Here is a 60,948-nt window from a genome sequence, read left to right as displayed (position 1 = left end):
CTGCTGTTTTTTACAGACAAAAAAACTAAACTTCACATACATCTTAGCTGAATCCCAAGAGGATAGTGATGGGAGAGAGAAAATAGAAAATAGTGTGTGAATATCTGGGAATATATTTATTTTATTACCCCATGTAATAAAATAATTTTTTTAAATGTTCACATTGTCATATTTGTTACGGGTGGCTGCTAAAAGGAAGTGTACAATGAAGGAGAATACTAGGAAATAGTCTTTTATCCAACAATTTTACTGGAACACTCTGGGAAACAGAATAACAACCGTTAAACATAAGACAACACCGAACAAAGAACTGAATGAAGGCGGGACTTAAATACACAGAGGAACAAAAGAGCTAATTAATTGGGCAACAGGTGAACGGGATAATCAAATCAAGGGAACAAACTGGCACACACTAGGAAACTGGGTCACACAGGCACACAGCCAAACAGGCACAGAACTAAAACACAATGAAACATGGTCAAAACAGAAGAGAATTTGATAAAACCGTTACAATATATACTTCTTGAGAGTGATAAGGGTAAATAGATTTGGCTTGCTGTCAGCAGTAGAAGAGCTCAAGGAGAAGACTTGAGCTCTTAGTTCCCACCAGACTACATATGCTAGTTAATTAATAGGCTATAACAATGGAGGTGGAGTTAGGGTGGTGGAGGTTGTTGTGTCCTTGTGTATCTTCAGGATCAGATGAAAATGCTCCTCCAAAACAATAGCCCCATTATTCCTTGCCATTTTGGGAATAATGGGGATGTTGAGAAAGAAGAGAACTTGCTGTGTGTATTAAAAACTGCACAAAACACTGCACATAATTTACATCTAATGGTAGTTTATAGGAAAATATTCATCTGAGCTAAATGATGTAAACATTAAGGCAGATTATGTCGTCTAAACATAGGAGAACAGTTTAATAGATGAAGAACACAAACTCAGCAGTTATTTAATATTAATCTTTATTAACTTACCAAACAAACAAACAAAAATATGAGTACATATTAAGAGCAAGTGTAATATCAAAATATCAGTTTATTTTTACCGCAAAATGTTATCTAGAATGAAGGCAATTTAGATCAAATAAAATATTGAAATAAAAATCCGATCAGGTTTTTTCTCTCCAGAATATGTATTTTCTGGTTAATTATGTAATTTCCATTATTTATTAAAAGTCACAACTTTCAATGCATGCCAATAAAAAAGATTTAAAAAAAATCTTGATGGAGACACGTCATATATGATAGTGATGGAGGGTTTTCAAAGCAAACATAAGCATTTTGTTATGGTATTATGATTATATTACAGTAGACAAAATGTGATTTCAATATATAAACAGAGATACACATCAAGGCAGTTTCACATGGGGATTTAAAAATCAAGAAAATATCATGAGTGCAATGTATATCATGAAGTGAATGGTTTAGAATCACATCAAATAACAATATTAATATCTGAACTATTGCTGTTAATCTAGTTTTGCAAGTGCTTTTATGTTCAATACCAACTCAATCTCACAACCTATTTTACGAGGTGGCGATTTTCTATGAAAACATCATTTTTGGGGGGAAAAAGTAAGCTTGCAGGTCCACCCCTAAACATAACATCACTGGGGTGTAAGCAGATTGTACAAAAACATACAAATGAGACCATAAAAAGACAACTAGTTACTAACTGCCAGTCACAATATTGTGACTGGCAGTCGGCCTTCCCAGTATTTCCCAGCATGAATTGAAGTGTCATTCATGCCTGTAGTACAAACTGTTCAGAGTGAGTTATATACCAAGGTATAATACTTAAGAACAGGTTTCTGTTTAAATTCCTAACCCTAAGAAAGAAAATAGTAATAGCCACGCTTGTCTTAGCAAACACAACTAATTAAAGTCAGAAGTTGTTGGATGTCTCTGTATTTAGTCCAGTGTTGGTCTCTAGCTCCAGCTATTGTCCTTTGAAAATATTGTGTATGTGCACAAAAACCTAATAATTTCAAGTCTGCTGAAAGTCAGACAGGGCTTGGAGACATAAGCATGTCCTTGTCCACAGGATGATTGACAGGCAGACATGTTTGAAGTTCAGCAGCAGTCATTCCTCACAAGCCTCAGCCAGATGCTGTTGAGAGAGGATGGAGTCTCCTCACATCAAGTTTTCAGCCATTGAGTGTGTAATGAATAATGTTCACATGAATATGAGATTCACATTGGTCACTGCAAATGTTTGGAATATATATGGGCTTACATCAAAGTGAAAGGCATAACAACAAATCAAATCATATCTTGCTCTAGATTTGACATGGATATACGCAAAGTATCCAAAACCATTGTGTATGTTGTGCTTATTATATCTCTCTCTTATATAATTGATTCTGATGAGTAAATTGCACATTTCTGTGGTCAAATATTTCTGTATATTCACTGTTAAACAATTGATCAGTTGTACATCGCTGTGTTTATTTTATCTCTCTCATAATTTTGTAATCTCTCTGTGATAGTTTTCATCTCATCTAATAAAATGATTTCAAATCAATATTTTACATCCATTTATTTGGTAAGTATAGCCATTGATTAAGTGGAATAATACAATCAGCTGGTCATTAAAGCTAAATGATAATGCAGTGTTGGCCAGCTGACTATACCGTTTACTTAAGATCCAGGAACAGTTCATATAGAACATTATTTTGTACATCAAAATTTATCAACTTAACGGGGCTCATAAAATCAATTTTTTGTTGTGGCATCCAATTGACACTTATTTCAGTATATTCTCAGACATATGTGACCCTGGACCACAAAACCAGTCACATGAGTGAGATTTATACATCAATAAACAATAAATTGGCTTTCCATTGGTGTATGGTTTGTTAAGATAGGACAATATTTGGCCGATATACAACTAATGAAAATCTGGGGGTGCAAAAACATTGAGAAAATCGTCTTTAAAGGTGTCCATTTATGTTCGCGATTGTGCTGCATTCACTCACGAAAAGAAATGTTTTAAATTTACAAAATATCTTCATGGAACATGATCTTTACTTAATATCCTAATGATTTTTGGCATAAAAGAAAAATCGATAGTTTTGACCCATAAAATGTATTTTTGGCTATTGCCACGAATATACCCGTGCGACTTGTGACTGGTTTTGTGATCCAGGGTCACATATATAAAAATGTTGAAGATACTTTGATGCAGCACTTTCCGCATCAGGAAAAGATCTGAAACTAGGCCTTCAAATCTGAAAGCAATTTAAAGTCTTTTTAAAGCCATGCATGTGTTATAAAGGGTGCTCAGATATAGCATTGTGAGCTCTGATCTTATTCACACCTGCCTGCCAGTGTTGGTTGTCAGCTGTGTTTGTGTGAAAATTGTATGAGAACTGAGACTTGTGATAATGACAGACTTGCGACAGTGTCTTTAATAAATTTCAGTTACGCTCAGCTGCCCCTGATGTTTCCAGGCTGCTGCACTTGACTTCATCTGAGATGGGGAAATGCACACAGTCATTTATAAATTAACTTCTCTAAACTGAAACACATACAGTATAAGCATATATTTAGTTGTTCCCCTTTAGAACATTGTACTAGTAATGTGGATCAATGTTAATAACAAAACTGCTTTTTCCACTTGCTTACACACCTGCACTCTGGCTGTGTGATATCTGGGTTTGTGAAGCGGACATCGGTGTGATCTCTGTATGGCTGGAAGGGTCTGCGGTTCTCAGGTCATCCGGGGGCCAACGTAACTCTCCGCTCTCCACCTCTCCCTCAGTGGGCTCCACTACGATGGAGGGCAAGCGCTTGGACAGCTTGGGGTGGCGCTCCTTTGTGTCTGGAAAAATCTGAAAATAGATGTTTTATCTTTGAGATAAAGTAGATGTTGAATGTGCCACTTATGTTTATCGACATAAAGAAACAGGTCACCTATATGGAAAATGCTGTCATCATTTAATCACTTGCATTTTGTTCCATACCTTTATGACTTTCTTTTTTTCACGGAACACAAAAGGGAGTTTTTAAAGAATATCTTTCTTCTTTTTTTTTCATATAATGAAAGTGAAAGCGGACCAGGGCTTGTCAAGCAACAAAATGACACCATAAACGTGTCAATACAATAACTTAGTATTATCTGAACAGGACAATATTTATGCCAATAATTTCTTAAATTCCAGGCTACACAAAGCTATTGTATGATATTGAGTATTTCAATGACCCTTTCATTATATGAAAAGAGCATGCAGGTTGTTCTTTAAAAATGCAAGAAGGTCATAAGGGTTTGAACGACATGAAGTTGAGAAAACGATGACAATTATCTTTACACAGTATTCACAGAATCTTAAATCAGTTGAAAGTTTAATTGAGAGATCAGATGACATTGAAGGAACTGATCAACGTGGGATGAAATGACCAATGAAAAGACACCAACCTGAAAGGAAACGCCTTGCTCTCCGGTGTCACTCATAGTGAAGTCTTCTCTACTGTGTTCTGGGTTGTTCATTATATCTGTCATTCTAATAAGAAAATGAATCATAAATTAGCCTACTGTATATTTATATAAACTATATAGTATCCTATATCTTTTTTTGGTCACTTCTGTATTTAGAATTTTAAAAGTAACAACACTCAGAGACACTTGAAGAACACAGCAGAACAGAAAACCACATAAAACTGAGGAGAACAGACAAACAACTGAACAAAACAGGGGAGTATAAATACACAAGTTAATGAGGGGTAAAATAAGACACAGTTGGACCAGATCAATCAACTAATAGGTAACCAGAGCAACCAAGGACACATGGACTCAAAACAGGCAAGAGAAACTAAACTGAGGGAACCCAAAAACAGACAATATGTGACATCTATGACAATCAAAAAATAAATATTTAAATATTTTTCAAAATGTAATTTATTTAGCATCATTACTCCAGTCTTCAGTGTCGCATGATCCTTCAGAAATCATTCTAATATGCTGATTTGCTGCTCAAGAAATGTTGAAAACAATTGTCCAACTTATTATTTTTTTTTTTGGAAGCCATTATGCATTTTCTTTCAGCATTCCCCAGACTTTTGAACAGTAGTGTATGTTGTTTGAAACTGTGTATCGTAATAAGAACAAAACTTTCAGATAACACTAACACACCAGTACATAACCTTTGCTGAACAGTGAAGGATTAGTTCACCCCAAAATGATCATTTTGAAATGTCATTTCAATCCTGTCAATCCTTTATCTTCCATGGAACACAAAAGGAGATCTTAATCATATGACATGGAAAAACCAATGGCGTTCGGCTTAAAAAATTTCCTTTTTGAATTGAACACAAGTGAAGAGAATATTATTAATGCAATACAATGAATAACCAATGAAAAATTATTAAACCATATGGCTCATACTATAAGTGTTTGTATGGCTTCAGATTACTTATTAACACATATGGAACTGCTTTTATAGAGAAATTTATTTATTTATTTGTTTTTTTGTTTTTTGTTAGAGCTTGGCAGTATACCATCCACTTTTGTTGTATGGAAAATAGCCACTTGGAAATTCAGCCAAACATATGATTTTGTGATTCACAGAAAAAAAGAAAAGAAAAAGAAACAAACACAGGCTAGAAGCAGGTGAGTAAATAATAACACAATTTTAATTGTGTGTGAACTATTCATTTAATAAAAAAGATACTAGAAAAAAGAAGACAAAAAAAGAAAATCATGCTCCAACATGTCAGTTGCAGCATTTGCATGTTTGTTCAGTCTATAATCCCTAAAAAAATCCTTCCTGTCCCTTTCACACTGACATGGTTTTAACAGCATGCACACAACCAAACACCCCAGCTATTCTTTGTTCCAGGCTTTGACTGCAGTGTGACAGGTTGTCTGCAGGTGTGTATGCAAACACGAAGCGTGGTAAAAATATTAAATATTATCCTCCATCCTTTTCATTCAGATTGATGGCGGACTCATGCCTGTTTGCAGTTTGTTGAACAGACAAAAGTCATAGTCGAATGCTGAAGGATAATAAAACTGTGAACACACTAGTACACCCACTCACATGCACACTCACAAATCCTGTTCAATTATTCAGCAGTTAAAGGCTGGATAGCACAAAGACCTATAAAAACTAATCACGTTATTTTGACAATGAAAACCAAATTAAACAAATTGCTCAGGCTAAGGCAGTGCCTAATATTGTTATCATTAACTGAAAATAAAACTATTATAAATAATTTCCGGTAATTGAAATAAAGCTGAAATAAAATGTAGAAATATTAAATGAAAACCATCTCGGGTTATGACTGTAACCTCGGTTCCCTGAATATGGAACGAGATGCTGCATCTAAATGTTGACGCTTTGGGAACGCTTCCATGTGACTGGTCTCTGAAGCATGTGTGAAACAGCGCCAATTCTATTGGCCGGTGGTAGTCATATGACGTAAGATGGAGCACCATTAGACTATAAAAGTACAATTGCATTGGACATCATCAGCTTTTGATTGGCCGAAGGAAGACATTCAGGCATGAGGTAGGGAACAGGGAACAGGGCTTACAGTCTAACCCAAGATGTTTCCTTTCAAGGGAATAGTACGCTGCGTCTGAATAGTACAGTAATGCCTTTGAAGAGGCCACATCCCTAGTAGTGTGGGCTCTGATGCCTAGGGGTGAAGGTATTCCACGCACCCTATAGGCCTGAAAGATAGCCTGCACAATCCGTTGTACAACACATTGCTTGTAATCCGCATAGCCCCTGTTGCATGCTCTGAACAGCTGCTGAAACCCAAACAGGGCATACAAGATTAAGCCTCTCCTGGTCTCCTGTTCTGCAGATTGAAAAGGCATGAAGAACCACAGAACGTGTCACTGAGGAAGAGCAAATCGTACAAACATAGCCTCGCCCATGTCTTTACCAAGGCATCCATGTCTTTTTTCATGTCTGATGAAGGGCTTGGGCCCAAAACGTCACAAGTTGGTGAGCAACTATTAAAATTGCTAAGGAGCATTTTCTGGTGTGCGGACTCATTGTTCATCTTTACCAAGACATCCAGCCTCAAGGGTGCTGGAGGTGTGTGGGCGAACCAGAGTGGACAGTTTGTCAAATTCTCTGAAGCAAACAAGTCTACCTCCACTCTGCCGAAACCTCTACCAGATCGACTCCACCTGCCTCGACAGGATTTCTGCTCCCTGATTCAGGTACCCAGGTATGTTGTCTGGGTCCAGAGCAGGATCTGGCATGCCAGTCTGGAAATAGGGCATGAACGCTCACCACCCTAGTGATTTATGTATGGGACTACTGATGTGTTGTCTGATCAGACAAGAACATGGTAGCCTCTGAGGTCTGGGAGAAGTATTTCAGAACCAGAAATACAGCCCTCATCTCCATGCAGTTTATGAGCCATGAAAGATGGTGACCTCTCCACAGACCCTCAGCAGACCCATCTAGGATCGCATCCCAGCTAGTGAGGGAAGCATCTGTTGTTAGTATTTTGCGACGACACAATGCCCTCATCACAGGACCTTGGGCCAAGAACCAAGGTTTCTTCCACATCACTATGGAACGTAAGAAATCCCTTGGTCTTGAGCCACCGCTGCAATGGTCTCATGTTCAAAAGGCCCAAAGGTATGATGTTTGACGCAGCTGCTATGAGTCCCAAGAGTCTCTGGAACTGTCTGACATTGACGGCTTGGCCTAGCCTGATCTTGCCTATGGCCATGAAAATAGACTCTGTACGTGCAGGGGAAAAACGTGCAAGGCTAGGCCGAAAGGAAGAACCTATTATTGATAAGTATCACCCTCCAAAACCAAACCTGAGGATGGATATGTGAAAGTACTGTATGCACCCTTTAGATCTATCGTGACAAGTCCTTGGATCTGATTTGAGATACGATGAGCTTGAGCGTTTACATTTTGAACCTGTCAGTCTGCAGAATACGGTTCAGATGACGCAGATCCTTCTTTCGAACTAAGAAGTACCGGCTGTAGAAGCCCGACTTTCTCTCAGGAAGAGGAATATATATTCTCTACTATTTCTATTTCTTTTCTATTTCTATAGCCTCTTTCAACAAAAGAGACTTTACTTCATGCTCCAATAACAGAGCCTGCTCTGCACCCCGCTGGATCCTGTAAACTCTTCCATGGTTCGCAGAACCCAAGGAGACACATTTGGCAGAAGTTGCCACGCTGCCATATGGTCAGAAAGTGGTATCTGACCTCCGGTGCAGGAAGATCACGAGGGCTTGAGGTTCCATTCGGGACAGGGCCAATAATTAAGACAAATTATTTCACATATAGCACTTTCTGAAGACAAAGAAGCTGATGATGTCTAATGCAGGTGCTCTTTTATGATCATATGGCACACCATCTTACGTCATACGACTACCGTCAGCCAATAGAAACTGGCGTGATTTCAGTCATGCTTCAGAGACCAGTCACATGGAAGCGTTCCCACAGTGTCAACGTTCAGTAGAAATGTTGCTTTGGTAACTAATTTAAAATAAGTTAAAGGTGAAGTACTAAATTACTAAAACTAAAACTGAAATAAAAATCAATTCAAGCTAAATAGAAATATAAAAACAAAACAAAAAGTAATACAAATGACAAAAGCACATAACAAAAATGTATTCAAATGAAAACTGAAAATATAAAAATAAAAGCTAATTCAAAATATTAATAAATACTTCATAAATACTATAATAGTATATAAATATATAAATATATAATTTGTTAATTATTTATAATTTGACACATTTACAGCTGCAACTGAAGATGGAGATAAAGATCCTTGAATAAAGGCTTGAATTTGGGTCTGTTCCTCACATGGATTCTGAAGATTTAAATTTTATATGCATTTTATAGTCTTTGTTTGATTCACAGCATGTTGATAAAATGCCTTTCCTGTCCTACAACAAACAAACAAAATATTACACAAAGTAATGGTTAAACAATTACAGAAATGTTATTGATTTTATGATTTTTTTATGTTTTATTTGTTTAACATTGTCATTCTTGGAGATGAGTTTGCATCAGAAGTCACAAACATTTATAAATGAGTAAAACATGTGATTGAAATAGTTTAATTTATCATTAATGCAACAGAATTAATTCCATGAATTCAGTATAAGATAAAAAAAAGGAATTGTATTCATTTGTAAGTCTGTAAAGTTACTGATACATAAATAATTTAGATGCTGTCAGTACTTCAATATGGTATGTTTCAGTGTCAATGCAAAGCTAAGTAATATTAGGATTCAGTACCAACAGCCACTAAAGAGAAAAAAGGGGAACCTGTTGTGTGTTATGGGGGAGTTCTGGGTGAACTGTCACAATGAGTGTGGTAATGAGCTTTATTAGTTGCTATAACTGTATTTTCCTAAGCTTCTAAATGAGAAAAATAAACAGATTTCTGTGGGATGTTAGAAAATATGTTACCAGGGAACCAATATTAGAAGCATGCTGGGTCTAATTGTTTGATTATTGTTTATATTTCAAAGCATTGTGAGGCTGTTGAATGCAGTGTTTTACGTAACATTGTGGTGTAATTAGAATAACACTGACAGATACTCTTAGAACTGTCCCTTAATTGTGGCTTTGCTTAAGGCGAATATTGAGTCAGCTCAACTCAAGGCTTTTAAAGCAGCTACATGCAATAATATGGTCTAACTTTAACATTGATGCGTGAGGTGTATGGGTTTCTTTGTGTGTACACATGAATGCATGCGTGCTTGTATTAATGCCCATAAGCGAGGGTGGAATTTACAATAAATTGCATTTATATCATTTTAATAAAGTTTCGAAGGCCTCTGGCTGCCAGATGATTTTTGGATTGCAAGCACAGACGTCAGCATACATGCCAAATCATGTCTAGGCCTTTTGTGAGTTCACTGAGAGCAACTATTTTATGATTAATATTTTGATAGATTATAAACATGAAGGAAAATAAAGGCTTCCTGGATTTTAAAGGTTTCCTACAGTGAATTGATTGATCAAGAAACATTGTAATATACCTAACATATCAAACAGGTGTGGAAAATGTTGTGGGAAATATGACATATTTAAATATTTGAAATTAATAGACACTGTTAAAGATAGGGTTTTTTGGGGGTTTATTTGTAGTGTTCTAATAGAATTAACTGTGAACCACACATTCAACATTCTAATCTCAGCATTTAATTACCAATCACAGATTTCGATTTAATGGTCATTCCACAAGATGGGTGGCTTTTTCTTCTTTTTTTTTTTCTTTTTTTTTTTTTGCCAAATAGCTATGCTTTGAAATACATAAACAATCAGAATTGACAATTTTATAGTTAATTTAGCCATAACTAGCCTAGTGTTCAAGGTCATGACCTTAAGTTTGGTGAAACTTTTAATAATCAGTTGTTTACTATACAAAACCATGGTAACAGGGTTGATTATTTAAGATCATCTCCCTGTCATTGAGTTCATGTCATCGAGATGATGTCATTATGTCCGATTTTTTTTTTTTTTTTTGCTGTTTTTTTTTGGACATCATTGTAAAAATGATTGATTTATGAGGAGTTAAGATGCAATAACTTTTTACAACAAAAAGTATGATGCAATAACTATTACAACAAGAAGTTAGAAACAAAGAAGAAAAAAAAGAAGAAAAAAACTAGAAAAAAAAGGTTAATGAATTTTAGTAATGTGTTTTCTGAACATGGCAATTACAACACATAGGCCTATAATAGTTAAAAGTCATAATTTCATTGTTAAAGTCATTATAAAAAAAATAAAATAAAAAAAGAGGGACACAAAGAGCTCCCTTATAATGGACTAGCAATATGAAACAATATGAAACAATTCTAATATGCAACTCCACCGAAAGGCAAATGTGGTTTTAAGAAAAATTGCATGCATACAGCTTACAAAATCATAAAAAGGGACCAGATTTAATTTAGTCAAAGGAATATAGGCTGAATATAAATATAGGCTATTCATCAATATACAGCAGATATTTGAATAAGCAATTAAAAAGATGTAGACACAAATTATATATGCTGATGATTCATCAGTGATGAACCTTTAAGTTTTTTAGCAATGTGGTTTCCTGAGACTAAATACCTTCTCTAAGGTTTCTTTTTAACACTTTATTTTAAATGTGCAATGTACCACCATTTTATTTCAAATAGCCTACCTTTATTTTGCCCCCTTCTCTTCTTGAAGTGTAAGAATTTGTATTATATTGAGATATCCTCCCGTTGAAATCTCTCTCACGGCTTCCGTTCACATCAGTCCGTCCAGTTCGAGCGGAAAGTTACTGTTGAATGCTGTCACAGTGCTTGTGCTCATCCTACCAACGTCATTCATTTACATGTTGAGAGCTGCATACATGCAACATGAATCGCTGTACGATTGGTTACGAGAAGCACGCATCCACATCGTCATCAAAGCTTGTTTTTTCATGTAATTTTCAGGATCTCTGAATCTAGATGATGATTATTACGCAAGTGTTTGGGTGAGTTTAGTGACCTGCACTAGCTACTGTACCAGATTATTAGAAGCAACGGGGTAAAAAAATAAAAAAAACTTTTTCTGAAAGATTCTTGTACCTCATGTTACTGGTTAATATTAGCTTTAGTGTTCTTTAATATATTTGAGAGCTTGTCTGGTTGAAGTAAGATTGACACGTTGTTATTTATGGATCGCTGATGCCCCCTGCTGCTGACAGAAATCGTTACACAGCATGACATTTTTTCCCACTGAGGTCTAATTATAGGCCTGCTGTTTGCGTGTTTGTTTACGCTCATATTCCATGTAAACAGTGACTTTTTTTTGTTCAGATTTGGTTCAGGTCCCTTTAACAGGACACAATAGTGACTGCCTTGTCCACTTTTTCCACCGTGGTATAGGCCTATTTCCTATTCAGTTTTTCCCTAGCCTTTTAAACTTTAATGAGTTTTAAGAATCAAACCAGCGTAAGTTACTGTATTATGTATAATTGCTGCTCTGACAGGACCACAGTCTACAGTACATATACAAACTCCATATAGCCTATATGTCGTTTTAATTGGTTTTCACATGTTGCACACTTCTTTTTACTCATTGATTATTGCACTAAAATTGTAATGTTTTTTTTTTTTTTTTTTTTTTTTTTGCAATGCAATGCACTTAATATTAGGGTGTATTTCTATCAGTCTTCTTAATCCCCAGCCTGTTGTCCGTATCAATCAATCAAGCAAGCAATCAATTCCCCTTATACAGCAAGGTTACTTTTTGATTATTACAGTATTGTTTTTCAGTTTAAGTTCCAGTTTTATTAAAATGCTGTGTTTAGGAACATTTCTTATCAACATCTATGTATTTTAATAATTTCTAGCTTAAATGGCAATGCAGACGAAAAAAAAGGAAGGAGTGTCAATATAGCCTAATATTGTTAAACAAATTACAAATTATTCTTATATCGGGACACTTAGTCCATCCTTTAACTACTAGCCTAGGCTACTAACAGGCTGACTTTTGCTTTATTGCATTTCATTAAAAAAAAGTAGTAAAGACCAAATGCTGGTGTAATTCCAATATCTAAGCAACCACAAGAATGCACACAAATTTAATTTCAGGGCATCGCCTCAACAGGAGAACACAGCCTACTGTATATCACGCAGTGGCAATAGAGTAGGCAGTAATTATTTTTACCCGTAGGCTGTTTAACCCTTTTTTCTTTGTTTTTCTCAAATTCAAATTCAAAATGAATTCAACTTAAAAAAAATTTTTTAAATAGGCTACCTGATGTTGATGCAACTGTCGAAATCTTACAGAGCATGATACAGGTGTATCTCGCAGTCGCAATTCAATTTAAAGGTAGTAAATGCACACATGCACAACATTGCTGTAAAATATAGGCTACATTATATAACTTTTTTTTGTTCAAAATTAGCTAAATTTAAATAAGTCTTCCAAAAGTGTTTTTGTCTTACCCTGATTCACAATGGTAAGCCTATAAGTGTTTATATTTTAGACCTTTTTTTGTTGTTGATATTTTAGACCTCTCAGGATGGGTTTCGCTGGAAATTGCGTAGACTGTACGTCACCTGTGCATGTCTTCTCATATCTGTAAAGAAAAGTTGCTCGTGCTACTTTGAGGAGTGTTGTTGGCCTACCAGTTCTCATAACGAGCGATAAAGTTAAACATGGAACATTAAATCTCCAACCTCCGTCCGTGGAATCACTTGTTTAAAAGTAACCCCGCAGAACAGTGGAGAGTCTGGTGGCAAAAAAAAAAAAAAATCGACAGGCTCTTCGGAGATGGCAAAGAGGGATTTGAAATGTTGTAAACGCTACGCGGAGATAGTGTTTTTATTACTCACCAAGCAAGTAAGGTATTTTATTGAACAAATAAATTGCGTATGTATAGCTCTCTAGAATTCATTGTGCATTATCGATTGTGAAGGGTCATTTCATTATGGTTGTTGTCGCGCATTGCTGGGATTTATTTTCAAGGAAGTAGGCCCACCGTGTATTAATAGCCTATGTAAAGCTACAGTAACGTCTCCAGCTAGTCAGCTTGATATCCTTTTTCATCTAAATTGGTTATATATCTCTGAAGCGTAGTAGTGAATGTTTTATCAGCAGCTGAATAACCATATTCATCCGCACAGTCACGCAAAGCCGGAGCACAACCAAAACAAAGATCATGCGTGTTTTTAACCGCTAGAGGGCCAAAGGGTATAGGGTAGGTTGGCCACCTTTAATATGGTATAGCAGCCAAGTAGAAACAGCACACCAGAATAACATGTTTTTATGCAGGCTGATTCATTTTAAACGAGTAGAATTATTATTTGTTTCAAAGTGTAATTGATTTTGTGTAAAAGATTTTCAGACAAAGTCAGAGAAGGTTTTCTCAGTTAATTTTGATTTAGGTACGGGGTACAGTTTGGAGCACAGTAGGCTTACTGAAACATTAGTTTATTTAACACATACAGTAGTAAAATTGGTAAATCTGCAGCTTCCCCGAGTGACGCTGCCCAAGGAGGTGGCAAAGTCTTAATGATTGTGTTTATCTGGCCCTGTTTAGGATTATAATATAGGCTGATTATTGTCTGATTATCAGACAATAAACCTGGGTTGCATTTCCTTAAAAGTATCTTTAGCCAACTACAGTCGCATGTTCCACTGAATTGTGTTGTAACGACAGAACTTGCGACCATAGTTGGCTTCATTATAACGCTGAGTTCACGTCCGCTCTTATGAACTTTAAAAAGTTCATGAGAAAGTTGGCTGCGATATTATTCAAAATGTCAACAGATGTTTGTATCAGCCTTTTTTACTTGTCTCTGTGCATTATTCTAACTCTGTTTCTTGGCTTTACACTTATATTGATCGTAAATTATTGTATTATTATATTGGGATCAACATTTGCTATCAAAAATGGTAAAGGCAAGGTGATCTATCTCTCAGTCTGCTCAAATGTTTTTTTTTTTTTTTTTTTTTAGTCTTCACACACTAAATCAGAGACGTGGAACATATTTTCACTTTTTTATTTCTTTTGGAGTGACTAGGTCAAGTGTTTCTCTTACAACATTAATTTGATTTCTTTGACAATACATGTTAAAAGAAAAGTCATTGCTTATTGAGAAAATTATTGTATTTTGAAAATGTGCATTGTACAGTATATCTTGCAAATCTATTGATTCCATCAAATGCTTTTGTCATAAGCTAACACAGATAATGGATAGACAAATAAAACATTTACATAATTGTTTTCATTTATTGTCAAGGCTGCAGAAACACAGATTTTATATGCAATTTTATAGTTTTCTCAAAATAGATAACCTCAAAGAAACAAATGCCTCAATATGTGATACTGTCAACAGTCTTTAAAAGCTACACCAACTTTATAATTAATTTTATTTGTGAATATATCTATTTAAATGTTGTTTGCTTGAATATTACTGAGTTTGCACTGTAAACAATTTTCCCAAGATAACAGTTTTACAGTAAAGTGCACTGATAACCCACACATCAAATTATATAATATAATCTTTTTTTTCCTATTATTCATTGTACATACATAATTCGTCCAGTGGATATAGTTTTTTTGTCTTAAGACTTTTAAGCTTAAAATCTTCACTAGCTAAACAATACAATACTGTGATATGTTCATAAGTAAGTGTAATTTTACTCAATTAGCATTACAATTCAGCTGGCTTGTATGATTATAGAGAACACTGAAACATACATTCAAAAGCATAAAATAAACTCAGCCATATATCATGTTCATTTCCCCTCATTCTCATCTGCAGAGGAATCCATATGTCTTAGAGATGTTTCATAGCTCACTACTGTGACCTCTTCAGTTGTTGCTACACTGTCAAAAAACCTCATTTTCTCAGTGTGTACCGTGTCTCTCAGCCTACGAATCGAGGAAGCCGTATCATCAAAAATGGGTTCTGCAGAGTCTCCTTCAAATACACGTGTTCTCTCTGTCACAATTATTGTCTCTTTGTCATCATGCAATGTTTCTTTCACAACATGCTTTTCCACCAATGTTTGCTTCCCACTTTGCACTCTGGTTTCCTCTACTGTCAACACTGAGTCTGAGCCTAGTGTTACTTGTAATGGTGAGGTGTGAATTCCATGGGCGTCTAAATTAGTAAAGATTGCAGCTTGCTGTGTGTCTGGTATAGCTTGAATGTTCGATGTGATGACATGAATTTCCCCTGACATCTGTTTCAGAGTGTCCACTGAGGCTGAGGACATATCTGATGAGAATGGGATGTTGACTTTTTCTGGCTGGTGAGGCTCCATTGATATCAGTTCACATCTGGCTGTGGAAGTTACAACATTAGTTTGAACATCTTTGACCCCAATAGTGGCAGTTGGTTCAGCATATTTCACTTTAACTTTTGTAGGCGAGGTCTGTGACAGGCCAACATTTTCAGTGGTTACTGTGGAACTTATATCTGCAAAAGCTTCAGATGACCTTAGTGATAATGTTGGGCTGATGTTGTCCTCCACAGCCTCGCTGAACAAGCTCTTCTCAGGTTCCTCGTGTGCCTTGTTGGATTCTTTCGCTACATCATCAGACTTCTCAGCCTCTGCAGGTGGTTGGATTATTTGTTCCTTCTCGTCAGATTTTGTAGTTTTAGTTGGAGAAGAAAATGAGAACTTGAACCAGCCTCCTTTTTCAGTTTTTGCTTGTTCTTTGCTAACAGCTGATTTCTGATCCACTGAAGCCTCCAGATGTTTTTCACTTTCTTCAATCTTGGCGTCGACTAACTTATCACTTTCATCTGAGGACTGGCTGAATCCTAATTTTGGAAATTTAAATTTAAACTTCGATTTCTCCTGCGCTCCTATGTCCTTATGTTCTGCTACTTCCTCAACTTTTTCTCCAGCCTCCTGATCTTGCTTAACAGATGGTTTGTCCATTTGTTCTTCCATTTCCTCTATTGTTGGAACATTAAATTCAACCTCAAAGCCACTGAGAACATCCTCGAGTCTAGGCATTGTAAATCTAGGTGACTTTCCAGGCCCTTGTGAATCATCTTTTGGTTGTGTTTTGGTGTCTGGGGCAGTAGCATTTATGGTAGTGTCATCTTCTCCATCCTGAGATTTTGTTCTTGAAATGCTAAACTTTGGCATTTTCATAGTAGGAAGTTTGAATTTACTTGGGGAGCCTTTGTCACCCTCCATTTTTTTTACAACAACCTCTGGAGGCTGTTCAGTGGTTTCTTTAATTTCACTCTCTCTGAGTATATCTTTGGAGACTTCTACTTGTAAAGGCTTGTCTTTAATATTTAGATCAGTTTTAGTGTCTGGAACATCTACTTCTGCTTCTTTTCCTTTTGCATCAGATGTTTTTTTAGCTGAAATTCCAAATTTTGGCATTTTAAAAGCAGGCATTTTGAATTTACTTGGAGAACCTGAAACAACAATGGTCTCATCTTTCAACTCTGTCTCTACCTCTGTTTTTTCAAGGCTGGAACTTCCCTCTAAAGCCATGGCTACTTTTGGGAGACTTGCACCATCTGCTGCAATTTTAATTTCTGGTTCAGTGATCCCAATTTCAGGTGTTCCTGTTTTTACTTCTTTTGCAGTTACTATCACCTCAGGACCTTTTACTTTGGGTAATGAAATCCCAAATTTTGGAAGTTTAAATTGAGTTTCCTGTCCTTCTTGATTAATCTCTTTTGTTTTTATGGTCAGATCAATAGATGGGGTTTCAATCTCTGCAGTTTTGCATTTGATGTCATCTGATTGGTCCACTTTTGATGTCTCTATCTCATAATCCACTGAACTAACTTTAATTTCCTTGATGTCAGAATCAGGCACATCACTAGTGACCTTTGGAGCAGAAAATCCAAATTTGGGTAGTTTTATTTCTGGGAGTTTGAATTTTGTTGGAGAGCCAAATTGTGGACTTGTTATTTCAGGTTTGCCATCTCTCTCACTTTCTCCCATTTCTGCAGTGCCCTGTAGTGAAATGTCTGTTGTCATTTCACTGGCTTGCATATCCACTTCCACTGTTCCTTTGGGTAACTTTAGCTCTTTCTTGTCTGTAGTTAGCACATCTCCTGACATTTTCACTTCTGTTTTTGTCAGAGCTTTCTTGAGCCCTTGGTCACTGTCAGGACCTTTAGTTGTTGGGAGAGCAATACCAAATTTTGGAAGCTTAAATTTGCTTTTAATGTTCATCTCACTGGATGGATCTTCAACATTTACTGTTGGCTCTTTCATGTCAACACTTGCTACTTCTCCTGACATGTTAAACGTCTTATCAGGAAGGCTAACTTCATCGATGTCCACATTTGCCGTAGGAATGTCCACTGCGGCCTTTGATGTTTTGGTTCCAAATTTGGGGAAATTGATTGTTGGAAGTTTAAATCTTGTTGGAGAGCTAAAAGTGTCCTTTTTCATATCAGGTTGTTCTTCTGGTAATTTAATATCCACAGTTTGCTCTGAAAAGTCAACATTTCCCAGTGATGTGCCCATTTCAGGTTTGGGTAGACTCACATCAACTTCAGGAGCCTTAAGATCTTGTTTTGAAAATCCCAATTTGGGAAGTTTCACTTTCAGCCCTTTGGAATCAACTTCAACTTTATCTGTTTCCCCCTCAATGGTCACATTTTCAATTGCAACATCAGGCTGTTGTACATTTAATTTTTCTTCACATAGCAAGCCAGTCTCTGTGTTTATCTCTTTACCCTTCATCTCTATCTCCTTTACTTTTGGCTTACCAATTCCAAATTTTGGCAGCTTGAACTTACTCCCTGTCCCATCAATGTCCATCTCTTTGACCTTAATGTCCACATTAACAGTAGGCCCCTTAATATCCATGTTTGATTCTGTGTCAGTGGTTTGTACCTCTATTGTTTCAGAGAAACTGATTTCAGGTTTTTTGATATCTACTTCAGCTGCTGGTATATCAGATGTGGACTTTGGATATTTGATTCCAAACTTTGGGAGGTTGATTGAGGGCAGGTTAAATTTGGTATGAGTTGGATCTTCTTGTTTTTTCATTTCATCAGTGAATGTCATTTCTGCATCTTGATCTTTAACAGGTATGTTGCCCTCTTGCATTGACATATTTGCCTTTGGTTGACTGGAATGATCAACATCATGGCCCTTAATATCTGGCTTTGAAAAACCAAATTTTGGAAGTGAAAAACTTGGCTTCTTCAATTTCACATCAAGCCCTTTCAATTCAGCTTCAGGTATATCTGCCTCGCCTTCAAAGGATATGTCTTGAACGTCAACATCAGGTTGGGGTAGTATTACCTTACCTTCTGCTAGATGAACATCAGTTTCTCTTATTGTGGCATGTATATCTGCCTCTCTTTCAATTTTTGGTATTTTTCCTGACACCTTGATGTCTGGTTCATGAGCAGTAATTTCTATTCCTTTAATGTCCTTATCTGCTGATGGTAAACTTGCTGTACCTTTTGAACTTTTGATTCCAAATTTTGGCAGGTTAAATTCTGGCAGTTTATATTTGGTTGGGGAACTAACAATTGTTAGATCTTTCTGTTCAGCTTCCTTTCCCGGAAATGTAACTTCTGCTGTTTGTTCTTTTACAGGTACATTACCCTCTGGTATGGATACTTCAACCTTTTCTACATTGACATCAACTTCTGGAGTTGCAGTGTTTGGTTTGGAAAATCCAAACTTAGGAAATGAAAAACTTGGTCTCTTCGCTTTTACTTGCAGTCCTTTGGAATCAACCTCAGGCATGTCTGCACTTTTTTCAACTTCAGATTCATTTTTGGGTGGCTGTACTTCTAGTTTGACGTCAGGTTTAGAAATATCACTTTTTATATTTGTTCCCTCTAGTTCTGAATCAGTTACATTAATGTCTAATGCTCCTTTTTGTGATTTAACACCAAATTTTGGGAAGCTGAATGAAGGGAGTTTAAACTTGGTTGGAGATCCAAAAAATGTTGAACCCTTTTGATCAGGCTCCACTGACACTTCAATGTCCATATTTGTTTCTTCTAGGCCCATACTGCCTTCTGATATGGGGATATCAGTTTTTGGGATACTTACATCAACCTCAGGGGCTTTTATTTCTGCTTTTGAAACCCCAAATTCAGGTAATGTCTTTATATGTACATTTAGGCCTTTAAAATCATGTTCTGGTGGGTGAATTTTCCCCTTGGTTGTTATCTCTGTTTTTTCTGTTTGTACTTCAGCTATATCCTCTGTCTTTGATGCACTTAAATCAGACCCTTTTACTTTAGGAAGGTCAATACCAAACTTTGGCATCTTCAGCTTTCCCCCCTGTCCAAGTTCAGCATCTTCAACCTTTAAGTCCACACTTACAGATTGACCCTCTGTGGCTAGATGAGGTCCCTTTATATCAGCTGATGGGGCTTCACCTGATATTTTTATTTGCGTATATGGACCGCTCATTTCAGGTTCTTTAACAGCTATATCTACATCTGGCATAGTTTTCTCTTCCTTTATAACTTGTCCTCCAGTCATTGGGAAGTTGATTGAGGGGAGTTTAAATGTTGTTGTGGCACCAAAAGTTGTCGTATCTTTTTGCTGAGCCTCAAAATCTAACACTGTTATATTCATACTTTGTTCTTTTATTTTCACATCACCTTCTGGTTCAGATGTATCAACTTGTGCAAGATTGACATCAGTCTCTGGGGTCTTGAAATCAGGTTTAGAAAATCCAAATTTAGGAAATGAAAAGCCTGTTCTTTTCATTTTTATACCTGGGTCTTTTAAATCAACTTCTTGATCTTTTTTGCTTTCTGTTTTAGCTTGTTGTACTTCAGCTCCAGCTGACAGTTCCCCGAGTTTTGTGTCTGGTAAAGAAATATCAACTTCTGCCTTTGATGTTATGGCCTCTGTAAGTGACGGGGTGTATTGATCTCCAGTATCTAGCTTTGGCGGATCAACACTGATTGAGGGTTTCTTCAGCTCTTGACTGGGCACATTAAAGTCAATTTTTACATCTGACGCTTCTACTGATGTAAATATATCTTCATCCTCCAAAGTAATTTCCTCACCCCTCAAATCTGTAATTTCAGATTTTACTTTGGAAGATGAACTTCCGAATTTGGGTAGCTTGAAAGAAGGAAGTTTGAATTTGAATGGTGACCCTCCAGTGGTTGAATCATCTTTTGAGTCAGACTCAAGATTCACATCCACTTCACCAACTGCCATTGATTTATCACCTCTCTCAGCATTAATCTCTGGACCTTTAATGTCTTGTTTAGAAAATGCATGCTCTGAGCTTGGCTCTTTTGGCTTTTTCATCGTTACCTCCATTTTCAAAGAAGCCTCAGGTATGTCTGCTTTTCCCTCAGCACTCTCAATGTCATGTTTCAGTGTAGCCTCTGTTTTTTCTACATCTGTTCTTGATGTGCCCTTTTTAAATTCTGGTCCCTTTAGCTTTGGAAATGAAAATTCAAATTTGGGCATCATAAATCTACTCCCTTGACCTCCAGGATCGGTGTCTTGAATCTTAATTTCAGCATCTACCGGTAGGGTTTCAAAAATTGATTTTGATGGTTCTGTATCTTTATCTTGTGATGCAACTGTTAATGTTGCTTTTATTTCTGACTGTGCATCATCACCAGCTTTTGCAATAGATTCTTCTCCAGTCTTTGACATGGAAATGTCATATTTAGGGAGAGAAATTGTTGGAAGCTTGAATTTAGATGGAGAACCAGAAGCACTTTTGTTTTTCAACTGGACTTCAACCTCTGGAGCAGGAATCGTCACCTCAGTCTCTTTGATCTCAGTGTCTGGCACAGATACTCCTTCTTTTTGAAGACTGGTATTAGCATCAGGGATCTTAGTGTCCGATTTGGAAAAGCCAAATTTTGGAAATGAAATGGTACGTTTTTTAAGTTTTTCTTTTTCTTTAGCCTCTGGGATGACCACATCTACTGTACCTGAAGGAACCTTGACTCCCATCTCAAGTTTCTTGGCTTGCACTTTCGAATCTTCTATAGTTGCTTCTTGATCAAGACCATGACCTACAAGGCTCACGTTAACCTCTGGTTTAGAAAATGCACGGTTTGGAGACAATATCTTTTCTTTTTCCTTTTCAAAGTGTGCATCAAAACCCTTTTCTACCTCTGGTGTAGATACATCCACTTCAGGTTTTGAAACACTGGGAATAATTTGTGGGGTTTTCATTTCAGATAATGATGGCAGTTCTCCAGTCAGTTTGGCTTCTGGCACTTTTATTTCCATGGTGGGTTCATCTGTGGTGACTTCAGGCATTTGATTGTCAAAGACTGCATCTGTTGGTTTTGGAAATAAGACACCAAATTTAACTGTGGGAAGTGTACTTTTTGTTGGAGATCTTGGACCTTTCTCAGCCTGGTCAGACTCTGCATTTAATTTTTTGGTGTCTATAATTGATTCTTCTTTGTCAATACTATCAGCTGGCTTACAGGCTTCAACCTTTGGAAGGCTAATGCCATATTCTGGCAGTGTAACTGTCACCTCCTTGTCTACACTAACACATTGACCTTTTGTTGTCACAAAAAAATCCTTGACATCACCTGATGGGGCACCATCTTTGAGTTTCATGCTTATTTGTGTTTCTGGAAGGCTAACATCAGGTTCTTCAATATCTATATCTACAAAGGGCATGTCTTTCACTACCTTGGATGATTTCCCACCAAATTTTGGTAAGTTGATAGAGGGGAGTTTAAACTTTACTGGTGTACCACCAGTTGTTAGATCTTTATGTTCCGCATCATCCTTTGAAATTGTGAAATTCATATCCGTCTCTTTTAAATCCAAAGAAACTTCTGGAATGGATAAATCAACCTGCGGAAGACTGACATCAATGTCTGCAGCTTTGATGTCTGGTTTTGAAAACTCAACAGCTGGAATTTCTTCAATATCACGGTCATTCAGACTAGGATCAACCTCTGGTTTAGAAAATGAAATATCTTTAGATGATTTTATTTCTTTTTTCTGAAAATCATCAACTTTTGGAATACAAATACCTTTGATTTCTGTTTTTCCCTCAGGTAGAGACAAGTCAACTTCAGGTTTGGATACACTGAGAGTCATCTCCAGGCCTTTTTTGTCAGATAGAGCTGTAGAATCTACAGATAATTTAGCTTCTGGCAATTTAACATCCTTTGTAGTTTCATCTGTGCTGACTTCAGGCATTTGAATATCAGCCCCAGCATCGCTTGTCTTTGGAAATGAAACTCCAAATTTGGGAAGTTTAATAGTGGGAAGTCTAAATTTTGTGTGAGAATCTGTTGAATCCTTGAACTCAGCTTCTACATCTGTGGTCTTACTTTCAACATCTAGTTCAATCTCATCTGCACCTTGTAAAGAGCCCTGTGCAGTTGGAAGAGTTATGTCAGCATCAGATACTTTTGTCTCTGATTTAGAGAATCCAAATTTGGGAAATGATATTTTCCTTTTCTTCATTTTAGACTCTGTTTCTTTTATTTCAGCTTGTGGTAGTTCAGATGGCTCCACTTCAGTTTTTCCACTAACCTTTATGATCGATTTTTTAGATTCCTCTGTTAACAGACCAGCTTCTTCTGTTTTCTCTTTTGGCAATGAGACACCAAAATGGATCAGTCTAAATCCACTCTCTTCTCGAGTATCCTCTGCAGCCTCAACCTTCTTGTCAACTTTCCCAACCTTTTCAGGTGTTGAGAGCCCAGTTTCCTCCTGCTTTGATTTCCCCTCTGTCTTGGGGATTTTTATTTTTGGAACAGAAACATCAATGCTTGGCATTTTTAATTTATTCAAATTTTTGTCTGTTTCTGAACTATATGCTTTGGGATCAGTCTCAGATGTTCTTTTCTCAGAATTTAATGCAATCTCTATTATGTAATCTTCTTCCACTGTAGCATCCTCTTTTGTAGTCACTTCAGTTGTTCCTTTCATTGATTTCCCTCCAATTTTGGGCATTTTGAATTTAGGCATCTTCTTTTTATGTGGAGAGGAATCTGTGTCTTTGCTTTTGATTTCAGCCTTCAGTTCCCCTTCAACGTCTTGTTTTGAGGTTTCCTTAATGCCAGTGCAAACATCATGATGGAGCATTTGATCGCCCTCTATATCATGTGCTTTTTTAGTTTCATGCTCAGGTGCACAACTTTCACCTTTTTGAGATTTTTCGAATGTTGCTTCTTCAGAAGATTTTCTGATGGCTGCATGGTCTTCATCAATAGATAGTTTTGCTTCAGTTTTCATCTCCTTGATTGCATCACGATCAATTTTAGATGATGTATCCTTTTTTGGTAATTCAATCGCGATACCAGGGAAGCGAATGTCAGGTGTCTTGATCCCAAAACTAGGCATAGATATCTTTGCTTTCCTTGATTTCTTTTCATGTCCTTTTCTGTCAGCTTTGATATCAGTATCAGTATAGTCTTTCACAGCCTCATCTTGTGTGTCTGTATCTTTGGCTACTTTGATTTTTAGTAACTGAACTGATTGTTCAATGGCTTCCATTCCGGGTATTTCAATGTCTTCACGCTTTGGAAGTTTGAATTTTACATCTGGGGAAGTACCTGTCGTATCCCTCACTAACATTTTGCCAGATTTGGGTTTGTGGTCTGCTGGCTTAAGTTTTGTTTGGTCTGTTTTGCTCTCGGTTACACTTGTTTCATAAAGATGAAATTGTTCACTTTTAGGTAATAAGATGCCTGGATCCTTTGAAGCAACAGGAGAAAGTCTATGTTCTTCTGTATCCATTGTGTCAGGTAACTGAATGTTTATTTCTGTGCTCATGCTTGAAAGTTTACTAGGTGATCCTTTAGGTGTCATGCCAGTCTTGTCTGATTTTATTGTGATCTCTCTTTGTACAAGGACTCCTGTGATGTCTCTCTCAGGTAATTTAAAGGCAGGGAATTTGGATACTGCTTCCTTTACATCCTCAACATTAAACACTGCTTGGGGTTTTGAGATGTTTATTATCTTCTCAATTTTTTGTTCTTTAATTCTAGGAGACTTAAACGTAGTTTTTGATCCTTTGTCCTCCATGCCAGGAATCTCAATTTCCTCTCGTTTCAGGAGAGGCACTTTGTTTGGGTCTCTTTGCCCTATAGTTATTGAGTCTTCGTGGTTGAATTCAGAGAGATCCATCTTAGGTAGTTTAAAATTTGATTCCAAATTTGCTTTTTTTGTTACTTCGGTGTCAGCAACCTTAGTACTCTTCCCACTTTTGTCCACTTCCAGAGCATGTGATTTTGGCTGGGATATAACTGGTGTTGAAGTGATTGGTTTCTTTGTGTCTATGACCGTTGAGGACACATCTTGTTTTGCTTGAATCTCAAAAGTGAAAGTGTCTGATGATGTAAATTCTAGTCTGTTTACCGTGTTTGCAAAAGAGCTCTTTGATGCGGCTATGTCTGCCATTGGTCCCCTGGTTCGAATCCCGTAACTTTCTGTTTCTAGGATGTTTCTTTCTTTCTTTTCCTTGTCACTGCCAATTCTTGGTGATTTGCTTATTGCTCCTACATCTGGCATGTCAAGAGAAACATCAACTTTAGTTATATCCATGTCCATTTCTCCTGACTTTTGGGTCTTCTCTACAATCTCTTCATTTATTGGTTTGCTATCAGAATCAACCTGATGTCCAACTGCTTCAATTTGTGATATCACATTAGGACTGTCCATAATATTGTCGAATGCTGATGTATCCGAAGTTCGCATCCCACTTGTGGAGGATTTTAATTGGCTCTCTGTTTCTGTTTCATATTTATCCTTTCCTGGAATGCTAACCTTCAGTTCTGATCTCTCTTTCCTTTCTTTGTCATCCTCTCCAAAAGCAACTGTAATATCAGTAGTCTTTAAAGTAGTGTCCAAACTGATGAGCTCAACCTTATGTAGCGATTCAGTCGCTGGCAAAGTCGGAAATGTATATTCATTCCTTGTTTTAGTTGAGTCAGTATGTTTAGCTTCATTCAAGATTTTAGGGCTCTCTACGGCTATATTCATAATAATTTGGTTGTCCAAGACCTCCATATTGTCTGTTGTTGGCACCTCTTCATTTTCTTGGGTTTCTTCAACAGACTTGCTCCTGCAGTCTGCCATCCTCGTCTTAAGTTTCATTTTGTGTGTCTTTTTCTTCTCTTTTTCACCTGGGGATTTTAATGGAGACTTAATGGGAGATTCTGTGTCACTTGTTGGAGGACTTATCTCTAACTTTCTCTGTTCTTCTGCTTCTGATGTGCTGTGAGATCTCTTAAAATTTGCCCTGCGACCTTTGCTGAAGGTGGGGAATTTGGGCCAAGAGATGCGATCCTGTTGTTTTTTCATCTTTCTTCGACCTCTCATTTCTGGTCCTCCTCCTTCCTCTTCTCGTTCAGCCTCCTCACCCTGTAAACATTGATGAAGCAATGATCAATGAGATCTCTAAAGAAGCTTTGTAGTAATCTGTGATTAAATATAATGGACAGTATGATAATTACAATGGTTATATCTGGCCTCATTGTCTCAGCATCTTCCTGGGTTCTTGGAGGTGGTTTGCGTTTTAGACAGAATGCCACTTTATATGGTTGAGCATGCTCAAGAATCTGGAGGGCGTCTTCATATGACACATTATCAAAGTATACTGTAGCACTAAGAATCTGATCACCTGAAAGGCCAGATGGAAGGACACAAATGCAAGTGAAAAGATGGAGGAAAAACTAAATTAGCTGTATTCTAGCCTCAGAAATATTCTGTAATGTGCTATAGGACATCTCACCTTCTTTCACACTTAGATTCTTTGAGGCAGGTGACTCTGGTTTTACTTCCTTGATGAAGATGCCATCCTTTCCCCCTCCACTTACAACCAAACCCTTAGCACAGACTTCTTTTTCAGTTTTCACTATAATTTCTGACTGATCATTTTGCATGTCCTGAAACAAAAGGCATAATCATTTAGAAATCTGTTCATCATTTTCATTATTTGCATTTCCAATCATCTGTATTCTTTACTAGAGAGAAATGTAGGCATGTCTGACCTCTGTTTGATTCATCTTGGCACGCTTGTCAAACAGTGAGCCAAAACCAATCCTTTTGCTTTTTTTAGAACTCTTGGTGGGTGAGTCATAGAAGTCACCTTCAGCCTGGCAAAAAAGTTAAATGTAATCTATTATGTAGTGTAATAGTTAGATTAAATAATAGATCAAATACAGCATTATGAAATTCTGAATTTGGGTTATCATCATACATAGTATGAAATAGCAGTCACCTGTTTTTCGTATTTTTCTGTGGTGGGGAATTCCTCAACAGGAGAGGAACCCTGAGGACGAGGTCTTTCCTCCTCTAAAACTTCAGGCTCCTCGCATGTCTGTTACATTAAAGATACCAATTACAGATTGTTCAAACTATCAACCAGTTTAAAATAGAGAGATAAAATAACACGTGTATGTTTGCTGAATCTGCTGTACTTGAGTGATACTCACTAAATCATCATCTGTTTCTGGTTCTGGTCCCTTCAGCCTTCGCCCTTCACCTGTTGTGATGAAAAATGCATTATAAGCACTTGTTATGCTTCTGCACACATGACTGAAATTTAAAGAATCCGTCCTTAATGCCAAAAGCCTGCTGGTCATCAGTACCATCTATACCTTAATCAGTTTTTACTGATTGGAGAGTCAATGAGGGATTTATTTGATGGACCAAAACTTTTGTATCTGCAGAATTGCAAGGCAAATCTAAAGCAAGATTTTTGTATGCGAGATTTCCTGGTAGATATTCCCACAGGATCCAGATAGTCTACCTGCTTCTGTTGCTTCCTGTAAAGTGAGGCACTCTATTGATCTGAAGGGGTTAGCTTACACTGCCAGCAATAAGGACAACATAGAAACATGGACTTCGATAGATCCAAAAAAAGAGCAGTGAAACTAATATTGTTATAAATATCTGCAAATGTGGTATTTTTAGAAAAATAATGATTAAATAAAATAAAATAAAAACATAATTTTACATACAACATTTTTTAAAATTGTATGTATGTAACAATATTATAAAATAGACCGTTTATACCAGCAGCAAGAATACTCTCATGACCTCCTTTCTTCTGAGAAAGGCCTTCATTTCCAGTTTCCCATAACACAATGCACTTAAAATAAAAGGACCGTTAAGGTACATAAACATCTTCCATGAGTCTCACTCTGCGCAGGCCATTAACCTGCACTTTCCAACAAGCACTTATCCAGGCATCAGGTCTAGATGGCATTAAAGCACAGTGGAGATTTATGTATGTGCATGTATGCCATGTAGCACATGAATATGATTACACTAGCAGATTGTTCATGTCTTATCACAGTTTCTAATAATCAGACACTAAACTTGGGAATGCACCAATGTATAAACAGATGGGGGAAAAATGCTAAATGCAAATCACCAACTATGCACAGTTTATTAATAGACTTATTAAAGGGAGGAGAAAAATCTTACCATATCTTTTGTTGATGTCAAAGGATTTGTGAACAATCCAAATCAACGGTTTTAAACTGTCATTATGTCATTAGACAGATGCCAACATTGACAGGTTACATAACACACCCTTATCTCAAAAATTAAAAACAAAATTACGCTTTTAAGTTTTATTAAATTGTTATTAACCACAATTAGGCTCTTTAAAGCCTGTGTTTAACCAGGTAAAGCACCCTACTCTGCTTAGCACCGCCTTAATATATAACTGAATGGTACAGTGAGAAATAAATAAGCCCAAGTGATATGCAAAACAAGAGAAGCCATTAATTAAACAGGTCACATACTGTGTTCGTCCAATCAATGATATTGGCAAAACCAATGGTTTAAGTAAACCGATGTGTATAGAGATCAGGGATGATTGCATTTAAGTGAGGTTTTGGTTGAACATTTATGATGAACAAGCAGATGAAAGACATAGCTGTGGTTTTGATGTTCGATATGTCATGGTGCAGATCAACAAGTCTCAACAAATTATTTATTCTTGCTGCTATTGTAGTTAAACAGGCTTAAGATGTTTTGTTTCAGCTTTATAATATCTGCCCAAAACCAGCGCAGTGAATGGACCTATCTTAAAACAACAGGCCTTTGTGTCTTTTGTGTTCCCTGACTGTTTTCAGGCTCCCCAACCGTGTCAGATTGGGAAAGATTGTCAACTTATTGTTAAATTGTAACATAGATATAAGTTTAGCATGTGCAGGATGATGATGCATCAGCCAATGAGTTATTATAGAAGAAAAACAAAAAAACATTTGCTTATTTCTAAGTTATATAGCACAAAATATTAAAAGAGGGGTAAAATACTAAATAAACGATTGTATTTAAAAATGTATTTTGACAATTTAGCTGATAATAATTGAATAACCGATGACAGACAAAGCAGAATCCCACATCCCGGTAAAAGATTTATCTGAAAAGTAGAATTAAATGACTTATACAGGCATATGAATATTTACTTGCCCATAATTTAATTGAAGATATGGGTTACACTTTAAGGTGTCCTTGTCCAGAATTTATAGTAATTACTATAGAAACTACATGTAACATAAACATAACATAAAGTCTTACAAATATATTTCATAATAGCAACACTATGAATGCAAATTTAATGATTTCACTCAATTAATCTATAGATTTTAATGAAATAAAAGATGTCTGAAATGTACATCTAATTCATGGAAATACTGAATAATAACCCAGTTGATTACAATAATTATTACATTTAAAAATAATGACACTAGTAACATCATGCCACATGGGGCCTTCTGTGCCAATTCTAAGAATAGAAATGATAAATTTTACTCCACAAATCTAAAAACATTAATGTGTTCACAAATCCCCCATTAACAAATAAACACAAAAAAACTTTGATATTCAACATATTTCAAAAGAAATAGATCACTTTTTTCACTAACCCCAACCTCAAAACTGTTTCGGCAGACTTAATCTCACAAATGTTGATATTCAGATGAAATGACAAAAATAAAATGTGGTACTGTATGTAACAATTATGAATACAATACATAAAGGCCATTGTCCATCATTAATTCAGTATGTACAGTATGTATAATTTATTTAAAATGCAAATCAACACTAAAATGTGTTGAAAATAAATATGTGAGCTCTGCTGTTGGTGTTGTGAAATCAGTTTAAGCTTGTGACTGAAGGTTCAGGTAACATACTGTACTAATCACACCGTATTGCCTTTAACATGCTTTTTTATGTTACTGACATATCTTGACGTACAAACACTAAAAATAATCCATGTGCCCACATCAAAATAGCCTTATCTTGCTAAATTAAATCCAAAAATAAATAAACAATTATAATGCTTTGTATTTGTAAAACATCATGTTTGCTGCATTTTAATGACTCTGACAAATGCCTCTCCAGGTAAACATTAACTGTTAATAATATTAGGTTTGTACCTACCTGATCTGTGGTTTACTTGGTGGAATATATGTTTTACAGATAGTAATTCACCTAGAGCACAGCAAGAACTGACAGAACCATAGGTATAGTTTTAGTAGAGAAGATGAAGGGCCCTGCCCTTTTTTTAAAGGTGTGACACCACCCTGTTTCAGGGCTGTGGTTCAAGCTCCTGCTATTGTGCTGAAGAACAAACATGTGAATGTGTTGCACTGCTGCTTGCACACGTTCACAAATGTGAGGTCTTGAGATTTTAAGCAAAGAAATGTAATGAGGGTGTTTATGTCCCTCTGTTCTCCGATGAATGTTTGTTTTGTTTAAATTTGAGTTGAAGAGCATAGTTATGGCATTAGTGTACAGTGGGATGTGAATGCAGATTGAAGACAAGTTCTCGTGCAGTTTAGGGATACTGCATTGGGCTTTTAGTCACACAATGAATAAATAAACAATAAGAGCTTAAAGAATGGATCAGTTTACTCAATGAGAAGCAAGCTGTCAATCTCATAATGACAGTATGCCTCTCTCTCTCTCTCTCTCTCTCTCTCTCTCTCTCTCTCTCTCTCTCTCTCTCTCTCTCTCTCTCTCTCTCTCTCTCTCTCTCTCAATAAATATTTTATCCATATTTATTTGTCTTTAACTGATCTGAACATGAGTGCTATTGAATTGAATTGAATTGTCAGAGAAATTCGAAGTTAGCAAATTCATACCGTAGTTACTCCCTAATCAAATATTTGCTCATGGGTGCTGCTCTAAAAGTGATGAGAATGTGTTTTATGCAAGTGACCAAGCCAAACTATTTAACAGTATATAATTTGTACGACTATAGGAAATCCTGTAATACTACTGTACTGATAAAGATAAGGAAAATATGTAAATTCCCAACTGAGAGTTGAAAACTTAAAGGGTTAGTTCACCCAAAAATGAAAATTCTGTCAGTAATTACTCACCCTCATGTTGTTCCAACCCCGTAAGACTTTCGTTCATCTTCGGAACACAAATTAAGATATTTTTGATGAAATCTGAGAGCTGTCTCACTCCTCCATAGGCTGCTTGGTAATTGCATCTGCCGGCCTAGAAAATTTAGTAAAGACATCGTTAAAATAGTCCAAGTGACTACAGTGGCTCAACCTTAAGTTTATCAAGCGACGAGAAAACTTTTTGTGCACAAAAAAAAACTAAAATAACGACTTTATTCAACTATTAATTTTCTGCTGTGTGGGCCTCTGAGTGAGTTCACGAGAGCGTCACGACACATGCGCGAGAACTGAGAAGATGACGCTCACGATGATTTGATGGGAAAGTGTGAAAGGTAAGTCATTCATTTTGCAGCATTGGTAAGGCACTTTTACGTTTTCTTTAACGTTTCACACTTTAGCTTAACCATTTTAAACACTACATCGAGACCCGTCTGCATCATCTTCTCAGTTCTCGCGCATGCGTCGTGACGCTCTCATCAACTCACGTCAGAGGCCCACACAGAGGAAAATTAAGTCGTTATTTTTGTTGTTTTTTGCACAAAAAGTATTCTCGTCGCTTGATAAACTTATGGTTGAGCCACTGTAGTCACTTGGACTATTTTAACGATGTCTGTAGTAACTTTCCTGGGATGGCAGATATCAATTACATAGCAGCCTATGAAGGAGTGAGCCAGCTCTCACATTTCATAAAAAATATCTTAATTTGTGTTCCGAAGATGAACGAAAGTCTTACGGGGTTGGAACAACATGAGGGTGAGTCATTTTTGGGTGAGCTAACCCTCTAAAACTGCGGGAATTCGAAATTCTTTATTTCTCGGAATTGCGACTTTATATTTCAGAATTCAGACTTTATATCACAATTTGACCATAATAACTCACAATTGTGAGTTTATATCTCACAATTCTGAGAGATATAGTCAGAATTGCACGTTTATAAGAATTGCGAGTTATAAAGAAAGAAGAATTGTAATTTTTTAATTCTGTGACGTAACAAGCTGTGTTGTCGGTTGCTGTGAAATGTGGTTGTATGGAAAAGAGCTGCATGAAATTTCTTGTTTCACCGTAATAATAACAGACAGGTTTGGAGCAACAGGTGGGTAAATAATCAATTTTCATAGGTGAAGTATTTAGTATGAGTAAAGTACTTATTATATGCATGATGTCCAACAATATTAGGATGCAATATTAGGTCCAAACCTTTTACAGACCTCCTTAACTGAAACACGTATTGTGTACATGTATTATTCAAATTACAACAAGATTAGCTGTACAAACCATGGACTTTCTCAACTACTGATCCTGTATGTTTGCACATCACCCATGACCAAGATTACAGGCATTAGAGGTTGTTTTCTGCTTCTGTGGCCATATGGGCCCAGAGCTCTGCTCCTTCGGCTCACTAATATGGTTAATTAGCTTCTCAGCAAGTTACAGGGAGAAGGAACATCAATTCTGGCTTATGCTCATAACATCCTACACAAGCCTCTTTCAGTCAAGTGGGAAAGACTTGTTTGTATTCAAAATATAATTGAATTTTAGGGCCGGAGAGAGAAAATAAACTGAAAACGGAATTGGATTTTCTTCCATATTAAGAGAACATGGGACCAGTTTACCTCATGTTTCCAATCAATCAGGAACATTAATTGATACATTTATGTGTGCCAATGAGATAATGGCTTTAGAATGGATGAGTTAAAGATAAGAGTTCTTCCAGAAATAAATTCTGTCATCACTTACTCACCCTCATGTCATTAGAAACCTGTATGTTTAATAAATAAGACATTTTCATGAAAGTCAATGTTGAATGGAACATATTAACTTACAAAATATATTGAATCATACAGGTTTGGAATGGCATGAAGTTGAATAAATGATGACAGAATTTTCCAATAAATATCTCACACACACACACAAAAAAAACATTATATTCTCATATTATCAGTCCAGATGTACAAAACCTTCTCTCGATTTATTTTGTTTATGTTTAATTTCAATGTTCTGCCAATCACACAAACCATAAAAAATGCAAACACTCTCAAACTCATAATTTATTCATTAGCAGGAGGACATTAGTGAGATGCTGATAGTTATTACTTATTTTAGCAGTGGACTCCAGTGCGTATAAGTATTTTATGGACTGCTGATCCACTAATGTTTGTAGAGCTTCTCTATAAATGTGCTTTTTTTTTACTTTAAAATTGCTACTAATAACTAAATTAGTGTGAAATGTCTTGTTAAATATAGATTTTGTTTCACTTTATAAGGTAACCAACAGTTAACCAAAGAGGTTATTATTGTAGCATTGCCCATTCTTTTTACATTGTGCATATAGCAGCTGGCCAATTAATGCACTAATTCAATATGTACAGAGTCAAAACAGAAGTTTTTTTTATTGAATTTTGATTTATCTTATATAGGCTACATTTTCACACTTTGAGAATCTGAGCATGGAGCCAAACCCATCTGTCATAGGACAGACTTTATTTGGGTGAAAACTACATTTTGACAAAAATAATGTTACCTGTATAGAATAATTTACCTTTTAAGTATACTGACATGATATCCTTACAATGTACTCATCTTAGTGTGATCGTAATTCAGTCATTTTCTCAGATAGCACAGATTGTGTGTTAATGCAATCTCACAAACGTTCAACATCATGCAAAAGCTCTAGAATGAATCAACATTGCAAAATCATATCTGTATAAAACCAGAGCACAAAAACATTCTTGGTTATATATCTAGTAATTAAGCTGTCATGCAGCTGTTGAATTGTGAGATGTATTGGTTGCTCATTGCACCCTGTAAGATCACTAAAATACAGCTGTTGTCTTATTTAGGGTACTTTAAGTGTCTGTTTGTATGTTTCCAGAGCTTGAAGTTCACCTGAAGGTCAAAGAAAAAAACTACAGATAAATCTGCTAGTTGAACTGGATAGGACAGGTTGACCAAATGACTTAGAGGGGTTTGGTTAACAGGCTAATTGGATTTCAAAGTCTTTATAACAAAGCCAATAAGAGCAGTTACTGTAACATAGAATGACACAACCAAAGAGTGTTAAAACATTGTACAAAAAAGGTACATAAGATGTACAAATGCCAAAGTCTCTCCTAAGTCCAAGACACCACAATCGTGTGTGTGTGTGTGTGTGTGTGTGTGTATACATATCTCTGATTGATCGTGAATTTGATAGCCTATTCTATTTATTTTAGAATTGTTTATACTTAATGTATCTAATTTTGTTTTATTCTAATTTATGTATAATAATATATATAATTAATTATATATATATATATATATAATTAAATATAAGTATATTATATAAGTATATACAATTCTAAAAATAAATAGAATATATAAAATTCTTTCCTAAGAATAAAAGATTGTATAATATAGTGTGTGTGTGTGTGTGTGTGTGTGTGTGTGTGTGTGTGTGAGTGAGAGAGATAGAGAGAGAGAGAGAGCGAGAGTGTTTGTATAAATGCTCCCTATTTTAGAATTGTATATACTTATATAGCCTAACTTACGGAATTATATACATTTATGTAAATAAATCTATTTTATAAAATATATGTTATTTATTTATTATAAATGTATGCATTATAATTTTTGTGTTAATATACTATGAAAAAATAAATCTATGAATTTAAATATAAATATACTGTATATGTGTGTGTGTATGTATGCATATTTTAATGTGTGTGTATATATATATATACACACACACATTAAAATAAAAACTGGGCAATTTTTTCCCCAATATTACTGTAAAAATACACAAAAGTAAAACCTCAAGCCTTCGTACGCCCTTGTAAAGAACACAATCCAAATTCAGCAATTCTTAAACGCTCTGAAATCATGCTCAATATTGTAAACAAACACACTGCAGATGCTGTTGATAAAATACTGCATAACTCTGTTGACACACCCACGGCCACATAGCCACGCCCCCTTTACTGCAGACACACCCAGATCACACACAGTGCAGCGTCATCTCAGCAGAGAAATGCAGTGATGCTTGTAAACAAGCTCAGCACTTGTGTCCCACTAACACGCACATGCATAGTCCAACTGCAACATTATATTGTCCTGCCACCAGAGGTGCTGAGTGCGGAGATAAAAATAGCACAGAGCAGGCAGAATGAGACAGAGCGAGAGAGAGAGAAGAACAGCTAAAGAGACAGAGCAAAATAAAGAGTGATGCCCACCCGTGGCTGACGCATGCCAGTTGGGAAATGCCAGGTGAAAACAGTCACACATGATGGCTGTCTTCTGCGGATCTTGATCTGGGATCTGGTGATGTCCTGTTTCGGGCAGCCTCACTCTCTTCCCCCCGAGTCTAAAGAACCTGCTTCTTTTTTCCTCTTAGTCAGTCACTTCAGATACAAGGACAAAATAAAGAGTCGGTGAATGATAACAAAGTCAGCCTGACTTGGTATGCGAGGGATGGACGGAGAAAGATGTCTTGCTCCATCCACACAAGTTTGTCTCAGGAGTGAAGCTGCACACTCTCTAACACGCTAAAACGATTAAAAGGGGTATGGCTGACTTGGGACGGGGGGGCTGTCCTAAACAACACAAATCCCTCCTTCTAAGCATCCCACTCCGCCCTCATGATCACTTTGACCAGTCACTGCAGAGACGCTCTGGACCGTCCACCAGCTTATTGGTTCACCCCACAAGAAAAACATTCCAGCTTTATAGACATGCGGCAGAGATGCGTAATTGGATTTGACACCACACAGTACATGTTTTCATGTGTGATGGGTGACAGAAGGGGAACTGAGGACACTCTTTGTCAGGTGACTGTGTTTAAGAGCAGCTGTTTACCTGAGCTGTCTGATGACAAACTTGATATGTATGATGTGTAGTTTTGTCTGATTTAGTGTTGTGAGACGTGTTTGTGGGAATGTCTTCCCTTGTTTCTGCACGACTCCGTCCTTCTGAGAACGGCCACTAAGACCATGGCTAAATTATTTATCATTTCATGTCTAAGAATAAAAAAATGATCTCAGAAAGGTGCCAGACTGTGACGTCAACCTGAGACCAGTTCAGCGCGCCGGATTGCCACACTCAGACAACAGCAGTCGTAATTTATGGCCTTTGTGTGGATCTAAATTAAAAAAAAATCACCTCATGGGACAGAAAAAACACAAATAAGAGCTCTTCAGTATCTTCATCTTTAGTTTTTCTTAGGCAGTTATATTTGACATTGCCGCAGTCTCTTGTTTCTCCGATTCTTTCCCCTGAGTAACCTAATAATCTCAAATGCGTCTTCTCTAGACTTTCAGAAGAGATCTCAATAATAGCTACATTTACGTGCATTGAAATAAACTCTTAGGAATCAGATTGATTGCTCAGTCTGACTGAAAGCACCTCAATCAATCTAATTGAGCTCGATCCAAATGAAATTTCGATTGGATTGAAAGGGGTGGTTTAGACCTGAAATAATCCAATCTAAAGAAAAAAATTAATTATGTAAATGCTTGAGTTTTCTCAGTCAGATTCAAAAATACCTTGCACACATGCGTAGTGGCAAGTTGCTTATGTTAACATACATTTTACATCTTAAAAATGTGAGTATGTTTATTTACTTCTCATGTCTTACGAACTGGTCATTACGAAAGCTCTTTTGACATATTCTTGAACGTCCGGTTAAGAACGTGGTGACTGCGTAATATGCATGCACATGTAAACGAATATGTGAATCGGATTGCAACGTTTAGGGCTTATGTAAACAGAATATTCAGAATCAGAAATCAGATTGGATTCTTTCCAATTGAGGGAGATTAGTGCATACCTCAAACTGTCTCAAACTGTGTTGAAATTGGCTAAGATAGCAAAGTCTGGCATCAAAAGTCAGAGATCTCAATAGTTGAATGTAATCTGGACGTACTACATCCGCCATGTTGTCATTATCACGTGACCTACCAGCGTCACTTCACCTCCATTCAAAAATCCTCTCCCGTGGCCTCATGGGATAGTACAGTGTCCATCGAATGCGCACTTCAGAATCTCGCCGGAAGTAGTAGGTCATCCGGAGATTTTTTGCCTTCTGTTTTTCGAATATTATGTGTTCGGATATACTGCTCTGTTGGTGCACTGTATTTTCACAAACTATATAGTAGGGAATTTTACATTTTACAGGCTTTTATCGACAAGGATGTCGGGGGAGGTCATGTTTTTTTAAGTTTCGGTACAAGTTATTCACACATTGGCTATGCAAAAAGCGATTAATACATGAAAATTCTCACATATAGCCCTTTTAATGTGATTATTCAACACTATCTCACGACCAATTCGTACAAATTCGTATGAGTGATAAAAAGGTGGCAAATTCGTATGAATTTTTTACGATTTGTCTAAACCCACGTGATGGGTAGGTTTAGGGGCGGGGTCAGGGGTAGGTCATTCGTATGAATTCATACGAATTGGGCAATTCGTAAAATATGTACGATTTAGCAAAAATCTTACTAATTCGTACAAGTGAGGTCGTATGAATTCGTACGAATTAGCCACCTTGTTGAATTGTTACGAATTGCCGTGAGATCAGGTTGGATTATTATTTGATGATCTAATAAATAAAATTGCTGGCGACTGTATCTGTAAAATCTTGTGTAAAACATGGTTTGAAGTTTGAAGTACTTATGTATAGACATATATTCCCTGCTATGCGTGCATGTATGAACTCTTGATTCAGATAGTTTTGCCTTAGCGTCTTGTAAACAGAAGGATCTCTGTGTTTCATATTCGGCACAGATGTCCATTTCTCTTTATGTGTCTGCATCTGAGACAGGGAGTGGCAGGATGATACTGCATTAGCCACTGGCTGCTGCCCAAGAAACTCCACACCGAAATCAATTTAGGCACTTGAAAAAACAGAATGTGCCCTGCCACCCTCCTTGCCTACACTTCGTCTGCCAAGCGCACAGAGACATGCATCTTCAGCCATTATGCACCACATTTTCTGTGAATATTGAAAAGGTAATTAATCCTCTAAATGATTTATTTATATATTAACATGCATTTGCTGCCACAAATTCAGTGCCATGTACTGACCTTCCGCTCATAGAGTGGAAAGTTGAATACGGTAGGAATCAAAAGACTTGTAGGTTTTTGCTGATAGGTAGATGCTTTTAATCTAATGCAAATAACACTTCACCATTTACAGAGACAGTGATTCTGGAGCAACCTGTTGCTTTGGCTCAATGGACTTCATAAATGGGAGACGCCATATTTAATCTGACGAGAATGTAAACGAGACTGTGAGGGAAACTAGGTCTACCCTGCACTATACAAAAGCTGTCACTCAGGGTTGTACCCTTTCAAATGCAGTGTTGGGGGTAACGCATAAGTATTGTGTTATGTAATCAGATTACTTTTTTCAAGTAGCTAACTAGTAAAGTAACTCATTACTTTTAAATTTAGTTTAGTAACTAGTAAAACTAGTTAAGTTCATTTTCAAATAAGTTACGCAAGTTACTTTGTTTTCCCATTTATTGACTGACAGCTCTTCTGTCCGCATGTTGAGAGAAATCGAGTGCAGAAGCGTTGTGTGTGCGTTGAGTAAACATGACGGTTATTGTAGTTCTAGACTAACGTGAGCATGCTAATTTCACTTGCACAAAAACAGATTCAGTATTCCTCAAAATCAGTAAAAGCAGTGAAATGCAAACTCAGAACATTACACAAACCTGAAATAATTAAATATGTTAAAGAACACAAATATACATCATGTATTTAATCTCACTTTATTAACCAGTGTCTTTCCTGCTTACCTTCGATGATCCAATTCAACCATACTAATAAGCAAAAAGAACTTTAGATAAACATCATGTTTTTATTTCTGAAGTAAAGGTGTTGAATTTTCTTCTCCTGCGTCCTATTCTTCTGCAATTCAGAATGGAAGCATATCTGAAAAGTTAGTTTGAGCTGTAATGTGGCTTCAGTTTTGACTGATCGTTACCAATTGAAAAAAAAAACTGTAAAAAATAAACCAGCAGACCCATCCCAGATGAGAAAAAGTAACACAAAAACAAAAGTATAACATTTTCTTACCATAAAATGCAACTGAGTAATACAATTATTTAGTTTTTTAGGGAGTAACACAAAATTGTAATGCATTGCTTTTAAAAGTAACTTCCCCAACACTGTTCAAAATATACCTTTAAGATTCTAATATAGAGCTGACGCAACCTGTAGTTACTCCAGGATGAGCATCATGAGGTAGAAACAGGGACGTAGCTGATGCTCATAACATTTTAGGCAAAAGATGATCATGTGTACCTACTATTACATCAAATAATGATTGTAGTAGAAGTTTATGAGAAGCATTATGTGAATGCTTGGCTAAAGAGGTGTGTCTTTAATGTAGTTTTAAACAGAGAGTGAGAGTGTGTCTGGTCTCCGGACTTTATCAAGAATTCTATTTCAGAGTTTAGGAGCCAAATGTGAAAAAGCACTATACCTCCCTTAGTAGACTTGATATTCTAGTACTATCAAAAGTCCAGAGTTTAAATTTGTAATGGAACTGTACTCTCTTTAACTACGCTTAAGTGGCCTTTTATTTCATTTCATTAATATTATATTATCTTATCTGCAAGTAGAGGTTATTACAAATATACTGTTAAAATTTGAAGTGCACTACTTTTTTAAGGATATCTGATGTGGGAAATCATTTTAAGAGCATGGTATTTAAGAACATGTTCCGGTAACCAAAACAATCCTTCTTCTGGAGAGCTACCATCCTGCAGAGTTCAGCTCCAACCCCAATGAAACATACTTGAACCAGCTAATCAGGGTGTTCAGGGTTACTTGAAAATGGCAGGTGTGTTAAAGCAGGGTTGGAACTGAAGTCTGCTGGAACTGGAAGGTTGTTCTCCGGGGTTGACTATCTCTGATATACCGGTATAACATGCTGTCAACCCTGTATGGGTTACATAATTCTGTAACCATATTTCTGGTTCAATTAAATCCGGCATAAAGGACGAGTTATAGACATCACATGATTAACATCATGATTATCACATTGACACGATTATCACATGTTTAAATCTTAAGTACATCAGGAAGTAATTGGACTATAAAAAAGTGATGTTTTACTATATTGAAAACAGGTGATTGAAAGGAAGGGGCTGAAAATGTTCAATCTGCTGAAAGTCATTTCAGAGGTGGAGCAAGTATAAAAAATAATCACAAAGACAAATGATCTTATTTAGTATTTTGTTTTGTACCTTTTCCTAATCTATTCATTTGTTTTTACATTATTTGGTTTATAGTTTTTCCCAATCAGACTCAGTTCTCTACATGTCCAGTGCATCATCTAAAAATACTGCTGCTGTTTCTGTATGAAACTGATACTCCATTGCTGCATTTGGAAGACTTTGCACGTTTTTGCAGAATCTGCAACTTTTGTTGGAAGTACTGAGAGGAAGCATACTGATGGGCTGCATGCAACATCCATTTGTGAGATACTTTGAGACCAAAAGTACTCAACTACTTTGCGCTGCACTATAGTTGATAGTGATACCCACCGTGATCCACTTTTTATGTGAAATAGTCAAGAAATCTTTCAGAACCTGCTGATCTAACCTACTGGGATTTTCACGCACAACCATCTTTAGGGTTTACAGAGAATGGTCAGAAAAAAAGAAAATTAAAAAGTAAGCGGCTGTTCTGTGGGCTTGTTGATGCCAGAGATCAGAGGAGAATGGCCAGACTGGTATCAGCTGATAGAAAGTCAAACCTCGAACAAACACTCGTTATAAAACGAGGTCTGCAGAAGAGCGTCTCTGAACGCTCAACACATCCAACCTTGAAGCAGAGATGGGCCCGCCCCTAAACCTACCCATCACTGGGGTTTATACAAATCACTTGTACGAGTGAGGTCTTACGAATTAGCCACCTCGTACTCACTCGTACGAATTGGTCGTGAGATAGCGTTGGTATTATGTAAGCCGGACAAGTAGTTGTTGATGTCACTTTGTAAAGAAAGTCTACACGCCTGCACACATACGCATTATTTTTCTACAGTCCAGTTGAGCCAAACGCACATGCCTATCAACTTACTTTGCAACGCGGAAGTAAATACGATGACGTACTTCCTTCTAATGTGTTAGACTTCCATTTCACTTGCCGTTAGGTAAGAAGCCATGTTGTGGGAGCACGCACAAAACACCATTAAACACTAAACACGCAATACGCATGTCACTGTTTTCACAGATTCGCGGTTTTGTAGTTTACACAGAGCAAAAACAGTATAATTTTCATTTTGAAAGCCGTTTTCAAAAGTTTGCGTTTTCATTGCCACTAAACTGTGTAAATGAGCGGCCAAAACACAAAAAGTTTTCCGTTTTTACTTGAAAACGAAGTTGTGTAAACAGCCCCTAAATCCCCCAATAAATATGTGTGGGTATAAAAATGTTCTGACCAAATCACTGACAAAAATATACCGTTACTGTCCTGTGACTGCACTGACAGAATTAACGATTAAGTTCAAAAAAAGTTGAATCAATCCACTGTTGACTCTTCCCATGAACTTTGAGGACAAGGTTAGCATGCTTGGAATACTTGGTTTGTTTTGGAAATTAGAGCCGGAGATAGGGAAATTGTTAAATCGCAAACAATTTAATCTTGTTAATGAGGGTTTTCTTAAGGTAATTCCAAATGTACACTAGAATATAGTGATGTACATTGTGTAAAACAACATATAGCTATTTAACTGAGCACAATAAGGCCATTCATTACTCGCTCCCTGACATACCATGGGAAACATTTAATTGAATGGTTTGCATTAAACCCGAGTACAACTGAAAATATTAGTGTAGAGAGAAAAGTGAAGCTAATGATTAATACAGCGTTGTAAATTAGCTGATCATAATTCATTTTAGAGCTAATTGAATTGGTGAGGGGAGGGCAGATAGATGTTTGCCTGGGGGAAACCCAGGCTGCTCGAGGTTATGCGATATGTTGTTCACTGTAACTTTAGCCACAAGATGAGCTCATGTGTTCTGGAGAGAGGTCATAACGATGTCATAAAAATCATAACGACTTCTTTAAGTCATATGTCGCTAAAAAAAAAAAAATTCTACAGGTGTCGATATGATATTAAAGCAGGTATATATATTTTTTACATTCTTACAGAGGAACTTGTCTTCTTGTAGATAGAGTTTGCCAGATTAATTCTGGCTGGGAATGAATCAAATAAAGACAAATCCAGAGGGAACGCAGTGGACATTCTGACCCTGCTTACTCATTCAAACATCAGATTTATTTGATGAGGATTGATGAATGCATTTATACCTGTCTCCCTTCACAGTAAAATAATTCAATTGTCTGTCTCCTAATCATTCATTGCTTTTTGACTAACCAGAGACAAGACATTACGCTTTTCCCTAATGCTATTTTGCAATGTTTTTTGAGCCTTATAACTGCAATAATCCCAGTCCCACCACACCAAGCATTCAACTGGCTCTCTTGCATCTCATTATACATTTTTAATCTTAGTTTTCTAATGTGAGTCACATCAGTGAAAAGTTGTATAACAAAAACAAAAAAAAAATCATCAGGGAGATTGTGGCGTCAGACCATTTGTGTGGATACTTATTAGAAATTAAACATGCTGCTGCCTCTATTTAATAATTAAGCCTTTCATTTAATGATTCATTTATACAGTGTAGCTTAGTGCAGATACATTGAAGGCTCTATCAATTTAATGATATCATAACTCAAATAAAAAGCCTCATCAAAGCAAATAACCTTCTTGAAAAGTATTAGTACAGAAGTGCTATGGTTTTAGTCTAAATAAAAGCTAAAAGATGAAAACATCAACGTTTTCAAGTTAATAAAAGTCTTTAAAAAATCTGTTTATAGCATAAAGTGATCGTGTCTCTTCAGAAGACTTGGATTATGCTGCTTGATTCTTATGGATTGCTTTCACAATGTTTTTGGGTGAATGGACTTTCAGTGGAGGGACAAAAATCTCTTAGGTTTCCTTACAAATATCTTCATCTGTGTTTCAAAGACATATGCAAGTCTTTTGGGTTTGGAATGTAAATGATGACAGAATTTTCATTTTTGGGTGAACTAACCTTTTTAAAACAAACATGCTAAAACAATATAATACATCATTACTAGTTGTTGGTGCCTGGACTGCAGGTGCATCAATCTCAAAAACTGCAATATTGACAACAGATGACAAACATGAACTGCATTAACAAAGATGAACAGTGGGTAGAGCAACATCCCACAGGATAGTGTCTGAATGCCACAAAACTACAGCCTCTAAACAACCTCTGAATTGAATCAGTGCCTGTGTGACCCAGACTCAACACAAACTGTGGGTCGCGACTTCACAAAGTTGGAATTTATGGCAGTATTGCCATTTAAAGACCACTTGTATCCAAGGCCAACGTGCAAAGATGTGTAACCTGACATAAAAAACACAATACCTTAGGTTCAGGAAAATAATTCAAGAGTTTCATGAACACCAAATGCCAACAGCCTTCCCAGTCACCATGCAAACACATGATGACGTGCTGAGGTCATGTGACAACTATGCAGCGAGTCGTTGAATCAAACAGACAGGAATTCATTTAGGTGCAGTTAGAGGAGCAGAAATCACACACTGCACTTTCACAGCCCTCAGCTGACAAGTTTAACAAGTTCTTTAAAATGATTTTGGCTAATTTGATTTACTTCACTGTGTGAATCACTCGAACCACATTAGCAAAGGTATTAACTGTGCATACATTTTTTAAAGAAAACTGGGTTGTGCATTTTTGGCCTGTTTTTGAATCCTATAAGCTTGAAATGAAAGAATTCCACAAAAAAACTATATCTATTCAGTGACTCAGCATGTTGTTTTGTTGACCAGGATCCAATGATTTGATTCATATTGTTTTATTGCCCTCTAGTGGAGCAGTTCATCAAACACATGCTAAATGCAGGAAGATATGAGAGCAAACTGTATTGTGAATGTAAATTGATTTATTTCTTTAACAAATGTATAAACATATAAAACAATGCTTTTGATTGTTCTCAAAAGTATTACAAACAATATAAGATGTTATACAAGTATAAGTATACATTATGTGTACAATATAAAGCATCCTTCTAACCATGTGAGACCATAGTTCATATTTTCATATTTTAGTGTAAACTGTTAACCTGGTGTTAATTAGGGGCTTTTTGCCCCATTTCTCTCCAGCTCTTCCACAGCAGCAAGCCTTGGCTCTTACCCTTGGTGACCAGAAAGCGAGGTAGTTTATAGCCATTAAACTGGCCTACTCCAGCATCCTTACCCATAGCAACCAGCATAGTCACATTTCCTGATTGGGAACAGGATATTGGACATAAATTGATAAATAATAATAATAAACAACTCAGTCTGAATTGTAAGCATTGTAAAAGAACTGTGAGAAATGATTTTTTTAAAAGTGAGCTCACAAAAGACAGCTGAAGAGAAATCATTGGCTTATGGTTGTTACCTGTGTGGTATGAGGTTAAAGGTTTTCCTGACAGACTGTTGATGATATTGGTGGCAGCTACTCCAGCATGAAGTCCAGCATGATACGCCAACTTGGGTTCATTGACATTGGTACAGTCACCCACACCATACACGTTGCTAAAGCCTTCTACTTGCAAGTGCTTGTTCACCTTCAGAGCACCATTCTCTGTCAGAGATGCGCCTGAAATAAGAACACAAATAAAACATAGAGAGAGAGATGATGAAAAATCAGCCAATTAAATGAGGTTATATGACGGCATGTTACTAAAAGTCAACAAAGAATTGAGTGATATAACATTTTGCATATCATACATTAAGCATTTTCTACGATTAGCAACTGCACAAGTACGCAATCCTAACTAGGGTTTGAAAAAGCACTCGGTTTTAATAAAATAAATCCAAAAAACAATATCTATTCAGTGACTTAGACTGATCAACCAATAATTGGTTTTACCAATATTAAATTTTTTTCCCCATAATCGGCTATTGGTTTTGTTTCATCGGACTCAATGCAAATGAGTTTTGAGAAATGCGTGCAAAACTGCCATTAAAGGGATAGGTTTGAAATTTTGCATATCATACATATACAATTTTTTAAGCTTAGGAACTGCACAAGTAGGCAATCCTAACCAGGGTTATGCAAGATTTGAGGGTGCAGAATTCATATATAGTATAAGTATAGTTTTTAATACATTATCTTTCTGTATGAATTACCCATCATGCACACAAAATATGGGGTATTCCAAAAACATTAGAATACATTATGTTTAAAATCATGTTTAAATGCCACCTGTAGAAATGTGTAGTTCATTTACGTTTATTTTATTATATTTAATAAAAGAAAAATGTATGGACCATAGAGGAAGAAATCTTTATTTTCTAGAATTTCTTTAAAAAAAACTTTGTCTGAGAAATAAAAACATACAGGGGATGAATCTCCAATTTATCTCAACAATCACAAGCAACTATTAGCTCAATTATTACATGCAAAAAGCACTTACTCAGACTGGACCTGTATGCTTCAGAGTTGATCTTATTTCCTGTGCAGCAGATGACAAGATCGGTGGTGACCTGCTCGTTCTTATTGGTCTTGACCACCATGCCTCTCCGACACACATTCAATTCCAGCTCATCAAGGTTTGACACTTTTTGCCCTGCATTCAGGTGCACAGGGAAATAGAGAAGAAAACAGTCTACAACCTGCGTAGTGCGGAAGTTTCCCTATTTTACATAGTTCCAGTTTGTAAAAATGTGTATTTCCTTTTCCTGAAAAGGTCATCTCCCCATATAGAGACACATGTAAGGGATTCATTTGACAAAAAAACCCCACTAGAATATGGAAATAACTATTACTGTACCTTCTGATCACAATGCAAAAGAGTGATGTTCTTCCTCTGTATTTTTGTCTTTTTTCCAGTGCAAATGTGCAAATAAGAAAACGATTCTTAAATCAAGATGTATTTACTGGAGATACAAAATAACAAAAAAAAGTAAAAAAAAAAAAGTCTTGTTTTCTGTGAAATTGATCAAAATGAAGTGTTTCTGATTAAACCAAGATCAAATATCTGCCAAAGGTCTCAGAAAAATCTACTTAATTCAAAGGGAAGTTGATAACTCATTGATGGATATCTGAAGAGTTCAGATGCAACTAAATTCAATAATTTCACTTAAATGGCAATGAAGATTACCGATTAATTGTCATTTAAGTGAAATTACTGAACTTAAATATACGAGCTTGATAAAAATGATCATTCTAGAAGAAAATGTCAGATGGCACTAAGAGGCTTTTGCATCTGAACTCTTCATTTGTTCTTGTTTTAAGAATAAACTCACTTCATTTTGTTACATTTTTCAAGACATTTAACATTTGCATCTCAAGTAAATGTATCTTGATTTAAAGATCTTTAGATTTTTTTGGGGAAAACAGGACAACAATTATATGTGATAACAGTGCCCTCCGCCCCATGTCCAGCCTTACTATATGACTACTTGTGAAATAAATTAATAGGCGGACATGAAATATTGATTTGAGTTGAAATTATTTTATAATCTTACCTATTATCTTAAAGCTTAACTATATTGTTATAACCATAACTATATTATTACAGTAATATATGAATACTGAAGTAGAATAGTACTATTCACAATCGAGTGCATTTGCCAAATAATAACAATCATGCTGAAAGCAGTCTAATATTAGCCAGTGTTTTTTGTTGCTTATGTTTTGAAATACAGCAAGCGTCAAGTGTGAGTCAGTTGTTTTCCATCGAGTTAACGGAATATAGCTCTGACAATGCATGTAAGTAAATGTTAAGAAAAAACATTTGGTCACACTTTAGTTTAGGGTCCAATTCTCACTATTAACTAACTATTAACTATGATTTTTGCCTCAATAAACTCCTAATTACTGCTTATTAATAGTTAGTAAGTAGTTGTTAAGTTTAGGTATTGGGTGGATTAAGGGATGTAGAATATGGTCATGCAGAATAAGGCATTAATATGTGCTTTATAAGTCCTAATAAACAGCCAATACCCTTGTAATATGCATGCATATAAGCAACTAGTTCATTGGAACTGGGCCCGAAACTAAAGTGTTACCAAATATTTTATATAAGTCAGATCACATCAACATCTGTATCATCAACACTGAGTCTCTCCATTGATATTTTGCACTGTATTTCCTTCAGAAGAAAAATAGGCATGTGATGGCCCACATCAGGCAGAGATGCTAAGCAACAATGTCACGTGAAATAATCACCTAGCAACAGGTCCACCCCTTTTTCCAGCAGCACCTGCTTGGCCTGTTCTTTCACACTAGGCAATAGTTCAGGATCAGCCACCTCCTCACGTGAGTGAATCAGAATCACCTAGATGAAATATGTGTGAGATAGAAGACGGTTATCATTATATAACACAAAACACGTTTAAAGTGCCCCTATTATGCGAATAAACGAATATAACCTTTCATGCAGTGTGTAATATAGCTGTTTGTGAATGTAAAAGGCCTGCAGAGTTTTAAAGATCATAGTGCACGACAAATAAAGTTGTCTCCTAAAAGAATGCTGAAATGAGTCGTCAGCAATTCCAGTCTCACTTCCTGTTACATATCTACATAACAATGTAACAAATATTTGCATTATGCCAGCCTATGATCTTCATTGGCTGCCCGCAAACAACGTCTGCTTTGCCCCGCGATCACACACTGTGGTTGTAGCTGAGGGTACGTTTACATGACAACGATATGCTTAAAATGGAGAAGTTTTTCCTTTGAGTTTTCCGCGTACAGAGGACACCATTGTCAAAACGATCCCCATTCACACGGATCCGCGAAAACGACTAAAAACCCCTGTATTCTGTGGCCAGGCCATTAGATGGCGATGAAACACTATAGACTGAACACGTAATACGCATGTGCATGACGTCATTGTCTTCAGAGATTCGAGTTTTTGCTGTTTACACAGAGATCGTTTTAGTTCCGCATGGGTGGGATCTCACGCTACAACTAGTAGCCTAGTTGTATCATTTCTTCCGATACGGCCCTCTGTAACCGGTAGGCGTGGCTTGGGAGTGGCCTCATAGGGCAGCGAAGCAAGTGCATTCTGGGAGTTGTTGTCTTTCATCCACATGAGCCAAAAATACATTTTTCTGGCTTTTCTCAGTCTAGAAGGGTCATTTATGTTTCTACTACATAAATGACCCAATTTAAATACACATTCATCTTTCCAGCGGTGAAATATCCTGTTTTTAAAAGTTAACGTTTTCAGGCACCCAAAATGCCGTTGTCATGTAAACGAACAGCCAAAACGCATAAAAAGTTTGGTTTGTGTTGTCGATAAGTCAAGAAGATGCTATTTTCAGGGCTGCGAGAGCAAATCTACTTTGCATGCACTTCAAAAGGATGAGGACTCGCGCTGGAATTAATACGGAAGGAAATCGACGCCATCGTTACTGTTCGTGTCACTGTGTATCAAGCGCTGAGGAAGTTCCAGAGCTGAAATTCAGATATGGTAATGGGCGTTTTGTTTCCGTCAACCGCTGTAAGCTATAGACCAATCACATTAGACTGGGCCATCTGACCAATCAGAGCAGAGTAGACTCTCGGAAAGAAGGGATTTAGAGAGACTGAATCTTTGAACAAACAGTTTTTAGACTCTTTGAGAAATGAGGCTATGTGCAATCTACATTATAAGAAAATTAAAGTGTTTTTTGACCTTGGATGCATGCAAACCTATTGTAGGAGACCTCCAAAAAATGCAGCAACCATTAAAATAGCATAATAGGGGCACTTTAAGCTCATGCTTCAGAATAAGATTGCAAAGTCTGTTTGGGTGAGAAGTCAAAGCTCTACCTTCTTGTCAGGAAATTCTGTCCTGATCTCAGCAGCCATTTCAACACCGGTGGTTCCGCCACCAACAACAACAACTGTGTTTGTTGACTGGATCTGTAACATTGGAAAAAAATGCAAATAAATAAAAGCTTTTTCACAATTTAGTCTGTATTGCCATTTAAGATTATATCACACATGCCAAATAAGAAAACTCACCAATTTGACAAAGTCCTCATACTTCTGAATGGCTGCTCGGTAGGTGTCCACAGAATTGTGTTTGCCTGGGAAATCTCCGCTTGTTCCAGTGCACAGAATGAGGTGTGAATACCGTACTTCCTGTAGATTTATATTGGCACATACTGTATAAAGACATTTTCTCATACTTTGTTTTCGTCTGCTGTAACATTGCAATATCACTTACCTTCCCATTGTCAAGCACAACTGTCTGCGTTTCGGTGTCTATACGTATGACACGGCCTTGGAGGAAATTCACTCCAAATGTCTCTTTGTATGGTATGAAAGTCTGCTTCGCAAAACCTACAATAACATACAAAAAAATAAACTGCATTATTTTATTAATCTTGCTGTTTGTTTTCTTGCATTCAGACTCAGATTTTTGCATACCAGGTTGAACCGAGGCACGCAGCGCTGCAACGTTGTGATGAAACGCATCCAGGATGTCAATAAGCATGAAGGGCACCCCATGATGTTTAAGGTGTTGAGCAGCTGCAATGCCACCAAAACCACCACCGACAATCACCACATGAACATTCTCGTCAATGGACACCTGCCCACCCATAATGCTTTACTACTGAGAAGAGAAAAAAAGAAAAAAAAAACTAAGATAATTTTGTATATTTATATATACACACACTTTCATTCAAAAGTTTTTTTTAAGTCTTCAGTGTCACATGATTATTCAGAAATAATATTCTAATATTCATGCATCATTGCTTAATAAATATCATAGTGCTAATTTCTTAGAAAAAATCTTACAGACCTCAAACTTTTGAACAGCAGTGTACACACACACACGCGCACACACACACATATTGTCATATACTATATATATGACAGTTGAATTTCTGTTTGTTTTGTTGAATATAATTGTGTATTTATATATATATATATTATATATTTATATTATTTGTGAACATATATGACACAATAAGGTTTAGTTGATCTTCTGAAAAGGTTTCAAAGACATATTTTCAATGTTATTTGTTCAATTATATCCCCTTTACCCATTGTCAAATGCTCAAACTACTTCAATTCAGGTATGTGCAGATCCTTTCCATTTTATAGAGATTTACTTATTTTAAAACTTAAACAAAATGTATTGTAATGGTTTCACATGGTATCATTAAGAAAGAACTGATGAGAAAGGTTTTTAACACAAAGTGGTCTGCAACATCGATATCGATATGTTCATATAAATAAGTTTTGCCTGCGACTTAGCACTATATCACAATAAAGAAGCTCAAACACAAACCTTTGCATGCAACGTAAATACCTTTTGTGAAAATAACTTGCAATTCTTACCAGTACTTGATATGTGGAGGCTTGTGAAGGCTCTGTATTCTCTTCTTCCACACGGAAACGTCTTCAACTCTTTCTACTTGTACAGCTGTATTATATCCAATGGTAGCGCTTGTAGCAATGCGGTGGGCGGGTGTTTTCTGATTGCGTTGTATCATAGCCAATGGTTATCGTGTGATGGGCGTGTCTGTATTTGCGTATTTATTGCACGTTATGTATCAGTACAGCTACTTTACTGATGAAGGCTGAAGTTAGTTTGCAGTTTGCACCCGTAACATTCTGACAACCTTTAAAACAGATAGCAGATAATGTTTTAACCCAAGTGTTCTCGGAATGCAGCATCATTGTCACTTACTCACAGATGATTCGTCAAAACACTTCATATAACTGAAAGGTCACCAGTCTAGCTGAGTCACGATGACAACAAGCACGGATTTTCTTTGATTGCCTAAACTTTTTACTTAGATTTCGAAGGGCCAAAAAACTTGATTGAAGGCTGTGGGCCGAAAGTATACTTTGCATTACATCCAACTATATTAAAACGTACATGTTTAAAGGGACAATTTCATTTAGCCCATATTCTCCACATTTGAAAGCAAAAAAAAAAAAAAAAACCCAAAGGTCATCACGAGCCATCTTTGGCCCACTGCGATTGATTTGAACAACGTGGGACATTCTTGTCCAAGACGTACATTGATAATTAATAAAACTGACAGGCCTAATATTATGCATGAAAATAAATCCTAATGTGTTTTATAGAATTTAGTGTGGAACTTTTCGATATACAAGAAGTACCCTTAAATGATTAAACATATATCTTTGCATTGCAAGAGATCTTGGAGCACTTACATAGTTGGATATAAACTATTGTCATCAATCTGTCATCAGTCATTTACTATGTTGTCCCAAACTTGTTTTGTAAAATACAAAAGCAGATATTATACAGATGAAAACACTCTCATTTTGACCATAATGAAAGTAAAGGGTGACTGAGGCTGTCGTATTAGGCCTAACATCTCTCTTTGTGTTGCACTGAACAAAAAGTTATACACGTTTGGAACAGTGTATAATAAAACGTTTTTAATAAAAAATAATGTATTTAAAAAAGTTGATCCTCTGGATCCTAAAAATGTTGTCCCAAATCTGCATGTTTCTTTCTTCTGTTGAACACAAAAGAAGATATTTTGAAGAATGTCGGAAACCAGACAGTTGACGTTAGCCATTAACCTCTATAGTAGAAAAAAATACTGTGGAAATTAATTGTCTACCGTGTTTGATAACCAACATTCTTCTAAATATCTTCTTTTGTTTTCAACAGAAGAAAGAAACTCGCACAGGTTTGGAACAACATTCCATGTTTCTGCCGACGGGTGGCGCTCTAATAAAGCCGTGACCGTGTATGCGTGCCGTGGACCATCAAAGTCCTAGAATTAAATGACCTGTGAAGATAAGAGATCATGTAAACAAGTGTTTCTTTTTCTTATGTAAACGTGCATTTGACAAATTAATCTACCCACTTAAAGCAACTATTAAAAACAAAAGTATTAAAGGATAAAGTGCTCAACTTTATTTTCTTTTACAGTAGGCACAATATAATGCAAATGGCCAGAATGCAATGCAACAGCAGAGTTAAGGCCCGTTCACGCCAAGGACGATAACTAACGATAAAAAATATATATATTGCTCAAAAAATCATTATTATTAATATAAAATAATAGCAAAGTTCACACCAAAACAATAAAGATAAAAGCACAGAGAAACAATATCGCTGGAATCACTTTCAGAACGATTTTATCCAGCTGATGAACACATTAACAGCCAATCAGAATCCACCCAGAGCTTGAGCATTTAAAGCGACAGACGACAAACCTGCAGCGCGCGCTTATAATAAACAGACCTTTATCGTTCGTTGGTGTGGACGCTAATATAGTTATCGTTCTTGAAGTGAACGGGCCTTTAGTCTCTGGGGATTCATTTGGGGGTCGTGTATGCATGACCTCTCGTCCCATTGGAGTCCACCGCCTGACCAGCAGGGGCTGCAGAAAGGAGCATCTCTGAAGGCGCAGGAACATTGGTACCTCCCCGCACTAGCGCTGCTGCTCTCCGGCGGATGAGCGCGGGTGTCTGTCCGACGGCAGCGTGCTTCTACCCGGGACACTTTTCTTGGATGCGTTACTTATGTCTATTTCAAAGAGAAAAGCCTCTTTCCATCTTTGGTCGTTCACTTTATGACCACATGTTTTAAGACGAAACTGCGACTGATGCTGGACATAAAGTGATTTTTACGGGAACGGAGTCGGTGTGAGGTTACAACGGTAAGATGGTTTGAATTTCACCGATGTCACATTAACGCATTTTTTCATTAAGTTATCGCCTGCGCATCTATAACGAGTCACGAAGACTTTGAAAATGAATGTTTACAATGGAAAGTAGGCTACTGCAATCGAGAATACTTTGCTTTTGTTTTACATTAGTCTTGTCCTCGTTCCCATGGTGAATGTATACCAAACCCGCGTGCTGCATTGTGGGATACCTGCAGGCTTCAGGGTTAATTCTCAAATGTAGTAAAACAAATTGTCTGTTAAAATGTTTAATAAAAGTTTGTGTGTGAAAAAGTTACGTGGAATTAGGATCTAAAGACCGTATTTTGATTTTACTTTCGGGGGTGTTTATGATTCTGAAGGGGTTTCCATTCAGTCAGGGCTATAGTGGTTTCAATGTGTTAAAGTAACTTTTAAAAGCATGAGATATTTTAAGTCTAAACGTTACTTTGCTCTGGCCTCCACTGTTATCTGAAGTCACTTGAGACTACTGATAAAGAATCTCTTACTGGCTAAAACACTAAAGTGTTTGTCACTGTGGAGTGCTTTGGATTGGTATTAACACACTCTATTGCCAGTTACTAAGACATTCTTTGCTAAATAAAAGACACTTTAAAACAATAAAACCAATAGGATAACAGAAGAAACAATAAAATATAAACTATATAAAGCCTATGTGTTTGTATGGTAAATTAGGCTTCAGAGATGTACTACAAAATGTAAACTTTAAAAATATCACTGTATGTATACTTGTATAGCATAGTTTTATATATGTTTTAAAATGTAATTTATTCCTGTGATGGCAAAGCAGAATTTTATGCAGCCATTACTCCACGTAAAATATAAATAAATAGTCAAATCTTACTTTACCCAAGCTTTTGGAAGATAGTGTAGAATATATTTATTTGTGCCTAAATTAACATATGCATCATCAACTCTAGATTGCCTAGATAAGATTGTCAGATCAATGAATTTCATCAATTCAATCAATTACTTTCTATGTAGGATAGCGAGTGGTGCTCATACATCCGGCTGCAGTAATGAGGAATTGACCACTAGCCTTGTTTATCACTTTTAAAGGGATAAAACATGAAAATTCTGTCATCATTTATTCACCCTCATGTTGTTCCAAACCCGCAAGACTTCCGTTCATCTTCAGAACACAAATGAAGATCTTTTTTATCAAATCTAAGAGATTTCTGTCCCTCCATTGACAGTCTGCGCAACTACCACTTTAATGCTTCAAAAAGTTCATACAGAGAATGAGATTGTAAAACTAATCCATATGAAAAACTTGATCGCTTTATATGACAAACAGATTTAATTTAGTCTTTTATTTACATATAAACATTGATCAGTGAACATACATAGAAGTTCAAACAAACCTGCTTGATGCACAAAAACAAACCTCATTGGTTCTTGCCGAAGCTCAAACGTGCTGCGTTACACGAGAATGAACCTCATTGGTTCTCGCATGTTAAGTGAACATGCTTGAGCTTCTGTTCACTACAACTGATATGCGAGTTTGTGAATAATGGCCTGAATAAAATGCAATCTTTTCATCATATAAAGCGATCGAGTCTCTTCAGAATTTTTTTTACTAAACGGCTCAATTCATATGGATTAGTTTTACGATGAACTTTTTAAAGCGTCAAAGAGGTAGATGCGTAGCTGTAAATGGAGGGACAGAAATCGCTCAGATTTGATTAAAAAATCTTCATTTGTGTTCTGTAGACGAACGAAAGTCTTACGGGTTTGGAACGACATGGTAAACGATGTAAATGATTACAGAACTTGACATTTTTCATTTCTTTAATTCTACATTCATGTCCCAGACTTTGCTGGCTGTGCAGTATGTGGTGGGATGGATGAGGAGGAGCAGAACCGCTATGTGGCCCAGTTGAAGGCTGAGTTTGACAGCTGTGACACCACCGGGACAGGTTACCTCGACAAAGAGGAGCTTACTGCCTTATGCCACAAGCTGAGCTTAGATGCCCATCTCCCCTTGCTGCTGGACACTCTGCTAGGAACACAAAATTATGCCAGGGTAACAAGTTCCCCACGATCATCCCAGTGTCTCTAATGTTAACGCTGCATTATGTTAAGGTAATCTCTTTTTACAGGTACATTTCGAGGAGTTCAAAGAGGGCTTTGTGGCTGTGCTGTCAAGGTCTTTGGACTTCAGTACTTCAGAGGAGGAGAGCAGCTATCTTGAGCCAGGTACTCTAGTGGAAAGTGACCTTTACATGGTTATCAAAGCTTTTAGGCCTGTTTATCTTCATGAATTTTTGTATGTCTGGATCTTGTGGACTCAAGGTTTATTAATGGTAAATGATGTGTAGTTGATATAATATATGTACCCAGAGGAACTGAAGGATCGTGTTTTTTGTCTAAATGCTCATTTGTATTTGTTAATGAATAGCCGGGTATATTTATGGTTAGTTACACCACCGTTCAAAAGTTTGGAGTTTTTTATATTTTCTTATGCTCACCAAGGCTGCATTTATTTGACCAAAATTACAGTAAAAAGCAATAATATTGTAAATTAATATTACAATTTAAAGTAACTGCTCTCTTTTTAAATGTATTTTAAAATTACATTTATTCCTGTGATGGCAAAGCTGAATTTTCACCAGTCTTCAGTGTCACATGATCCTTCAGAAATCATTCTAACATGCTGATTTGCTGCTCAAGAAAAATGTTAAAAACAGTTGTGCTGATTAATATTTTTGCGGACACCGTGATACATTTTGGAAGGATTCTTTGATGAATAGAATTTAAAACCAACATCGTTTATTTGAAATAGAAATCTTTTGTAACAACTTCACTTATTTTTACTGTCACTTATGATCTGTTTAATGCATCCTTGCTGAATAAAAGAAAAGAAAAAAATCGTACCGAAATTTTTGAACGGTAGTTTATATTTAGGGAATTGGGGTTTTATGTAAAACATTTTTTAAAAAGGCATGCAAATCCCAGCTTTTTGTTATGTTCTTCGATCAATTTATGGCATATTGGCCTTAGAAAGTATTTTGACACTTAAACCACACTTCATACTTCCACTAAAAATGACCGTAGGACCACTGGTTAAAAGCAAACATGTTTAAGAAACAAAATCATTGAAAAATTGTTAAAATAAAATTGTGGTTAGATGTGAGAAAATCTCTAGCATTATTTGTTTGGAAATGCCACTTGGTTTGAAACTGAAAAACATTCATACATTTTTAAGTGTGGCTTTCTTATACTTATATTAATTTTGGGGGGCACTGCAAAATGAAACACACAAATATAAGACAGGAAGAGAAAGCAATCATTATTTTAACTTAAGGTAATGTTTTTGTGTCGTTTTTATCTTTCTTGATCAACTTTGAATTTATTTGGTTTAAAGACATTAAGAATACAAAATTATTATTGGCATTCACAATAATACCACATCATACCTTGAGGTACCTGCCTTTTGATTGCTGTGGTCTCTTTCACTGGAGGCATAATAATATGTTATACAGATGCTGCAACTTTTTGTGCAGGTCTTCTTTAAGCCAAAGCCAGAATAACATTTGTCTTTTTTCATAGATGCATTAGGGAGACTGGTACATTAATGAGTGTTGTGAAATCTCAGAGCTCAATGCTAAAATTATCTTTGAAAATGGTAAAACCTGAAAGCTGTGATGAGAAACAGATGTTGGAGAGGTTTCTTTTAGGTTTTCATTTCCTTTCAAGCACATTTTTCATTTTATGAGAAAGTTTATGACATAGATGAACAAATGATGTGAGATGACCTACTATTACTTCTACCACTATTTTGTTTCTTCATTTTGACTGCTTCTGACATACTTTTACTTTCATTATCTGTCGCTCTAAACTAAGCATCATTTCCTATTCTTCTAGCAGTCCCAGAGGAGGTGAAGCCTAAATTTGTGAAAGGAACCAAGCGGTACGGGCGGCGATCACGGCCAGACAAGACTGACTTAGAGCTCACAGCAGACTCAGAAGATTCACCAGCATTTGGGACTGACAAAGTGGAAATAAACGGTGTAAGGAGAGCCAAGCTCAGACGCTCCACCTCACTGGAGAGTGTTGAGGTAAAATTCATAATACCTACACTACCGTTTGGGATCTTTTTTTTTTTTTTTCATTCAGCAAAGATTCATTAAATTAATCAAAAGTAAAAAGTTAAGACATTTATAATGTTACAAAATACTTTTATTTCAAATATATGCTGTTCTTTTGAACTCTTTATTTATCAAAGAATCCTGTAAAAAATGTATCACGGTTTTCCCAAAAATATTAAGCAGCACAACTGTTTTCTGCATTGATAATAATAAGTAATGTGTCTTGCAAATCAGCAGCATATTAGAATGATTTCTGAAGGATCATGTGACACTGTAGATCTGTTAGATATAAACACTGCAGTGCCCTTGAGGTGGCGTATTGTTAGTCAATTGAAATACCTGAATTAGTTTGATTCTAGTGAATGGATCTGGGCTGACCTGCTTTTCACAGACAGGAAGTGTGGCGGTGTGGAATGTGCAAGTGCAGGCCCATAGTGCAGCCCCCACCTTTACCAGACTTTAGTGTTACTTTTGGCTCATGATCAAAACATGGCTCATTTCACATTCTCTTTTTTCCCTCAAAGAGCAGGAGCACTTATAAAAGGGGTTTGTTGTTTCTGCTGTGTCTGTACTTTTTCTTCTGGAGTCATTTTACTTGTGCACAACGGTGCCAGACTGGAAAGCCAGTGCAAATGCAAACCTGTGCTGCTGGAACTCTCGTTCCATGTGTTTCGTTTTTAAAGAGTTATTTTGGATCCATCTTGATTTGGTTCTAGAAAGAATGGAGGATGACGATGTCTTTCTTGCTCATGCACACCACATGTCCCTTCACTTAAAGTGATTTTTTTGGATGAACTATCCCTTTAAGATGTTACTGTTACAGTTCTTTGATGGGGTTGATGGTTGTTCAAATAAGCAGCCACCTACTCTTGTGAAATAGAAGCGCTCTTGATTGTATTGAATGTGCACTTGTAGTGTACTTCAGATCTTTAAAAAAATATTTTGATAAAAACTATGCTTGAAGATAATATAATGTTAACTTGATAACAGATAGATAGATAGATAGATAGATAGATAGATAGATAGATAGATAGATAGATAGATAGATAGATAGATATTCTATTTATAATAATGATTTGTAATAATTGTAAGGCTGGAAGCTTACGCTGCTATTTTGAACCAATAATCGGAACAAAAGGCAGTTGAAGGATGACATATGCATAATTCAAATATTTATCTGACTCCAATAAAGTTGTTGTTATTCTTTAAAGGTAAAGGTCTTTCTTAGAACTGATAGAAAAATGTAGGATTTAACCAGAACGTTTAGCTAACGAAAGTTATAATCACTTTAGCTTTCAACTACCCTGGAAATCCAGAGTTCTCGCGAGAGCACAAGTTTAATTTGCTCAGCGAGTTTACTCTGGCGTTGAGTAATGATGCTCATTAAATATAACCTTGTATCCGAGCTGCACCAATCACATCGGGTTATCTGGTATAGGCGGGCCAGAGGCGAGCTAAACAGATGACGACAGCGCTGTGACGTCAAAGTCATTAGTAAACATTGCAAGATGGCTATAGATGAACACCAGTTGTTTGAAACGGCTTTGGCCGCTACAATGAACGAGTTAGACTTGGCTTTTTATCTAAAAGAGGAACAGAAGACGGCGCTCGAATCGTTCCTTTGCAAGAAGGACGTTTTTGCTGTTTTGCCGACCGGATACGGCAAGAGTCTAATCTACCTGTTAGCTCCGCTGGTAGCTAAGCGTATGGGGCTTGTTGTGATTGGTCGTAGTGTTATCCAATCGCGTGCAGTGAGATTTTCAAATTCATGCTTGGTGCCGCCCCTCGAGCTGGCCGATTTTCATTAGTCGATGCCAGACCATTAATCTTTCAGATTTAGGTCTGGATTTCCAGGCTAGCTTTCAACATCATCAGTGAAAGGAAAATTTCTCAAAGCCTTTAAAGCAGACAAAGTTATTTATTAAGTTACAAGTTTTAATATACAGACAGTAGAATGGAACAACATATTGTAAAGAAAACTTGGTTGTAACAAATAGAGCACTGTTGTGCAGAAGAGGCCGTAAAAGCCTTTCTCCTAGTATGAGGTTACGCACTGGTGTGCGGGAGTGGCGGGATTAAAGCCTTTCTCCAAGAACCATCCTGTGCCTGGAGTGTCCCAACAGTCCTCAATCAGCATATTGAGGAAATCCCTTGCACTAAATAGGCATAGGCATACTGTGATGATGAAGGCCATTGTGCCACGTTTAATTCACATGTATACCTTTAAAAGGATTTTTGAGGTTCTAGGGCAGTAAAGAGTTCTGCCCATATTTGCTCAGCCCCACATTATTTAAAATACTTTTTAAATAATTACGTTTTAATTATCTTTTGTTGTGCTTTAAAGAAGTACACTTATTTTGCTGTGTTGTTGACTAACATACTTAAGCACATGTAAAGTACTTGATTATAATTTTAACTGTAGTGTTTCATTTCATATTACATTTACAGTTAATATCTTTTAAATGTTCTAAATTGCAACTTCATCATTACAAATGTGTAATTACAAATATATTTAAATACATGACGTACAAGTTTCGCTAGAAATTACATTAACGTATATGCTTGTCAGTACATTGGACAGTACACTTGAACCATATTTCAAAGACAATATAAATAATTATGAAAATGACATATGAAGATGTACTTGGTCCTACTTAAGTGAGTCTAAAAGCACTCTTAATTTCAACTAATTGCATTTATTAAAATTTTTAATTATAATACATTTTAGTTATATAACGTGCAAATTAGGTGTCCGAAAACTACATTCAGTTCCCGCTTAAGTAAAGTCCCACTTTAAAGTGTATGGTTTTATGTAATTAGTATTTTTTATTTTTTATTATGCTATTCACAAGGGTAGAACACCGTAGCTACTGCAGCAACGTAGTAAAACCACTTGAATCATCTTAATTAGATAAAAATCTAGTCTAAAGGTGTTTTTTTGGGATGATACTTCATGAGAGAGTTGGACACAGTCTGTGGAAGATTTGAACAATCAAGTGCTTTAGCCAAGAATGAAAGCATGCTGGTCCATCAGTACAGTTTATGTTGGCAGCCGCCGGCATTTGGTGTTTATTCACCAGCCCGCCAGGCTCCATTTGGTCCTGGATGTTTTAGTGCCTGTGTGTTCAATGTGTTTTACGTGTCGAGTGTGTTCAACCAGGATTAGAGGTCTTGGCCTGGGTGGAGCTCAGGGTGCAAAGCATCAGCTGTGGTCTGATAATGTGAAGTACAACAAGGAAAGGGTTTGGCTATAATTTGGCATGGCGCTTCCTCTAACTGCGCCTCTCATTTTAGAAACGCATACTTGCATACCAGAGCCCTCCCTCGCTCTCTTACTCTCTCTCTCTCTCTCTGTCTCTCCGCTCTGTTCTCCTCTTCTTCTCCCTCTCCTCTCGCATTTTTTTCATAACAGTGTTTGAAATATTTAGACCTTTTATGTAACCCAGTACTTTCTATTTTGATAAATGGGGGAGATTACATGCTCTTTAAAATGACTCTTTGCACTGTAACTAGCGATTCTGTGTTGTTCTGTAGCAGGAGGATCCAACTCACCATGTTTCGATAAGTAATCTGATGAACATGCACAGTTGAAGTATTATGTAAAAGGTTTAAGGTTTCACAAGGGTGTCTTAAATTCAAAAAAGTATTAGTACCTTTTACTATGTAAAAAGCTGTCAAAAGTACCTTTAATCCACTTTGCAACAGTTGTTTAGTTCTTTAAGCCATCTCATAAAATGTTATTCTTTTATCTTAAAAAATGATAAGATTATTATGAATTTTCAAGAGTGAATCCCACATTTATATGCAGATGTCCGAAACTATGCAGCGTATTTATCCAATGGAAACATAGCCTCGAAAGCGTGCAAAGATCACTCCCTTTATAATCACTAAAAAGCTGTCACTTATCTCAGTTCATTGCGATCTCACAAAGTTCCATTATAATCAATGAAGCTGTCTACACTGCACAATGAATCTCTTACTTACACCGTGTCTACACTTGGTTTGTTAACGAGAGGATTCGCGAGGGTGCAGAACTCAGCACTGAACAAAAACGTTGGCGTTTTGAGCGATGAGTGGATTCTGACTAAATTAAACACCTCTGATTGGCCATTGCGTTCAAAAGATCAACAAACATGTCTGTGATTGGCTACATTGTTTACCGCTGCAAAAACACGTTTTAAATGGGGGAAAAAATACGCAATGGAGTGTTTGCCAAATCTGTTGGAAAGCACCCCTGTAGATCTGAAGCTATTTTCCTTTTCGAACTTACACGCACAATATTTTTGCAATACAGATTCACAGGCCTCAGCTCAGATTCCCATCCATATATTCTTTTACAACATTTATGTGAGCAACATCACTGCT

The 60,948-nt window shown here is 36.6% G+C and overlaps 4 protein-coding genes across 9 annotated transcripts in view; 1 reads left to right on the top strand and 3 right to left on the bottom strand.

Moving 5' to 3' along the window:
- Positions 1 to 227: 227 nt before the first annotated feature.
- LOC311280240 (protein LBH) lies at positions 228 to 11,461 on the bottom strand. Of its 2 annotated transcripts, none has more exons than XM_084392234.1 (4): positions 11,139 to 11,305; positions 4,420 to 4,504; positions 3,634 to 3,835; positions 228 to 2,112 (listed from the first exon to the last, which is right to left on the bottom strand). In XM_084392234.1, exons 2-4 carry the CDS (start codon positions 4,501 to 4,503, stop codon positions 2,102 to 2,104), a joined length of 297 nt encoding a protein of 98 aa, XP_084248360.1. In that variant the 5' UTR covers position 4,504; positions 11,139 to 11,305; the 3' UTR covers positions 228 to 2,101. The 2 variants fall into 2 exon arrangements, with proteins under 2 accessions (XP_084248360.1, XP_084248359.1); XM_084392233.1 differs by lacking the exon at positions 228 to 2,112 and adding an exon at positions 3,395 to 3,474 and having other exon boundaries at positions 11,139 to 11,461.
- Positions 11,462 to 15,046: 3,585 nt separating this feature from the next.
- Positions 15,047 to 35,308, bottom strand: LOC311279982 (uncharacterized protein). 2 transcript variants are annotated; one of them, XM_084391842.1, is made up of 7 exons: positions 34,986 to 35,308; positions 26,839 to 26,888; positions 26,625 to 26,723; positions 26,395 to 26,499; positions 26,136 to 26,289; positions 25,858 to 26,024; positions 15,047 to 25,765 (listed from the first exon to the last, which is right to left on the bottom strand). In XM_084391842.1, the coding sequence occupies exons 1-7, from the start codon at positions 35,035 to 35,037 to the stop codon at positions 15,218 to 15,220; spliced, it is 11,175 nt and encodes a 3,724-aa protein (XP_084247968.1). In that variant the 5' UTR covers positions 35,038 to 35,308; the 3' UTR covers positions 15,047 to 15,217. The 2 variants fall into 2 exon arrangements, with proteins under 2 accessions (XP_084247968.1, XP_084247969.1); XM_084391843.1 differs by lacking the exon at positions 34,986 to 35,308 and adding an exon at positions 29,804 to 29,876.
- An 8,440-nt stretch (positions 35,309 to 43,748) lies between these two features.
- On the bottom strand, positions 43,749 to 50,266 carry aifm2 (AIF family member 2). 2 transcript variants are annotated; one of them, XM_084391595.1, is made up of 9 exons: positions 50,154 to 50,266; positions 49,236 to 49,422; positions 49,033 to 49,148; positions 48,828 to 48,947; positions 48,633 to 48,725; positions 47,043 to 47,151; positions 45,286 to 45,438; positions 44,265 to 44,465; positions 43,749 to 44,105 (listed from the first exon to the last, which is right to left on the bottom strand). In XM_084391595.1, exons 2-9 carry the CDS (start codon positions 49,408 to 49,410, stop codon positions 43,951 to 43,953), a joined length of 1,122 nt encoding a protein of 373 aa, XP_084247721.1. In that variant the 5' UTR covers positions 49,411 to 49,422; positions 50,154 to 50,266; the 3' UTR covers positions 43,749 to 43,950. The 2 variants fall into 2 exon arrangements, with proteins under 2 accessions (XP_084247721.1, XP_084247722.1); XM_084391596.1 differs by having other exon boundaries at positions 49,236 to 49,419; positions 50,154 to 50,220.
- Positions 50,267 to 51,992: 1,726 nt separating this feature from the next.
- Positions 51,993 to 60,948, top strand: part of ninl (ninein-like) — a 27,822-nt gene continuing 18,866 nt past the window's right edge. Inside the window, exons 1-4 of one of the 3 annotated variants that reach the window (XM_084391303.1) lie at positions 51,993 to 52,465; positions 54,307 to 54,518; positions 54,595 to 54,691; positions 56,360 to 56,553. In XM_084391303.1, coding sequence (XP_084247429.1) covers positions 54,336 to 54,518; positions 54,595 to 54,691; positions 56,360 to 56,553 — 474 coding nt within the window. In that variant the 5' untranslated portion in view covers positions 51,993 to 52,465; positions 54,307 to 54,335. The remainder of the gene's footprint in view (positions 52,466 to 54,306; positions 54,519 to 54,594; positions 54,692 to 56,359; positions 56,554 to 60,948) is intronic. The other 2 variants (XM_084391306.1, XM_084391304.1) reach the window with 2 other exon arrangements.

Source organism: Rutilus rutilus, assembly GCF_951802725.1.
Source record: "Rutilus rutilus genome assembly, chromosome: 20".
NCBI classification, from domain to species: Eukaryota; Metazoa; Chordata; class Actinopteri; order Cypriniformes; family Leuciscidae; genus Rutilus; species Rutilus rutilus.
This window is presented reverse-complemented; position numbering and strand designations above follow the sequence as displayed.

Bases quoted from the DNA above. Each gene is read 5' to 3' on its own strand.
- LOC311280240 (XM_084392233.1), bottom strand. From the start codon at position 4,503: ATGACAGATATAATGAACAACCCAGAACACAGTAGAGAAGACTTCACT. The intron at 3,836-4,419 runs GTTGGTGTCTTT...ATCTATTTTCAG, and splicing joins AGCAAGGCGTTTCCTTTCAG to ATTTTTCCAGACACAAAGGA. The intron at 3,475-3,633 runs GTGTGTAAGCAA...TCCCCATCTCAG, and splicing joins ATCACACAGCCAGAGTGCAG to ATGAAGTCAAGTGCAGCAGC.
- LOC311279982 (XM_084391842.1), bottom strand. From the start codon at position 35,037: ATGTGTGACTGTTTTCACCTGGCATTTCCCAACTGGCATGCGTCAGCC. The intron at 26,724-26,838 runs GTGAGTATCACT...TTAATGTAACAG, and splicing joins CAGAAACAGATGATGATTTA to ACATGCGAGGAGCCTGAAGT. The intron at 25,766-25,857 runs GTAATTATCATA...CAATGTTTACAG, and splicing joins TGAGGCCAGATATAACCATT to GGTGAGGAGGCTGAACGAGA.
- aifm2 (XM_084391595.1), bottom strand. From the start codon at position 49,410: ATGGGTGGGCAGGTGTCCATTGACGAGAATGTTCATGTGGTGATTGTC. The intron at 48,948-49,032 runs GTAAGTGATATT...ATAAATCTACAG, and splicing joins TTGTGCTTGACAATGGGAAG to GAAGTACGGTATTCACACCT. The intron at 44,466-45,285 runs GTAAGTGCTTTT...TTCTTATTTCAG, and splicing joins AGCATACAGGTCCAGTCTGA to GCGCATCTCTGACAGAGAAT.